Below are 72,089 nucleotides of genomic sequence, written 5' to 3'. Positions count from 1 at the left end.
TTATGCACTGATTAAACAGGAGCTAATGACTGCTTTTGGAGTAAATAACTTGCGCATATGGACAACCACAAAGAAGGATATACAAAGGAGGAGAAACTGTTGACGTCTACCTGGAAGATTTGCGTAGGCTAGTAGCTCTGATTAGCCAAACTGTACCACAACCCTTGTTGAAGTGTGCTTTTGTGGCCGGATTACCAATTGATGTAACTACCCAGATAAAGTCCCTTTCAGCAGTTGAAAACTTTCATTGTCACATTTGGCCACAAGAGCAAGAATGATTATGTCTAGCAATGGTGGAGCACAAGGAGTCTGTGCAATGAGGTATGTAAGCTCAAAACCTACTGGACAGATTTGTTCAATTTGTACTGGCAGAGGTCATGGAGCCCACCAGTACCCATCCAAGGTTTTAAAGGGTGCAAAAAGGATAATAAAGTGTTACAACTGTCAAGAGCTTGGCAATCACATAACTAGGAATTGTCCTAAGGCTAAGGGAAATGAGAATGGGGGAATACTGCACCGGATACTCTCCCCGCTACAAGTCACTGAACAAAGAGGTGCTACCATTTGTTGATATATATGTAAACAAAGTATTGGCAAGAGCTCTCGTAGATAGTGGTTGCAAACAGACTGTGGTTTTAGATGATTTTTGTGTTAAATTAGGTAAAAAGCCTAGCCATCCTGCTCGAATTGTCAGCATGTTAAACGGTAAAACTACTGAGTGTAAGGGTGAAACTGTTCTAGAGGTCAATGTCACAGGAAATGAAGAGCTTCCTCTGCAGTGCTTGATTGTGCCAGCACTAGTCAGTGGAGCACAAGATATATTGGGAATGGATGCTATTGCTAAACTCGATGGAGTTAATGTTGATGTTCACAATGGCGTTAAGTTTGGTGGTGAGGTGCCAGTGATAAGTGTTGGCACAAGACACCAGAGTAGTTTAGAGATTGATGATAAAGATTTCATAGCATGGTTTGATGGTAGTGCATGGTTTGTCAAATGAATATGGAAAGATGATGAACCGATTCTACAACATCATTGCTCTGAATACAAGTTAAATGATGACGACAGAAAAGAGTTTGACGAAGAAGTGCAACGCTGGATAGATGATGAATGGCTGGAGTTATATGATAGCACAGTTCATGGTCATGTAGAGGGGATAATTCCATTGATGGCTGCAAAACAACCAAACAAGCCCAATAAGACTTGCCCTGTTATGGATTACCGTGAACTATACGACTATATTCACAGTAATCCAGGTGTTGAGACTCCGATTTGCCAAAAAAACTGCGAAATTGGAGGTTAGGGGGAAGCAAAGCATGTCTGTCAAAATTGAAGAAGGCTTATCTAGAAATTCATATAGAGCCCAGTCTGAAAAGATTCCAGGCAGTGAAGTACAGAGATAAAACATATGTAAGGACACGCATGGGATTTGGTTTGAATGTTGCTCCCAAAATAATGTTCAAGATCATAGATGAAGTGCTCTCATTGGATGAACAGATTTGTAATGGAACTGATCACTATATTGATGACATTTGGGTAAACGAGGAGGTAGTTCAAGCTGATGTTGTTAGAACTCACTTACTAAGGTTTGGACTAGTGGCAAAAGACCCATTGACACTATCAGATACTCGTGTGTTGGGTCCTAGAGTAAACAATGCAGAAGATGATCAGTACAACTGAAAGCGAAATGGTGATTTGCCTGTAGTTTCAGAAAAGGTTACGAAAAGAGACCTTTTTTCCATCTGTGGCAAACTAGTTCAACATTACCCAGTTGCTGGATGGTTAAGAGTTTGCTGATTCTTTGACAGTTTTGTTAAGTAAAAAAATTGCATCGGTATGGCTATGAGGCTATATCAATTCCTATAATACATTGTTATAATATTTCGATGTAAAGAGATTGACCAATGACATAGACTGGTCTGAAACAGTTCCTAGTTCTGTGAAATCTTTGTTGGATGAAATATTTCAAAGAGTACAAGAGCAAGACCCAGTGAGAGGCAAGTGGGATGTCAAGAAGACCTCTCGGTGTACTGTGTGGTGTGACGCCAGTAACTTGGCTCTCGGAGAGTCTTTGGAAGCAGATAGTTACACTGTTGAGGATGCAGCATGGCTACGTAAAGAGGATGATGGTGCTCATATAAATGTTGCTGAGCTAGAAGCTGCACTGAAAGGAATTAACCTAGCGCTAAAGTGGAAAATGACAAATGTGCAAGTGATCACAGATTTAGCTACTGTTCATGGGTGAATAATTTCAGTGATAGAAGATACCAAAAGACCTAAGGTTACTGGACTCAGTGAGTTGATCATTTGACGTAGACTTGGAATTATTGGTCAGCTGATTGATGAATATGGGTTAACACTAATGATCAAACTTGTTCCATCAAGTGAGAACAAGTAGGATGTCTTAACCATAGTACCAAAGCAATGGGTACAAATTGTTGCAGACTCAAGGGTTGTACTTTCTAACACAGATGAGATAGAAGACGTAAAGAAAGTTCATCAAGACCACCACGTTCGTGTCAGCAAAACCCTGAACTTGGCACAGAAAAGGCTTGGAAGAACCATCAAGAAAGACATAGTTGAGCAAATAGTGAAAACTCGTCTTATTTGTAACAGTGTAGATCCTCATCCAATCAAATGGGATCATGGTCAGCTACACATAGCAAATGTAGCGCCTTGCATCAGATATCACTCATGTGAATGGTCGACCTTATCTGACTATTATTGATTGTGGGCCTAGCGGGTTTTCTCTTTGGTTCAAACTGGCTAATGAAACATCGGACGTAGTAATCAAGCAGTTGGACAATGTGTTTCGAGAATGTAGATCACCTAAGGAGTTTCCCAATGACAATAGTCCATGTTTCACAAGCGCTAAAATGAAAGAGTTTTTGTAGAAATGGAGCGTAGATCAGATCCTCAGCTGTGCCTATAAACCTACTGGAAATGGAATAATTGAAAAACATCACCGTACTATAAAGAGAGCAATCATGAGAACTGGTAAAGGACCTGAAGAAATGGCATATTGGTATAACAATTCACCAAACTCCAATGGTATAGCGCCTGTGGAAGAACTACACAGCTATCGCAGTGACTTAGCAGGGGCGATCAAATCGACAGAAATACCACAAAAGCCTAGCGACAATAAAAACTGCAGCCTTAACCTATACAAAGTTGGAGACACTGTTTATGTCAAGCAAGTTAATGCTAGGTGCTTTGATAAGTGGAAATGCTGAAAAGTGACAAAGATAAAATCTAGCACTTCGGTTGAAGTCGATGGCACAAATAGGCATGTGTCTGACCTTAGATTGGCTCATCAAGACGACATTGCAGATGGTACACATGTATCAACTAGGCCAACTAGAGACTCTAATCAGGTCGAAGTTGAGTTTTCAGACCTGCTTGATAACAATGCTCAGTTGAATCGAGAGCCTGTTGACTCTGATCTCCATCAAAATAGTGACTTTGAAAACAGACCTGTTCGAGATAGACGTGATCTTAAGTGGTTATCAAATTTTGTGCTGTAATAGTTGTACAAGTCAGTTAATCCTGAGAACTATTTGATTTTATGCTGTATGGTTTTACAACAGGTGATCTTAAGATCAAGAGGGGATGTAGAATGTATTGCTTATGTAAAATGTACAGCCTATCGCAATGCTTACATTATGTCATGCTTGATGCAATGACCTTGTGTTAGACTATGTATATGGACTATTCAGTTGCGTTTTGGATTTGAATAAACGTACTTGTGATATGTTGCTTACTGAGTGTTTGATAAGCATATCACAACAATGTTTAAAAATTTAGTACAAATTATCAGGAAACCAACACGCATTCCTGAGCACTATTGATTTGGCTTGAATTATCAGCGCCTCTTATTAATTTGACAGATGTTATTTCTCTTAAACTGAAAAACCACAAAACAACCACAGCAAATATAGTTTGATGAACATTTGCAACAGCCTGCATCATTATTTAACAAAGAAATGCTTATTCATCACCAAACCGATAACGAAAAGCTCAGGGCTTATATGATTAAAACCTGCAACAAACTATTTTAAATTAATTATATCGTGGCGACAACAGAAAGCGATTTGAAAGTACTATAGCCTATATGTTATTTATCTATTAGTATAAAAAATGTAGTGTATCAATTCTTAAACTAAATAGATATTTGGGTAACATGTAATGCTTACGCTGAATAATATTGAACGAACGTGCAGTGAACGTAACAAAACCACGCAGCGAACGTACCAAAACCACGCTGCAAAATATTAAACAGCCTTGACTTAGCGCGTCAGCCTTTTTTATGAATACAAGTTTACGATAGTTTTATATATATATATTCGAATCTGTCCAATACGCCCGAGGGCATTATATGAACATAAAATTTGAGATAAAATGATTGATAAGAACGCTAAAACCTAATTTGTTGCAACACTAAGATCGTATTAAAAACTGAGGGAGTCATCAACGCCCTGACCCACAACATTCGGTGCCATTCTATTATAAAAGGAGTGCTTATATTGGTCTATCCTAAAATGTGGGTGGACTACTCCATGACGGGTTTGGTGGGATGGGTTAAAAGAGATATAGTTATTGAGGTCTAGTTCATATAGACCAAACTCAATTCTTTTTAAAAATTTCAAATCCAAATCTTCTCTTCTATCTTTTAGTTCTTGGATGTTATTTACACGCATGCACTCTGTGACACTATCCATAGGCCCGAGTCTGAAAATCCATCGAACCCCCCGTCTTTGAATTGTTTCTAATTTGTCAGTTAAGCCTTTTGCGTGCGGTGACCATACCTGACAGGCATATTCGAGTAATGGTCGAACAATTGTGTTATAGGCGACAATTTTTGTTGATATGCTTGCATTAAAAAGGCAGCGTCGGATAAGTCCGAGTGCCTTATTACTTTTCTTAGTAATGTTTAAAATATGCTCGTGCCACTTGATGTCGCTTTGTATGAAAACCCCCAAATATTTCAGACCATTCGCCTGTGGTATAAAAATTCCGTTCATAAAAAGTTTAAAATCTGGTGTCGACCTGCCCACCTGCATGTGGATACACTTTTCTGGATTAAATGTCATGCCCCACTGTGTGGCCCAATGCTGTAATGCTGTAACGTTAGTCTGCAAAGCCAGCTGGCTGGTGTTTGTCAAATCCATGCACAGCAGAGTATCATCGGCATACAGTCGACAGTCAGCGTCTTTCACACAGAGTGGCAAGTCATCGATGTAAAGAATAAACAATAGGGGTCCCAGCACTGAGCCCTGAGGTACTCCTGATTTAATACTAAAATTATGTGATGTATAACCATTCACTTGAACTACAGAAGCTCTGTTTCTGAGCCACGCTTCTATCCATTTGAGGGTACCTGTATCAAATCTGTAAGCCTTCAATTTGTGTATTAAAAGTTGGTGGGGCACCTTGTCGAAGGCCTTTGCAAAATCAAACGAGACTATGTGATACTCTCGGCGTTCTGCCAGTGCTTTAGAAGCAAAATGTGTAACATCCAATAATTGGGTGGTAGTGCTAAAATGTTTGCGAAAGCCGTGCTGATTGTCACTTAAAAGGTTAAGACTACTTAAATGCTGCCACATAGAACTAGAGATAATGTGCTCAATTATCTTTGAGGTTATTGAGGTCAAACTTATTGGCCTGTAGTTTTGCGGTAGGTCCCGCCTACCACTCTTAAAAATTGGGACAATATCAGCCAGTTTCCAGTCGAGAGGCACATAGGATTGCTCTAAACTGGCCCTCAGCACCGAAACAAAAACGGGTAAAAATTTTGGAACGTTCTTACTGAACTCTTTAAGACAATAAGATGATATTTTGTCCGGTCCAGTTGCCTTTCTGACATCGAGATTTGTAACTAGATTTTTTACACCCGCAATATCTATGCAAATTTTACTCATCATTTTAGTTTTGGTGGTGAAATCACTTGGTCAGGCTATGCATTAGCGAGTCTTTAATATAACACTGTTTGTCAAACGCCGGTCTTTGCCTTCACTGAGAGTTCACTGCTCAAGGAAACTTGCGAAGTTCTTAATCGCCTGTGTTCCGTACTTGTTTGATCAACTGTAAACATTTACAGTAAGTTACCACTACTCTGTATGAATACCGGCTTATAAAAAGCTAGAAAATTGCTAGCTTTTCTTTTTCATTGGAACAGCTGAGAGAGCTGAGAAAAGCTTTCGGGACAGGTCTCGTCATTCGATTGATTTACACGACAGACAATAGTAGCTAATTTGATTATTTGTCTTAAAATTGATATTCGAAAAGTTTCTTTGAGCACGTTTGTTGGACTACGTGAGTTTGTCTTTACTTATATTCACAAGTATTCAGATCAGATTGTTCTCACTGAGAGCCTCTAAAGGCAAAAAGACGTGAATACTCAGTTTCAAGAACCTTTTTTTGTTTATTTTTTACTTTTATTTATTTCATTATTTTTATTTACTTTTATTTTCTTAATTATATATTTATTTATTGACATATATACATGTACAAATCTCTCCGGTTAAATCTCCCTCCTGTTGGTTTCAGCAGGTTGTACAGTCAGCAGCGTTGGGTTCAGCGCACTCTGTTGGGTTCAGCAGAGCATAAATGAGTTGGTTTCAGCTCCCTCCTGTTGGGTTCAGCAGGTTGTAGCGTCGGTTAAAGCGCAGAGAACTAGAGCTAGGGGTTGTCCCCACCCCACTCTTGCGAGTTTTCTTCACTGTGCCCTTACAACGTAGCTGCGAATGACGGAAATCCATCTGACATTCTTGATCCTCCAAGAAGTCTAACCCTAGCAGAATGTGATTGTCCACATCAGTTTGTAGTATCTGATGTGGACAATCACATTCTGCTAGGGTTAGACTTCTTGGAGGATCAAGAATGTCAGATGGATTTCCGTCATTCGCAGCTACGTTGTAAGGGCACAGTGAAGAAAACTCGCAAGAGTGGGGTGGGGACAACCCCTAGCTCTAGTTCTCTGCGCTTTAACCGACGCTACAACCTGCTGAACCCAACAGGAGGGAGCTGAAACCAACTCATTTATGCTCTGCTGAACCCAACAGAGTGCGCTGAACCCAACGCTGCTGACTGTACAACCTGCTGAAACCAACAGGAGGGAGCTGAACCCAACTCAATTCCGTTCTGCTGAAACCAACAGAGTGCGCTGAAACCAACGCTGCCAACTGTACAACCTGCCGAACCCAACAGGAGGGAGCTGAAACCAACTCACTTGTGCTCTGCTGAACCCAACAGAGTGCGCTGAACCCAACGCTGCTGACTGTACAACCTGCTGAAACCAACAGGAGGGAGCTGAACCCAACTCACTTCCGTTCTGCTGAAACCAACAGAGTGCGCTGAAACCAACGCTGTGACCTGCTGAAACCAACAGGAGAGAACACAACTCTTGTAAGGATAATTATTTAATTATCCTATTTATTTGTAGTCATTTTGTGTGAGCTTGCTGTTAGTGACGATTATAAACGATATTTCTCCAACAATAACGACTTTATTATAGTAATACTAATCATGCATCCAATTCAAGAGTCACACCCAAGCTGAACTGCCTAAAAATTAGTGGCAGTATTTATATTACATAAGCGATTGGCCTAGAGATTGACGGTTATCGTTCAAACCGACCAATCATATAGTCTCGCTGACTGCCGAGTTTCTAAGAATTTTTACATACAGAACAATAAAAAATTATTGCTAGACAATGAGCCATTATAGCATAACAATCTAAACACTAACAAAAAGCCCAGGAAATTCTACATATACTGGGTAGCGAACAGTAAGTGTAAAAAAACATTAAGACATATTTCGATAACGAAAAGGGCTAATTACAAAATCTTATCTCGAGAAAACGTAGAACAAAAACGGAAACAATATTGTTTAAGTAATCTTAAACCACTAACAATTAATTATAACAGAAACTTAGAATATTTTGACATGTAACCATGAACATAAAAAATGTCTTCCAATGAGTGAACGGTAAGAAATAAATTATAGAAGATTGTTCACTGCGTAAAAGCCTTAATAAATGGCGTCTGTTATCTTTTCTAGGTCAACCACTATCCCAGAAGTCTCTTCTCTATATACGGTATATATATTGGCTACGTCACCTTTTCCCTTTGATCAGTTCACCATGTTTTTCTGCGACGGGTGTCCGGAGCGCCTTGATGAGCCTGACGTCCATGGGACCGATAGCATCCAAATAAGACAACTCTTCGGAGTTATTCCCCCACGGTCTTTTTCATGGCCACCACTCCTTTCATAGAGTTTGTTCTTTAGAATATCTCGCTTTATTTTTACGTTTACAACACTTATATTCACAAGTATTCAGATCAGATTGTTCTCACTGAGAGCCTCTAAAGGCAAAAAGACGTGAATACTCAGTTTCAAGAACCTTTTTTTGTTTATTTTTTACTTTTATTTATTTCATTATTTTTATTTACTTTTATTTTCTTAATTATATATTTATTTATTAACATATATACATGTACAAATCTCTCCGGTTAAATCAAAGAAACTAAACATCTGCACACTCGACATCCCCTCGAATATCCTTAGTTGTTTTATTTTGCAAAACAGTATGTTGTTGTTATATAGGCAGGCCTGCCAACTCTCACGCATTGGGCGTGAGACTCACGCAATCACACCAAAGAAAAAATGAAAATGAGTGAAAACTGCGTGCGATTTTTGCTTCAATTTCCTCAATTTTATATATACTATCATTGATGCATCAATTGCCCTGAAAGTTCAAAACCAAATCTCAAGCTTTGCCCCACTCTTTGGTTGGCAGGCCTGTATATAGGTCTGCATACGGTCTTGTATTTGTGCACAGCTCACTTTACTCTTGCACTCACAGTTAATCACATGTGTTACTGCGTCCTTGACCAAAATGCGTAGTACACTAATACAGCCATATTTATATAATCAAACTTGGTAAGATCAGCCAACTTGTAATAGATCTTACACAACAGTGTTTGTAAGTGTTCTAAGTCGCTATACTAGCAAAAGGCAAGCGCAAAACTTCACTACACTATCAGTGGTTAACCCCGTTGGAACGAGTTAGTTATTGGCTACTGTGTCAATTTCTTTCTTAATTGTACTATCTGAGAACTGGTTAGCCTCCACGGAATCAGGTAGACTACAGAACGGCAGAGGGTATGGACGGGTGCAATAAGAAATGATACATATACATTATATAAATTCGATTGGTTCTACACGCCGTCCGTCTGTGTCTATCCTTGTACCATGCTGAGTGTGCGCGAGAACTATTTCACGGAGTAGCAGCAATTTCTCGCGTCGTGATGAATTTTGGCGACAGCCCCATGCTCCGCAAATCGTGACCGTTCAACTAAGACATTTATTGTTATTTGGGTATGGTAGACATAAAAATGTGACCATTCGCCATCACACATTTAATATGTCGATGTGACTTATGCAATGAGATTGAAAATACATGTACATTGATATAGGCCTTCAATCGATGATATTATAATTATAAAAACGAATGTTTTTAATAATAATACACTACTGTACATATGATCATGAGAGTTTATACTCCTTTATCAAAATACCGGTAATTACCAATATATGTACTGAAGTAAAATCAGGGCAACTTCAAACCAGTCCAAGCAAGAACTGATGCTTGGTTATGGTAGCCGAGGCGTCTCCGATAGTTAACCACATTTTGACACTACCATTGTAAGAGTTGTTAATACAAACTAGCTGTATCACAGCAGATAGAAGACTATATGGGTCGCGGTCACAGAAACCATGGTCGAGTCGCAAATCACGAAGTTGAGTTATCCAACTTTGAAGTTGCACCAACTGAATTTATAATATTGGTAACGATTTTTGTAACATGTGCATCTGGACCAATCAAAGAGTGATCTTTCTGAATCTGAAGTCAGTTTAGCCAATAGAAGTCTTATACCCTCGTAAAAAAAACTTAAAACCGTTGCTATGCTAAACAAGAAGTACTAAAAATGACATCCAATAAATACAATCGTTTCTTTTTTGCCGATTGTAAAGATAGCTCTGACATTTTGGCCACTTATGAGTACTTTGGTATTCCAACTGATGTCAAAAGCAGTGCAAGTAAAGGGAATTTCGATGATATTTTCCTAACGATTCTTACAAGATTATTACAATTTTTAATTATAAGAATAATTACTCAATTTTATAAGATCATTATTAGATTTAATTATAAGAATAGTTATTCGAATTTACAAGATCGAAGTATACAGTGACCGATGGTGTGCAATATGTTACTGTTGTCATTTTTCTAAAGATTTTGTTGATGATTTGGCTGCACCCGATATCGCGGTACTGCCAAGCCGTTTTTAATATCTGCAAAATTAAGTAATACATTTTGTTATAAATATACAGCTATTTCTATGACAACTAGCTAAAATCTGTTTGGACTTTTAAATTCAGCATAATTTTTTCGATATAATTACAGACATTTAGATAAATATCACAACTTCTTGATATTGGTTGCTATGACGTTTTGAAATGTTAACAAAATTGTGCATTGGTTTTAGTTTCTCAAACTTTAACGCCAGTTTTCTCAGAACTACTTTTTTGTACTAATGGTAAACGTGCATTCAGTTTATTGGCCATAAAATCTGCTGTAATTAAGCTAGAATCAAACTATTTTTTGCAAAATAACCGTGACAATTTTCTCCTCCTGCTAATGTAGATAACTCCAAATCTTACAATCCCGACTTTAAGATGATTTCTGTGATAATGACCCATATATATCAGTGGGAGCCGATAAATCAGACTCTATATTTCAGCCGATAGCAGACTGTCTATACACTAGCGTAACCCTTTGATCCGAGCTGTCTAAGTTGCAAAAGGAGATGTGTTTTACTTCAATAAATTTATTATAGTATCATAGTATGTTTTACCATACTAGCCAAAATCCGACTGCTTCTCGAAATGCAGAAACCACTGTTCATATAAGCGAGAAGAAGCAACCTCAACATATGATTGGTGATGACAATTTGTTGAAATCTGTAGGTCAAGATGGCAGTTACTCTTTAAAAGAAAAAAACACTATTTACAAGTAGCTACATAATAGAGTAATTTGGTTACATTATTGTAATGCGTTAATTACTGCGGGAAAAGAGTTGACAATATAACAAAGAGCCAATGAAAATCCTGCAATTTCACAAGATTTTTTGCCGGTACGCCAGGGTAGTGGGCACCTTATGATTCTTTTATCGGACACATTCTGGCCTGTATTTATTCCAGCAAGCACCTTAGTCTTCGTTAACCATTGAATGACATCATAATTTGAATTCTCTAGTTGGGTACTTGAGCCCAGATTGATTTGCTAGTTTAGTTTTAGCACGTGCTCCCATCCTCTCTTCGGCCCTTCTCAGGGCCCCCAGCATCTAATAAGGAATTGTCCCTTCGTTTTAATGGTGGAAATCTTTTTCATAGCTTTTTCGCAATTTCACTACAATACCGTAATCATACAAGTCTATCGTGCTCAATCAACAATTGTAATTCATCTACATATATGTGTATATGTAAACCTCAGTGTTTTTGTTTTTGGTTAAACTCTGGGTCCAGTTCTAGCAATAAAAAACTTGCATGGCAGTAGATTTGATCTGAGGGCCTGTACAGGCGACGAAGCTTACCATTACGCTACTCGAAATACGAAGGATTCTTTGGGCAAATAGTCATTACGTTGGTTAAGATAGTCACACTGAAGCGCTTGCTTGGGGTTAATAACCAGGACTGTTGACAGTTACGCGTAACGATTGTTAAGCTGACCCAAAAGGACGGTATCATTTCAATAAAGGGTTTAATAAAGATCTAGCTTTCTAGGTAAGTTACTGAAATTTATTAAGTAGTTATTCTATTACCCGTGCAATGCCAGGCATTTGGTAGAAACAATGCTAACTTTTGGCGTACGTATAATACACTCTTGGGACCAACTCATTGGTGCTCTGCTGAAACCGACGGCATGCACTGTATGAAACACTTCATAAAATACAACCTGCTGAAACCAAAAGGGAGAAGCTGAAAACAAATCACTTGTGCCTACTAAAACCAACAAAGTGCGCTGAACCTGACACTTCCTAAAATACAATCCACGGAAGTCAACAAGGGAGAACTCGACTCTTTGTAGAAACAATAACCCTCTAGTTGTCTAAAAGTTGTTAAGATCCTGTCTGAGCTTGATGCTAGTCTTTTAAATTTTATTTCTGTTATCCAATCTATATTTCTGTTTGTTTTTCATCTACATCATTTCAATGTTCAAAATCTTTAGATAGTCTATATTTTCTTGGTAGGTTGAGTCATTACATCTTTGCTGTTTCTTTGAAAGTTTTGTTAAAGGTTGACTTGCAACAAAATTCACAATACAGTTATTTGGTATCAAAAGATTCGCCATGTCTTACTCTGTAGTGTTGTAGGTGCCAAATATGTGGAAATGTGATTAAAAGCTCTTAAAAGCTCAAAAACGAAAAGCCGCCGTAGATTGGAATCTCTTGATTTCGATGACGTATCCGCGCTGTATGGTTATTGTCTTGTCACGTGATGTTCTCGCGTGAATTGAAAGGCCAATAAAAAGCTCAATATCGAACTTATCGTAGCAATAGTTTATGATAAACACTTCTGGTTTTACCTAAGACTCCGTATTAAATATAGATGCTCGCTACTTTACAGTTTCAGCTTGGCTATTCCGTTCGACTATTCATGTCTGAGTTGCGTTCATATAAAATATCAAATTCTGAAAAGTTGAGACCCTGGCGTTTCGAGCCTGACGCTCTATCTGAAGAATATCCTCAACAGAATCAAACCTCCCTGCAAGTAAGCACCGCCACTAGCCAGCTCTTATGTGCCAAGCTAGCGAGTAGTAATAGTTGTAGCTTGAGAGTGATAGAACGAATATTATTATATATGATTTTAATGATGATAATTATCGCTTCAATATTGCGAAAAAATAATTACAGATTTTTCTCCAATGACAACATTAACAATTTTAATATTTAATTCTAGTGCTGCACTGATATACTGTTGGATAACATCGACCTGATGTATTAGCTATGGTTGCATAGACATATCTGTTCATTTCTTTAGGAGCTAATACTACCGGCTACAGAGTGGTGTGCCTGCAAGCATTGTCAAGACATGCCATCTCTTCCTGAATGTTTGTGCTGCCATTATGCTGAGTTTGCACATTGTCTCCTTGACCGAGGGGAGCATGAATGCCTGTGTATGCATCCTGGTGTAAACGAATTTGTGGCGTCTGCACCCCTTGAGTTGAGGTGGAATAATTACCTGCGATGTCATAGTGAGTTGGATATTCATTTAATGCCAACAACACCAAGGCTATGCTAATGTGTCAAGCATTATCTAAAATTCTTGTGTTACACATTTAATGCATCAGTTGAACACACATATTCTGAACTCGTGGAACACAAGGAGAACTGGTATATTTGGCTTGTACACTTACTACAGTAGAGAGTGTATTAGTTTTATGATTTTATTATATAAAGATCGAGATTATTTTGATGATCAGCAATTATTGTTTTTCAATAATTGTTTTGGTAGATAATCTATTCCCATTTGGAGAGCCATCGCCAAATGCTCGGAAAAGGTTGTGTGCATACCGCAATCTTGTGTTTTGGTTTATGCCGCAAATCTTGTTTGCAAGTCTGCAAACTCTTCTTCATCATCCGTTGGTGGGAAAAGAGCCCGAATCTTAGACACCAAGCAGGCAGGTAGAGGCCGTCGCTCTCCGCGACAAATTTGCGGCATAAGCCAAAACACAAGCTTGCAGTATGCACACAACCTTTGTAACAACATCCGTTGTAATGGACCTCACTCTCAGACTGTGGGAAATTAGATCGGACTGGCATCGCTTGAAGCCTTCCAGCTCCATGGCGTTAGAGCTGGTGGTCTCCGTTGACTGCAAAATAAAGAAAGTTACGACCAACAATTACTTTCACATTATTTGAATGAACTATTTAGCTAGATGAGCAACTTCATGTTTATGTATTGATAACTACTAAAAAATTTGGGTTTTTTGTCAGGCTGTGAAGTAAAAACTGTCAAAGTTTTACCTTGACAAGATGGCTGCTGACTATTAAACCGCAGCTCTGATCCATCATAGTGTAGGTTCTGTATAGTGCGCAATGCCCCGGACTATCGCATCTACCGTCACCTGCCAAATCAAGCTCCCAATCGATTGCTGCCATCAATCCCTCGTTATGCAGGGTGTACTGCTCAGCAATACACTGTAAAATATTGTAAAACTTCATTATACAAGATTAATTTGTATCATTATCATTAGTCTAAGAATGTAGAATCCTCTTCCCCCTTTTTGTGCTATGTTATGATGAAGAATCAGAATATTGAATTATAATATATTTTGCTTGAAGGATGACATATTTTCATTTCAAGAAAAAAATTGTTTCTAAATGTCGTTATTCAATTAGTGTGCCAAGCTTTTACTCACATTTTCCAAGTTTATGAGTAAATATTAACACTCACACCATGTAAGTATTCTCTTTGTTGGTAGAGGCAAACGCTGTGGCTTGGTATTGCGATGTTCAGGAGCGACAGAAAACGGAGGTTCTGCGTAAGGCATCCGCCAGAAAAGAGTGATGCAGCTGCCAGCAGGGGGTTGATGACGTGAGCTCTGTTCACCCTGGCAGTTGTTTCCCAAGTGTACGATCGGTGACAGGAGGCACATGTAACCTTGAACTCTATCCATCCGCCTTCTCGCACCATCGTGAATGAGCAGGGGAGGGCGCAGGTGTGACAGTGAAATAGTCGCTGGAGTGCTGTCACACTTACTATTATTTTCTCCTCTTTGAAGGAGGATTCGGGTCTGAAATCACGACACAATAGTTTACTTGCAATAAGATTTGTACAACATCATTTCCTGTTATTATATCATATTTTCTCGATCAGAAAAAGAATAAATATATAGCCATGCAATCATGACACAGATTTTACAAAACCCTATCAGAATCCATGATATTGTAAACATAAAATGTGAGTAATAACTCTATGGATATTTTTTATATTTTGTCAAGTTTTGTTTAGTTCAGCTCTATCTTACACGTAATTGGAGAGCGTTTGACGCTGGCCAACATAGCGCTCAAACTCTTCCCAGTCTTCAGTGGTTGGCACAAATTCTTCATCTAATACTAATAATAATCAACTAATAATATTAATATGCTATTAACGATGATACCAGAAAATGACAATAACTATTTTATATAACATATCTATAAGTGAGTGGGGTTAAGAAATTTGGCGAAATTAATCGTGAAACAACATTATTTTATCAATTATATATTAATATATTACGTTTTACAGATAGATATGCAGTATGAATTAGTTTTGTTACTATAATAAGGATAATACACGTAATTAAAAAGATAAAATACTAATAATATAATATTACAATTAAATGACATTAATATTGTTATATTAAATATAGATTAATACAGTACTATTAGGAGAATACTAGAAAATAACCCGAGTTACAACTACTAATACAAGTAGTTCATAAAATAAATTACTCACGTGCTTTGGTGACATGTGGAGTATGCAAACAGGTTAGAAAACATGTCGTCTTTGAACTGGCGAAAACAAAGGTAAGAGTAAGCAGGCGAATAAATAAAGTTTGTCACATCCAGCTTCACCCAGTCGTTCCACGCCCGGTGGAGGTCTGGTCTTTTCTCAGCTCTTGGCCAAAAAAAGGTGCTTCTCAGCTTGGCAGCTGCACAAACACGATGTGGCGCGTTAGACATTATGACGAATTGAAATAAACAAGTTTAATATGAGAAAGCGTGTTTGCTATTTGCGATAGATCAAACTTGAACTGAAACTAACATTATCTGGTCATGTGACTTACAATTCCCGCTATATGGCGCGAAAAATTTCTACAGCATTTTTCAACCATCATAGCGGACCAAAAGGCTCATCATTTTTATCAGAGGATGATATGCAATCGTTCAAGCTAAGCTTAAAAAATTAAACATATTTTTATGCTATGTTTTGAGATATCAGTGCTCAAAGTTGCAGCATTACGATGCCGATAAAATAGACGCGTAAGAACAATAGACATGGTTTTTATCGCAAGCGTGAAGTATATTTGTGAAAATAGTTCGACGAATAAGGATGCATGAAAGTGTAAACATAAACTATCTCGCACACATTTTAGCCGTTTTAGCACACATACGTCACATTTTAGCCGTTTTGGAAAACGAATCCAAACTAGGGCGGTCTCGTGTGGCTGCGATTTTCTGTTCGTTTTTTAGCTTTTACGAGCTTTTAATCACATTCCCACATATTTGGCACCTACAACACAATAGAGTAAGACATGGCGAATCTTTTGATACCAAATAACTGTAATGTGAATTTTGTTGCAAGTCAACCTTTAAGTAAAAAATTACCCATTTGGATGTCAGATTGTGATTGCATTGGCATGGCTATGAGGCTATATCAATTCCTTTGTTACATTGTTCTAATATTTTGGTGTTGCATTGTGGGTGTAACACTTCGTTCTGGTTGCAGGATATGACAGAGGCCTTATTCAGTTGTTGAAGTATTTTTGACCGGTATAGCTGCTGCTAGTGTTGACTTCGTCGATTAGGCTGAATCAGACGAATAGACGGGACGCCTGCTGATGATATGATGGTGAGTGTGTATCAGCGTATCTTTAGATTGTCTATGTTGACCTTTGTGTCTCTATCTGCCTCTTCTGATTAACTCTATCATGATGTGGAAAGACTAGGTGTGTAAAGTTAATTACACATATGTTAGCTCTAACCAATTTCGACTATCAGTTATCATTATATAAGGCAGGCTTATTTTAGAATAGACTATCATCAGTTATATATCAATTGTTTTTGTCAGAATCTAGTAATTTATGGGACAGAAATAGTGATGACTCATTCACTATTGGCTGTAGTCAGCAGTGATTTTTGGCGTGGTGAGTCACTTGTCATTGATCATCATACCGCTTCTCCTGCAGTTAAAATAGTTGAGAGCTTTTTGGTACTTACTTTTTGTTTTCAGGTTTATTAGTCTTTGCGCAGTAGCCTATTATAGCCTTGTTATAATCTTTACCCATTCCAGTCGTCTTGTGCAAATAGTTTCTTGTCTTGGTAACTTTTGTTTTGTATTTTCCATAGTCTGATTATGTGATGCTGGAAGGAGTGATTGTAAATACAGAGATAGTCAGCTACTTCTAATACTAAAGAGTGGACAGGACATGGTTCTAGACAAGAACATGGAGCAGCATCACAGACATGGGTATGTTCAACAGATGTATTATTTACACCTGCTGACACCTGTCGTAGTTCCACATTAACAGTATTTGCATTAACAGTTCGGCTACCGGTATCTTCAGCTTGTTACATTCAGTAAATGGCCTTCTGTTGTACATAACTATCCATGCCTTCAGTCATTTTTGTTTCACACAGATTCGGCGAGTAAGTGACAGATACTGCTATATTTAAAATCTTTTCTATATTAAAAGCTGTGTCTGTCTGTTTGTCTGTCCATCATACTGTCTGTAGACACACTAGGAGCGTTAGGAAAGTGGATTACCCCACACGGGAATTAAACCCACATTGGTCACTTCCCAGCCAAGCGCACCACTTTTGCCAATGTTTAGTTTGTAGCAGATAAATGTATTTGGGCTCTTTAATGGAATGTTTATTGACTCATCCAAAATCTTTCCAGTAAAAGATTTAGTTTTTACAAGAGTTGGTTTGCTCCGTTTCGATATCGGACTATTAAATTATTTCAAACAATATTCCCATGAGCGAAGCGAGTGTTTGGGAGCTTTATGATAAATGCATATGCGCACACAACTTCCGAAATCTCACCAACAAATTTAACCATTTTTGTATGAAGTCGTTCAAGTATAATAACGATATAAAACACATATAAACCTATTGAAATATGTTACCACGTCTTTGAAAAGTGTAGACAATATCCTAAAACTTAACCATCTGATTGGATAATACATAACTAGACAGATTAATTTGGCCTAAAATCGCCCTTAAAACCTGACAAGCCTCTTTTAATCAAAATTAAGACCGGCCAACGAAACGCCGATAAAGCGGTGCAACAGAGAGTAGAACCATTAAGTCATGCGCATTTTACTAGAAAAACGTGCACATTTCACCAGTCTATGGCATTGTCCAACTGCCGAAGGTTTTTGTAATTAACATAGAAGTACTGAAAAGTAATCGTTTCTTTTTTGCCGATTTTAAAGATTTCTGACATTTTGGACCATAGACCTATTATCTATACTTAATAGGTCTATATACTTAATAGGTCTATGTTTTGGACACTTATAATGAGTACTTTGGTATTCCAACTGATGTCCAAAGCAGTGAAAGTAAAGGAAATGACGATGATATTTTTCTAACGGTTCTTATAAGATTATTACAATATTTGATTATACGAATAATTGTTCAATTTTATAAGATCAAAGTATATAGTGACCGATGGTGTGCCATATGTTACTGTTATTATTTTTCTAAAGATTTTGTTGATGATACTACGGCTCTCCCCAATATCGCGGTATTGCCAAGCCGTTTTTATTATCTGCAGAATTAAGTTATATAGGCCTACACATTCTTATAGATATACAACTATTTCTATGACAACTAGCTAAAATCTGTTTAGATTTTTAAATTCAGCATAATCTGTTGCATATAAATACAAAAATCTAGATAAATATCACAACTTTTTGATATTGGTTGCTATGACATTTTGAAATGTAAACAAAATTGTGCATTGGTTTTCGTTTCTCAAACTCGTAACACCAGTTTTCTCAGAACTATGTTTTCGCAGTACTGGTAAACATGCATTCAGTTTATTGACCATAAAGTCTGCTGTAATGAAGCAGGAATCAAATTTTTTTTGCACAATAACTGAGTATTGTCTCCTTCTAGTGTAGATAACTCTAAATCTCACACATTTGACTAAACCATGGTTTCTGTGATCATGACCCATTTCTTCACTTTGGTTACAGATCGCTATCAAAACCATTCTACATTCAACACAACCGACTTTCAAACTGTGTATATTACACATCAGCTTGCCATTTTACTTCTAATATTGCATCTCTCCTATTGCACGGGAGAGATATAAACATATATCCTTTTCCTTTCAGTATTGTTGTTTGTTGTACATAATAACACACAGTACATTACAGCTACCATGACAGCTACCATTGCAGCTCTTATTGCAGTTCTCCTATTGCACTGCAGTGCCATTTGACTGCTAATATTGCATTTCTCAACCAGCAGTACCCTTTCTTTTTCCATTATTATTTGGGTCGTGGGCTGTATGACAGAGGAATTTCTAGTTAGAACAGTCTGGTTTTATTTATCGAACTGAGTTAATTTTAAAATGGATGCAAAAGTGTAACTCATAAAACTTTTGTTTTGTATCATCTGTTTATAATTTATTACGAGTTGGAAGAGCTAAAACTCTCTCACCATTTACAAATCTAGAATCTCATCAAGTAGACATATTGTGTTGCAATCTAGCAATGCTGTTGTATTTCAGTCATCACAGCAGCACCTTCCTGAGGTCTCTGGATCAGCTAGACAGCCACCTGAACAAGCGGAGTCTACTCTAGAACGACTGCTGACTTCACCTAATGACACTTTATCACCTATACATTCTAGACACTCTGATGTCTCTCATAGTTCAACGTTGTACCACGTCAGAGTCTTACAGAAGAGTTGCTGGGTATGTTGTTCGACTTGTATACTTAGTACATGAGAGTCAATGTCTGATTACTGATTGAGGAAATACGTAGCCTGCCCACAGTCTAAGTATGAGTTGAGGCTAAATACCCTGACACTATTAACAACAAACTTACACAAAATTTTTGCATAGAATGTTTTAGAAATAAAATTGACAAAACTTGATCAGATCAAGCGAAAGCACAACAATGACATCTGTAGTTGCAAAGAGACCGACAGAATAGAAACCCGTAAAGCTGCAACTTAAACGCAATATAGACACGTAATACTGCAGCTTTTAATGAAATGGCAAATGAACTATAGCGACGATAACAACTAGTGACATAATTTCGGCATACATTTTTCTTCTGAGCGTTTTAATCGAAATCAAGTTTTATTAATTTTAATCTTGAAACGTTCTGGTAGTCAGATCACCTCAAACATGAAAAACAATCGCAAATGACAGAAAAATGTTGATACCTTCTGAGAATATTTTAATAAAATGTTGTGTAAGTTAATCTTTAAACAGCTTGTAACCTAAAAAATAGTTTACTGATGAGAATTGTCCTCAGACACCATATTGCAGTCTTTCTGAGTTTTCCAATATTATTACAGCTATAGTGGCAGCATTTTGTCACCATGTGTAGCCACCCTTTTAACATAAATAGTAACAGTTTCCTAACATTTTGTGCTTGTAAAATCGTTCAAGTTTGTTAGAGGTTACCACTGAATGCAATTAAGCGCATAGGTCAACATGATTTCCATGTGTTGATTTTTTCCTTGCTTTTTGCATGTAAAGAAAAACATCATGCTGTAGATGATTACCACTACCAATTAACGGTTATATGTATACGCAAGTCAAGTTGTTATTAATGTGAACTTTCTGTCTCCTTTTATAACAATAATATGTTTATGATGTGTTCAGTACTAACGTTTTGATTCATTAGATACCGTACAGGTTGAATTTATTCGCGGAGTTATATTTCGCGAAAATTGTCTTTTCATGCATATTCGCGGATGAATTTATTCGCGGCTGAAAACTGCCACTCTTTAGGAAAAGTTAACTCTATCACGTCTAGCAATAGAGTTAACCTTACGCATGCGCGGCTGCGCGCATTGCGCGTTTCGTTTTCTATTTAGCTTACAACTACGGGTGGATCGTACTAAGCTATAAATTCTTTGTTGCGTTGAGAGGTTTTCACGAATATTCACAGATTTGGAGGCCGTTGATGAACCAACAATTTGTGGTAAGTAATGAGTTTTTCACATTTACTAAATTAGTTGAATCTTACTTTGGTTCTTCGGTAAAACGCAATATTCATGTTTTCCATCCTTACCAATTCATTATTTGTTTTAGTGTGAGAGAGAGATTTTTCATCATACACGGAAGAACAATGATTGCAAGGGTGGGGTATGTCATTTTTAGAAGATCACGAATCATTCAGGGAAGTCTGGAAATTCAGATAGAAGTGACTGCAGCTACTTACGAGGAGAATATATCTGATTTAAAAAAAAGAGCAAAAACGCCTTTACGAGCACAAATCTTTGGCCAGCCGGCAGAACTTTGCAATAGTAAGCTACGAGGAGAGTTCTGATGATAACTTCCTTATCAGCCATGTAGTAGCAAGAGAATCGCCTTTAACATCTACCCAAGACAGTGACAGCGATGTAGAGCTGCTATTACCAAAATAACTAGTCAGAGAGCGCCATTACACGCTAGTATTCACTTATCAAAAGTATCAGTTTAATTTTATTGCTCTAGACAACCGCCATATAGACTAAACTTTATATTTACTTCATTCATCGTTTGTAAAATTTTATTTGTACACTCAAGTTTGTAATAAATTATAATATATCTATACATGAAATAAAATATATAATTTAATCATGTTTGCTGCAGCGATATCAAGGAGTTGTTGTCGATGAATGGGTCTAGGTTGACTGGTTGCTTCTCTGCCAATATTCCTGCCTTGATGAATATTACTACTTGTCTCTAGTTTTCGTAATCGGAGTAGGTTGTTTTATTCTCAATCTGCAGTAAACACAAAAAAGAAAAAAATCTTAACAAGTGTCAAGGAAGTACAAAAACAATAGCTGAAATATTTAATGAAAGCGATCAGTTTTTAAACAAAAAAATTAACTAATGCAGTTAATAATGGAAAAACGTATCTGCACTGCACATCAAATACATACCATAATGTCCAGATCAGAATCATGACCGTCCTCAACTTCGGTATTCGAGATTGATGGAGTTGATTTCAATGTAAAAAGACTAGGAGAGCTTTTTTTGCGATGATGAAGCCATGCCGAACTACTTGTAAAAACCTTGAATAGTTTTGTAAAGTTTGCTGCAATGGCAATAAAACTCGAACCCCGGCGAGGATTTTAAAGAAGTTTTGGAACTCGGCTACGTTTAGTATTTCTGCCTAGTGGCTATTTTCTCTATGACGCCATTCTGCCCATCTTGTGACAACCTTGAATAATTTTGTAAATAAATGTGATGCATTGGCAATGGTGTTAGCTCAAAGCCTAATGATTTTAAAAATGTTTTGGAACTCACTTACGTTTAGTAGTTATATTAAAAACTAGCCTAGCGATTAGTTTTCAATTTGATGCAGTAGTTATTCTCCCTTGTGATAAAAAATAGAACTAATTATTCACGGAATTTAATAATTCGCGGAGTCGACTGTTCGCGAAATCGCGAATTTTTATATCCATCGGATATTTTCATCCTGTACGGTATGTCAGTTTAGCAGTTTCTGTAGGCACCTTGCAGACCAAGTGAAACTTTACTCAATCTGACAACCTGAAACATGTGTCATTGTAGGCAGCAGCAGAACTGTGCGCAGAGACAAACCCATCACCATTCAGCCAGTGCTCGGGACCCTTTTCAACCAGCGCAGTTCTGGAGAAAACACCATGAGTCAGTCTTGTCTGCAGCTCTTCATCCTGGAAGTTACTCAAGTCTGATACCTCCTAACTATTTCCCTTTCCATCTTTCCTACTACAGCCTTCTTAAACGAATCGCTAGGAAGGATCCTTATTTGTGCCGTGGTTACTAAGGTTACACTGAAGGTAAGTCATTGTAGTATTTGTGTATATACACTACGAGTTATAGGACTGTATGAAATACCTGCATTAACAATCATGCTGAGTTTGAGGACATCTTTACTAGCTTTAGGACAATCTTCTCTTGACTAATCTCTACCATTAAATAAGTAACAAATACTCAGGCTAATTACGGCTTCAAAATTGTAAACTGATTAAAAAACAGAATTTGAGCAAATTGAATATTAATAGTTGGTGATGTATTGCTATCTTGTTCGGTAGAAGCAGAATCTTTAGTGAATTTTTGCTAATAACATTTTTACATGAAATCCATTAGTAGTTAGCGAGATCTATTTCTGTAACGAACACACAGCTGACTTGCTCTTTACCATTACAAGGTATTTTCAACCAGTATGACCTCCATAAATGCCTAGATGGGAAATATATATATATATATCATGATGCACCATATGTTTATATGTCCATTGTAGGACCACGCGGTGAAAGTATAGAGCAAAATCAATGGCTTAGTCCTCATTACACCGTTGTTGTGTTCTATCTTGTTGATGCATTGTATTTACTAATGAGCTTTCACAAATCCAAAGATACCTATCACTGTAGTTGATTGCTCCTCCCATTTTCGTACTTGTTTAAATGGAGTAATATGTACCTTCAGGAACCATTACCCAGGTTGAGAGAGTTTGTCAGGCCATGGCACTTATGCCGTATGGAACTACAAGGGGATGAGGAATACGTATGAACCTCATGATGGTCCAAGAAAGAGTAGAGAGAGATCATGTCATGGCCTTGATACAAGGAAGCAGAGGTACGAAAATCCTGACCATCCTTATAATCGATCTCTATGTGATACTGATCACTCTCACACCAGAGCAGAACCTACAAGGGGAGGGTCTGTCTAATCTAAAAACCCAAAGACAATGGGATTCATGGATGTGAGTTAAGGACGCACTATTCAAGTTTATTTTTTGATAGTTCGAACAAAATAAATAATTTTTGCATATCAATGTTTTCACCCGCACTATCTGGTTTACAGTTTTACAGTCAAGCAATTTTTCATAATGCATTTGTGTGTGCTAAGTTAGAATAGCAAAACTAGAGATATGGTTTTTTTTCTAATATCTTCATGGTGATATACAGATGAATATGAACAAAATTTATTCCTAAACAAGTGTAGACATGAACTGATAAAGGCAAAGCAAAACCAGTGCGCTTAGTGGTAAAATGTATTGTGTTGTAAACCAAAGCTGTTCATGGTACCATAGACGTAGTAGATCGATAGTACATATTACACATACAAACGACATAGTTAATTCCATATCGAGTTTTTGGCTATTGGATTTCACTCACCTAGTACTGACAGTACCTACTACTTATGATGTTACCCTTGCATTTGCCTTGTTCCCGCAACGATATTATGTGTGATATACCGTGAAGAAACTCTAAAGACTTCACAGCAGCAGCATAAATATGTGGAAAGCTTATCTGCAAATTCTTTGAATTGGAGCCAAAACCATGCAGATCTTTTAAGTTCTTGGCCTTAAACCTTTTCTTTGTCATTTTTATAATTTTATAACTTACAGAATCTCGAACAGGAGCTCAGTTTCAAGGCCATCCTTCACATCAAAACAGACAGTATTTGACAATCCAAACACTAATACCACAGCTAAAAGCGCTCCTCCTATTGGCTACTTTAATGTTGGACAGATGCATATTACTATTAACCATGCTGTAAGCAGTACAACCCTCTCTCTTTTGTTAATTATCTAACTAAACCATGTTACTCTATGTCAATTGCATATTTACTCGTGTATTTAACTCTATTCACTGGGCAATAATTTCATTTCAAACAGAAATTATTTTCAAATAATGTCGTCGAGAATCATAAAAGAAAAAGAGCAAAAAGGCCATCGGTTAGCTACTAAAATCATATAAATGGTTCGATATATAGCGATTAAATTACCTTTCTCTGCTAAGAGAACTGAAATTGTGTGGATGATTGTTAAAGCCTCAAACCTATTGTTAGATGTTGTATGTATTTAGTTCCGATGATTTGAAAACATTTAACGTTCGCATGATGAAATGAAGACACAAACCACCATCACCTTTTGTATCACCTTTTTCATTCATTTAGCCTCAGGCCTACCAGCCTGCTCAGCGAGGTTGGACTCACAATCATCTGATGGGCCTTCTACACCTTTTCCATGTTCAACACCAGCAGCCCTTCCACCGTGCTCCAACCCACCCTTCGTGGACGACTAATAACAGAAATAATGGCGCCTCACAGGAGACGATAGATAGTATGACATTTGGTTATCAATATAGTCGGAGGGTCGCTAGTGAAAGTGATCAGGGCAGCTCAAATGACAAAAACATTATCTGCATCAGTGAATACAAGACAGGTGAACATGTTCGGTAAGTTACAGACTTCTATCACAACAATAGCTTACAGATATGTGGTCACTATTTAACACCTTGAAGTCTGGTCTAATATATACAAACAGGAAACTAGATAATATTAACTAACCAAATAACTGTAATGTGAATTTTGTTGCAAGTCAACCTTTAAGAATCCTAGCAACAAGTAATGAAAATATTCTGTTGTGTTTGCAGATGACCCACAATTATATCAGTAGCAGTAGTTGATTTTATAGCAAATATTGAGCCATTGCACATAAAATTTTGCTAAAGCTTTAAAAGAACACCCATGTACAAAAGGGAATAATTCCTTAATAACCTTCACCTAATCATTGGTTATAATGTACATCGTGCTATCTTTAAGAATGGATGTTTGTCTACAAATGTATAGGTTATCCCACCTTTTTTGTAGATGACTGCCTTGTCTTCAAGTTTTCCATCGGGAGTGTGTCGATCGGTGGCTTAATTCAAACAATAAGTGTCCGATGTGTCGTGTTGATATTGAGGTCACTACAACAGATTAAGCTTGGGTATCGAGTTAATATTCCTGTCCCTTGTCATAACAGTTTTTAAATAACAAAGTTTGATATGTTTTATCTCAGTTACATACATATTGGTATAATATAATTTAAGTTAAATACATTTTAAAAATGACGAACTTTTATTATAGTTGTTTGTTCCACAGCCAGTAGTAGAAGCTCACTTAATTTTGACGTACAATGATAACTGGATTTCTACAAGTTTCAATTTTGTACCCTCATTTTCCGTTAAAATTAACACAGTTCGATAAATAAAGCCAGACTGTTCTAAGCATTGTTTAAAATAATTTAATAGCCGCAAATCACAACTGAGCCAGCACTTGTAAAAAATATATTCTTCACTGGAAACATTTTGAGTGAGTGAATAAACATTCTATGAAGGAGCCCAAATATATTTATCAGCTACAAATTAAATATTGGTTTGCTAAAATGATTTCCTAGAGGCTTTACTAACCCCTGTATACAGGCAGTCATTCGTTTTGCTGTTTGTAGCAGCATGTTTTAGTCTCATTTTTCATTTCAGAAACTTGTAGAGTTTGGTTATAGTTAGAGTTTGTAATAAGTATTATCACAGATACTGTGTTAGAAGTTGGCATCAAAATCATTTAACTTTATTTCATAATGTTTGCATACATAGTGCATATTTTAGGGTTTTATGTTGTGAAATATAGATAGGACTTGTCCAATCAAACAGAGGGTCAAATATAAAACAGCTGGAGTTCTTAGAAAGCTAACAAACAAATTCAGATCTGAGAACAATTAATTGATAATCATTGCAGTTTTTTAGAATATTTACAGTTATAAATTAATTTTCAAAAAACTATAGTTTGCGATTTTAAGATGGAAAAGTTCTACACCGGTATGATTAGCAGTCTTCCTTTGCATTGTTGTCACCCGCTTCCTTCACACAAATAAGTTATCCTTTGAATATGGCTGTAGTTTAGTTCCGAAAGCTAGTCAATCAGGCAGTGTATATCCCCTTCGTGCACTTGAAAACAAAATGTTTCATAGTGATTGAAACAGCCATTCACAAGGCAAACAAATTTTGTTGTCAGTTCTGTTGACTAAAAGAAACGTTTTAACAAACTTTGTTTAAAATGATATGTTAAAGGTTTGCACTTGTCTAAAATTCATACCATTAACATATTATAAATTATTGATCTGAAGCATCTCTATAAATTCTAGATTGGTTTGAATTAGATGCTAAAATATTATGCCAGAACAAGAAAAAATGCAAGAATAAAATGCTTGACAAACTTAATAAAAGGTCCTCAGCAAGTACTTTTTCAAGAAAGGAACCTGTTCATTTAGCCAGTACATGTTAAAAGTACTTGACAGGCTGGCAGTACATCTAGTAATTATGTACATGTGTAACTTTGTATTCACGTTAGTAATCATCAACAAAATGATCTTTTTTCTTAATTATTGTTATTCACAATCGTAGATAAGTATACATGCTGCAATCTTGTATAATACAACAGCCAGCAAAACCACTGAACAATAGCCCAGCCATGTTTAGTAAGTAACAATGTTTGCAGCTAGGACTGCTTCGGCATGGCCAATAGCCATGTCATGTAATAATAATAGTAATAATATTATATTATTACTCAATATTCTATTAATATTATGTTAATTAAACAGGTCTAAATTGTTACACAGATGCTCTATTTATTTTCTATTGATCATCATATGTGGTTGTGATGATAGTGTATGCGAGTTGTACCGACCTAAGATGCACCGTTACTAAAAAATTACCTTTGTACTGGAAATGAACTCACGTCATTCAAACCGCAAGTTTACTAACAAATACACATAACTACAAGGTTAAGCCATTCTCATCATTCCCATCGCTCTTACCGCATACTATACATATATCTTTTTTGCGATTGCACATGGTAAATGTGCACTTTTTATTAATAATCGATATAACCTTTGGCGTTTGTAATTATTTTGAAACATTTTAAAAGCTAAATTTTTTACAATTTTCTATTTTTAATTAGTATTTTCAAACATTCCATTTCAAATCTACCGTTACACTCATATTTCTGATTTTGGTAAATCTGTAAAAGCTAAATACGTATAATGTAAACCGTTGTACGATTTGGAGTAGGAATTTTCTCTACATTATTTCGTCAAACAAGGTGTCAGACAAAGAAAGTCCAATATTTTGTTTTTAGGTTTGTACCAGTACCGAGAGGTATCAGTATTGTCCATCCAAACTTTGAATACAATGAGTTTCTGCTGTGACAGTAACCTTGGTTACACACACACTTCCATGTACTCATTGTTTATATTTTCTCTCAACCTATTTGAACTGCACAAAAACACTTTTTCATGATATGAAGTTTAAAAATTAGAATGTAAATATTGTATATGTTTAATACAAATAAGTTTTTGGTGCAAAGACTTTTTTATCACACAAGTTATGCCGGGCATTCATCTAATCTACCTATAGATTTGAAACTGTGGTCAGCTGATCATGCCTGTTTTATCGAATTGGCATTTATGTTACAGTATGTACAGATTCTTACCAATTACGTGGAGCAGTGATAAGTTCTAGAAGTTTTAGTAGCGTGTTAAATGTGAGGGCAGTCGGGTGTTGGACCAAATTTTTATTCCTTGTTTTGTGCCACGAGATATTCCACAGATGTGTTGAACCCATCATTTTGGATTGAAACGTCATCAATGTACATAAGCTCAATGCAATTTGCTACAGTAAAAAGTCTTACACCTGAAACCACTCTTTCCTCCAGTCACTAAAACACTCTTTGTAATATATGCAGTACCTATATAAAAAGACATACTTTTTTTCTTTTCAAACTTGTAGTAAATTGGTCATTGATCTTCAACTCCGCTACTGTTTCTTTCGATGGCCTCTCATTATACTTTGTCCATTTTTGCTTGAATTGCATAATAACTGACAGTGAAATATAATGACGTTTTTACTGAGATTGAGAATAAAATTTTACGAAACAGAGAAAAAGACTCAAAACCATTATGAAATCTTTAAAAACTTCAGATATCTTAAACTTCACACATTTAAACCAAAAACAGAGTATAATAAACAGTCTGTGTACATCTCCACTATCTTCTCCGTCATGCGCCATCAACACGGCGGTTGCTTCTCCCATGCTTTCCGGTATAAATAACTTCCCACTATATCCTGGATCATTTTTTTGACCTTTTTGAGGGTCACACATTCCAGAAGAGCTGCATTCCATTTCATAGGTAGAGACAGCAGATATCTACTAGATGCATTCTTATGATAGGCAGAAAGACAAAACATATCTGTGTACTATCTTCTTAGGGTTAAGGAGACAGCACATATCCACATGATGCCTTCTAATGGTAAGTAAAGAGACAGCACATATCTACGCGCTCCCGTTTTGTGGTGGGTAAAGAGACAGCTCATAGTTACATGCTGTCCATATGCCCGCTTTACTGTTTTGTACTGCAAAAAAATGCAATGAGCTTCTGCGCATTGAAAAAGTTCCAGTCAGAAATGATGTCATCAATGCCCTGTGAAACACTTTGTTGTGAGATACAAAGAAGACAAATTGTCACTCAACACCTAACTACTCTTGCATCTACCACATTACTAAAACATCTGGAACCTATCAGTGATCTATGAGTTTGAAAAGAATACTGTATGTACATACTGCAACACGAATGCTGATTGGTTTAAAAAGCCATGCTAGTTGATCCCATTGCCAACCCCATAAGTAGATGAATGTGAGACAATCCAAAAACGGCGACACACGCGTTCAAGTTGTAGATTTAGTATTGAGAAAAATGCAAGATGTCTTCAAATGCGTAACCCAAAGTGCGACGTCAAGTTTTGTTAGAATATTCATACTGTTTACCCAAGTGAAACAACAGTGTACCATCAGGTCTGAACAGGCCATTCTTAGTAGCATACTCATAAAACCTTTAGCTGTTTTTGCAGTTGCCTTACTTACCGTTGTTGTCATTTTCTAGCATTGCATATGTTATAATACTTATAACAAACATTGATTCTATACAATTTTCCCAAAGCAGAAAAAGAGACAGGTAAATAGAAACCTGCAACTATTCAATTCCCTTTGAACCTTAAAGTTCAGTGCTTTTAGTACTAACTGAGAAACCAACCGCCATAATAAAAGTTCACTATATTTAAAATGTATTTGAGCTAAATAATATGATGCTAATATGTATGAAACTGAGATAAGACATATCAAGCTTTTGTTATCTAAAAACCTTCATGAACAGTGCCCAGGGTACTAACCAGAGACCCTTGCTTCCTCTGTTGTAGTCGTCTCAGTATCAACACAGCACATCATGCAGAATCGACCAGTGTACTAAGTAGAAATTCCAGCTGCCTCTAGTATAGTTGCCTCAATGTTAACTCAACACATTAGAACTGAAAAGTGTGTTAAGTAGAAATCCCAGTTCTCTGTGATATAATCGCCTCAGTATCAACGCGGCACATCAGTAATGACAAGTGCATTAAGTAGAAACCCCGGCTCACTCTGGTGTAGTCGCCTCAATACCAAGACGACACATCTGACACAGAATTAAGCCACCAATTGACACACTCCCGATGGAAAATGTGAAGACAAGGTAGTCGTCTACAAAAAAGTGAGGATAAACAATATACTTGTAGACAAAAATCCATTCTTAAAGATAACGTGATGTACATTATAGTCAAGGATTAGTTAAAGATTATCAAGGAATTATATTCCTTTGTACATGTGTGTTCTTTAACGACCTGTGACAAATCAGCAATTCATGACAGTCCAATGGGACAAGAAGACATGAGCTAGCTGAAGAACCTTATGCAACAAGCAGTGCAATATTACCAGGTCATGGGTTTTGTTCAATGCCTTAGCAAAGCTCTAAATACAAAATGGTTCAGTATTTGCTATTTGCTAACTGGTACAACTATAACTTAACAATTAAAATTCGACCATTTGCCAATCTGCAAACTTGATACAACCCAATAACATATGATAAAAACTGATATAATTGTAGGTCACATGCTAACATGCCCAATCCTTTAATTACTCGTTGATAGAAAATTTAAAGCTATATTAGCTGATGTCTGTTATGAAAATCAGAGTTTGTTTATATGAATTTAGTACAATCTCTTTTTAATACTGCATTAGAAATATGAACAATCTTAGTCATCAGAACATACACACATATGGACTGTGAGTAGGAGTTAGCATGTGTATTCAGCTGTGTCAAACCAAGGAAAGATAAATCTTATGAAGATTTTGACTGAACTCAGAATCTGAAAACATTATTACTCCATAGGTTTTCAGCAAATCTTGTATCAGACATCGTTAACCTCTTGACCTATGCTCTACTTAGCTGACTTATGAAGAAGTTTATCTAGTCTGCAAACACTATTTAGATGCCACCAGAAGAACTAGATGGAGACTCATAAAAGGGTTAGAATCTTTGAAAATGGGGGAATGCAGCACAGAGACAAGCTCTGAGCAAGTCAACCAGACACTCATACGAATGATGACATCCGATGTCAACACTGCAATCATCTGTGCAAATCTATGATAGAGCTATGGAGTCATCTAACACTACACTGATATGCAAGCAGACACCCTATACTAATTTGAGGGATTTCAGAGAGGTAGATGACAAGTGAACATGTGACCTATGACAGTCTAACCCACAGTTCATACTACGGTTATTAGTCAGCAAATGGTACAGAACTCTTACACCTATAAATTAACAACTAAAAGTCAACCATTAACCAAACTTCAAACTTGAGTACCAAAATTAAGATTAATGTAAGCAGAAACAGATTTAATCTCAAGGATATGTCATCAGCTAAACCTGCGGGGCAAACAACAGTATTTAATTTCAAGCAATTTTTTAATGTTAATTAAAGTTTCAACTGAGACATTATTACATTAATTTGCCTTGTTTGAAGTTGACATGAAAATTTGTTCAAAATAGCCAAATATTTGTCAGAAAAAAACAACTCTGAAATCTCTGAATAAGTATTGCTAAGTAGTTTGAGCTAATTAGCCCGCATGCATCTGTTTGTTCATACAGGTAACATTGCATCACTAGTGCAAAAATCTGCCAATTTTAGGATTAAGTTACCCGGTAACTGTTTATTTTTGTATCAAAATTGTTAAAATATAATTAAAGTAATGAATCAAATATTTTAAATCATAAATGCTCAAAAAATATTATATCGGCTCAATTTTACAAACACTTGTATTAAGTATTGTGTAGGCAGCGATAAAATTGTGTAGTTGGCAGCTTTTGAAAAGGATAATTGCATCGAATGCAGACCAATCAGTAAATTGCACTTAGTAAAGTTTCAAATTGTCATGTGACATTTCTTTTGAAGCAAGAATGCTTTGATTAGTATAAATGAATGCTATAAAATGTAAAGTAGCTGTTTGGGTAAACAAAGACAAACGTAGAAATGAAAAACAACTGCCTATGTCAGTTGCAAGGTTTTAAAATGATGTAATTTAAATCAATCATAATGGTAATTAAGTTTAGCAGACAAGTTTTAGCACTTTAAAGCCTTGGCCTAAAATTAACCAAGAAGTTGTTTTCACATCTTGTGTTATGCTCGAGAAAACTCTCTGGCATAGATTTGTTTTGCTCTTACCCTTTTCTGGTTTCTGAAAAATTACAAAATTTTAATCCTTTCTGCTTGATGTTTTATTAGTGTGTAATTCCAAAGTTTTAAATTGAGTGTATTACTAATTTGTGAGATACCACTAAAATACTGAAGGCATTTTATACAGGTGTAGAAATTAAAAATGCCTGCTGGCAGGAGATTAGTTTCTAATAAAACACTGGTCATCCAGGCAATGTAACGTGTTACATTGCCTGGATGGTGGTGTTTATTCTTCCACACACATAACATACATAGTTTACTACTTTTTGACACCAACATACTACATCTACCATTTTTTGGAATGTGCTGAAGACATAATTTCTTTGATGATTGTTAAAAATATCGATGAAAAATTATACAGACATACCTGAACACACCAAAGTATATAAACATGAACATCCAATCTTTGCATAAAAATACTTTAAAGTTTAACCACACTACTTAATGTTATTAATATAAAGCAGTGTTAAACTACTCCTCACTGTTATGGTAAGTGTGACCCTTTGTGCTTTTTAACATTTATGTGATATACAGGTATGTTTCTGAGTGTTCATATCTTCATTTTGTGTTTCCTCGACTTCATAAAACTTTCACTCTTTCAAATCTATAATTACAAGAAGTTAAGTTTCTGCATGGTAGGCTGGTATATTTACTGGTATGAAGTACAAAAATAAATTGAAAAATGTTTCACAAGGTTTTATGGCATGTTTTCATGTAAATAAATTACGGTATCAAGTATTTTTTCATGTCGTTTGTTCGAACAATTAATTTTTTTTATAACTGGCATGGTGAATGCAAAACCATGTAACAGTTGGCATGTTAAGATCTTACCATGCTAATCATATTAATATGTAAGCTAATGATAAAACACACATCAAAGCACGGCAACAATAGGTACTGAACCACCACAAAAGATGACCACAAGTGTGCTAAGGAGCCAGGTAAAGAGAGGCGAATTAAAATAAGGAATAGAAATCTGAAACTGTGCAATGAAAGAAAAGACGGTGTGAAGCAGGAGATGAAATAGTTAATTGATGGAAAGCAGAATAGGAGACATCAACAATGAGTACTTGTGGAAGCTTTTAATGGAAAGAAAGAAAACAAAAGAAGTTATGTTGTTAAGCTAAACCAGAACACTAAATGAAAAGTACTAGCAAACTTTATAAGTACAGTGGAGAGATGAAGAACCAATATCTAGAGAGCGCCAATAGTGATAAAAAGGTTAGAGCTCTCCTGGACTAATAGAAACTGCCATTTTTCAGGGTCATTTCCAAGTTGAACAAGAACCCTCTGTGCGTATGGTATTTTGGCTGATTGCTAACAAGCCCTTATATAATTCACTTTACTTTTATTCAAATTTTGTCTGTATATAACAACCTTTTTAAAATTATATTGGATAATTTTTGAAACTGAATAATAAGTCGGTGGAAAACACAACTACCATGGAAAAACCAACCGAGGCAAATCATCTGAAAAGAGTTATATATTATAGCGCAGCATATTGTTTACAGTATAATAAAATAGAGAAGAAACAACATAACTTCTTAATACCGAACAAGTTTTACATGTAAAATAATATCTGAAAAAAGTTAGCTCATGATTATTTTATTCAGGTTTTGAATAAATCAGAAATTCAAACTTCATTTATTTGCCTTGTCATCATCTTTTACTGCTGGTTTGAATACAGACTACATTTAAAGACCAGATGACCAGATAGCGCGGCTGCTCTATAGAATTATATTGAGTGCTTTCAAAATCTGTGGGTTTCCTGAAATAGAAAAAAGTATTCTAGTGGCATGGTGAGAGTTTAGAGAAGTAAAACTGATACTTGGTAAAAGAGAGGAACGGCATGAACAGTTATGAGATTTTCAAACTGATGCTGTATGGTTGGCTCCTTGAATGAAACCTTTCCTTGATTATAGGTTTGTAAAAATATGAAGCAATTGCTCACCATAAGTTGCAGTAACTATGATGAAAATGTAGGAAAAGGCATTTTTTCACGACAATTCCATATCATTTCATTATTGAAACAATAATATCAAAAGTTGTCCGCTAACAATTATATGACAATCCTTAATAAATAATCAAACATGACAGCGAATTTTACATTTTCATTTGTGACATCTTTCATAATTGCATAAATCACTGGTAAATGTGTTTGTTTAAAATTATTTAAGTAAAAGCCAAATGACAGCAGTCTTGCAAATCATCAATCATGTTTAAATAACAATAGAAATAATTTTTTAATGAAGATTTTGGATTATACTGGAAAGTAAATTACTTTGACCAAAAAACTAAGTACGATTTAATAAACTACGTTACTTCAGTGCATATTCCTTACTGGTTATAATAAAAGAACCTTCTAGTTGTTCAAGGTACTTGTGCTACACAGAGCTCAAGCTTGATCCTAAAGCTTGTATATCAAACTTATCCTTCAGACACAAGTTACAACGATTATTCGCAGTAAAAGTGTCTTACTGAATGTTTTTTTAGTTTTCATGCTACATTTATCATGATTTGATATTCACTGATGGACTTCTTAATGTTTGTTCATTTTGAAACCTTTATCAAGAATCTTGTTGCCATCTTTTTTGTTATGGCCCACAGTGTTACCTTCTGTGTCAAACTAATTTAGAGTTTATAGAGGTGCTTCAAGTCAATAAGTGATAATATTTTGGTGGACTGAAATTTAGACAAGTGCAAACCTTTAACATATCATTTTAAACGAAGTTTGTCAAAACGTCTCCTTTAGTCAACAAAACTGACAACAAACTTTCTGTGCATCTGTGAACGACTGTTTCGATAATTTTTGAAATTTTGCTTCTAAGTGTGTGAGGGTGGATATACCACGCCCTGAATGACTAGGTTCAAAAACTAAACTACAACTGTGCTCAGAGGCTAACTAGTGTGTGTAATGGAAGCGGGTGACAATGATGTGACGAAAGCTTCTAATCATACCAGTGTGGGACCTTTTCTGCTTAAAATCGCAAGTTATAGGTTTTTTGAAAACAACTTTATAATTATAAATATTCTGAAACTCTATATGAAACTCTGAAATGCCATGTTTATCAAATAATTCTTCTTATATCTGACGGTTCTAGAATCTCTCATTATGGTATATTTAATGTTTGTTTGATTATACAAGTACTATCTATATTTTACAACACAAAGTCCTAAATAGTATGCTATGTATGTAAACAGCATAAATTAAAGTTACAAGATATTGGTGCAATGCTGTTTTTTCTAACACTGCAACTGCGATAAAACTTATTACACACAATCAAACTCCACAATTTTCAAAATTGAAAATGATACGAGAAAATGGAAACCGGTAGAAATGCATTTAACATTGCATTTTAACGCAAAGTGAGCATCTAGTACTAGTTGAAAAAAACCCACCACAGAAAATGTCACTATATTTCTAATACACTTTAATAAAATAATATTATATTAATATATATAAAAACTGAGATAAGACATCAAGTTTTTGTTATTTAAAAACCATCATGAACGGTACTTGGGGTATTAACCAGAGACCCTTGCTTCCTCTTTTGTAGTCGTCTCAGTATCAACACGGCACATCAGATTTGACCAGTGCACTATGTAGAAATTCCAGCTGCCTCTGATATAGTTGCCTAAATGTTAACTCAACGCATCAGAACAGACAAGTGTATTAAGTAGACATTCCAGCTGCCTCTAGTATAGTCGCCTCAATATCAACGCGACACATCGGACACCGCTTGTTAGAATTAAGCCACCGATCGACGCAGTCACGATGGAAAAGGTGAAGACAAGGTAGTCGTCTACAAAAAAAGTAGAATAATCAATATATTTGTGCGAATGTAAAAATATAGAAATATGCATTCTTAAAGGTTTACTTGCAAAAAAACTCCAAAAACCAAAACAAAATCATTAACCAAAACATTAGATTACATCATTGAAATAAAGATATCCCAATCTACGGCGTTTTCATGATGGCTGTGATTAACTATTCGCTTTTGAGCTTTTAAAAGCTTTTAATAACATTTTCACATATTTTGCACCTACAACACAGCAGAGTAAGACATGGTGAACCTTTTAATACCAAATAACTGTAATGTGAATTTTGTTGCAAAGAAACCTTTAACTATAACACGATGTACATTATAATCAAAGATTAATTAAAGATTATCAAAGATTTATGTTTTCTTGTACGCGAGTGTTTTTAATGAGCGGTCGCAAATCAGAAACTTATGGCTGTCTAATAAGACTCGATCATAAATAAGCTTTTTAAAGAGATTTAAATTGTTAGTGAGCAAGTTCATAAATTTGGTAAAAATGATTAACAAAAAAGCCTACTTGTAATCCTGCACAATATGTTTCAATTATTTGGTAAGTTGGCATGTGAATAGGAATATATATCAATTACAAATGCAGAGATAACTGAAGGACCTTATGCAACTGGCAGTGCAATATTACCATGCCATGTTGTACATTTAGTTCAAGGCCTTAGCAAAAACTTGTATATAATGACTCGATATCGATAACTAAACATAAATACTAGACACAAATAAGTACTCGATACTAAGCATGGAAAATAAAAATAACTGCAAGTCAGCTGGAAAATTTTAAAAATAAGAAATTTGAACTACAATGTATATACGGTACAATGATGTATATGATGATGTAATTTGAATCATATATAATGGTGATTAAATTTAACAAGCTAGTTTTAACACTTTGAAGCCGTGGGATAAAATCAGCAAAAGAGTTGTTTTCCCTATTTATCTAATGCTCGAGAAAACTTATGCACTTCTGGTTTACGTATATTTAGAAAATTTTAACCCTTTGTGTTTGATCTTTAATTAGTACAGTTCCAAAGTTTTAAATTGAGTGAATTACTAAATTGTGAGCTAGCACTGGAATACTGAAGGCATTTCACACAGATGTAAAAATTAAAATTGTCTGCAGGCAGGAGATTAGTTTCTAATAACTTACTGGTTACACAGCCAATAGAATTTGTTAATATGATCTAATTTCTTGTTTTTATATATTAGACCAGACTTCAAGGTGTTAAATAGTGACAACATATCTGTAAGTTACTGTTGTGATAGAAGTCCGTAACTTACCGAACATGTTCACCTGTCTTGTATTCACTGATGCAAATGGTGCACTTTTCGTTTGAGCTGCCCTGATCACTGTCACTAGCAACCCTCTGACTGTATTGATAAGCAACTGTCATACGATCTATCGTCTCCTGTGAGGCGCCTGTATTTCTGTTATTAGCCGTCAAAGGAGGGTGGGTTGGAGTACGGTGGAAGGGCTGAGGGTGTTGGACATGGAAAGAGTGTAGGAGGCTCATCAGATGATTGTGAGTCCGACCTCGCTGAGCAGGCTGGTAGGCTTGAGGCTAAGTGGATAAGAAAGGTGATATAAAAGGTGATGATGGTTTGTGTCTTCATTTTTTCACGTGGACGTTAAATGTTTTCAAATCATTTGAACAAATTACATACAACATCTAACTATAGGTTTGATGCTTTAAGTTAAGGCTTTAATAGTCATCCACACAATTTCAGTTCTTTTAGCACAGAAAAGTTTAATCTCTATATATCGAACCATTTATATAACTTTAGTGGCTAATTGTTGCCCTTTTTCCTTTTTTTCTTTTATGATTCTCGATGGCATTATTTGAAAATAATTACTGTTTTAAATGAAATTATTGTTTAGTGAATAAAGTTAAACACACGAGTAAATATACAACTAACATAGAGTAACATGGTTTAGTTAGTTAATTAACAAAAGACAGAGGTTTGTACTGCTTACAGCATGGTTGATAATAATATGCATCTGTCCAACATTGAAGTAGCCAATAGGATGAGTGCTTTCAGCTGGGGTATTAGTGTTTGGATTCTCAAATACTGTCTGTCTTGATGTGAAGGATGGCCTTGAAACTGAGCTCCTGCTCGAGACACTGTTAATCATAAAACTGTAAAAATGAAAGGGCAAAGTGGAAAAGTTGTGTACCAAATATGGTCAAATTATTGAAAATGCTACATACCAGGGCCCTGAACGATCAACATGGTTTTGGCTGCGGTTTAAAGACTCTGCAGGTAAGCTTTCCACATTTCTATGCTGCCGTTGCGATTCCTGTAGAGTCTCTTCTCTGTATATCACACATAAAATTGTTGCAGGGATAAGGCAAAACCCGCTGGTAACATCATAAATAGTGTGTGTTGTCAGTACTAGGTAAGCATGCCTTAATAAAGAAAAAGAAAAAAAGGTCGATATGGAAACAGCCAGCCATTACATAACCATATCTCTAGTTTTACTATTCTAACTTAGTACACACAGATGCATTATAAAAACTGCTTGGCTGTCAAAATCCAAACTATATAATCTGGGTGAAAAGATAGATCTGCAAAAACAAATTATTTTATTCAAGCTATTAAAAAACAAACTCGAATAGTGAGTCTTCAACTCACATCTATGAATTACATGTATATTGTTCATGAGTTTTTCAGATTAGACAGACTCTCACCTTGTAAGTTCTGTTCTGGTATGAGATTGCTCAGTTTCACGTACAGACCGGTTATAATGATCGTCAGGATTTTCTTTCCTCTGCCTCCTTGTATCAAGGCTATGCCATGTTCTCTCTCTACTGTTTCTTGGACCGTCATCAGATTCATATGTATCTTCGTGCTGCACAAGATGCCATGGTCTGATGTGCTCTCTCAGCCTTGGTAATGGTTCCTGAAAGTACATATCACTCCATTTAAACAAGTACAAAACTGTGAGGAGCAATCAACTACAGTGATAGGTATTCTTGCAGTTGTGAAAGCTCATTAGTAAATACAACCCATCAACAAGAAGGAACACAGACAACAGTGTAACATATAGAAGTAGGCCTACATACACTAGGTGCGGCAGCATGAGAAGATGAGTGGGGAGCAGTCATACGGTGACTCTGGTCATTTAAGATGTGAGTTTCAGTAGACGTCCTGGCACCCTGTTGCTGCTACAATTAGACCCAATTTCTATGTCACCTAAACTGGTTAGAAGCAAAGATGAAAATGATGAAAAGCTGACATTCCAATGACATACCAGTGTTGAAGAATGAGAGCCAGGAAATAGCTCCACAAGCGGTCTTCGTGGACTAGGACCGCGTCTATGATTCTGTTCTTCACTTTCATAATGTGGTCCTGCAATAGAGATAAAAACATTTGGTGCATCAAGATGTACATTCATCTCAGCATTGAGGCATTCATGTTAGCTGTGTTGGATAAAAGTACCTTCTAATACTAAAGAGTCAGCAAGTTTGCTTTTTTTTGGCACTTCTCACTTTTATAAGCCTTAATTAGCACAAATCTTTGCTGTCTATTTAATGATAGAGGTTAGTCAAGAGAAGACAGGTCTTAAAGCTAGTTAAATGTCCTCAAACTCAACAACATGATTGTTAACGCGGGTATTTCATACAGTCATATAACTCGTAGTGTATAAACACAAATACTACACTAACTTACCTTCAGTGTAACCATAGTAACCATGGGGCACACAATGATCATTGCTAGCGACTGGTCTAAAAAGGCTGTTGTAGGGATAATGGAAAGGAGAATAATTAGGAAGCATTAGACTTGTGTGATTTCTATGATGAGGAGCCGCGTACAAGACTGGGTCATGATTGGCATTGGCGAACCGCTCTGGTTGAAAATGGCTCTGACTGCTGGCTAAATAGTGGTGGATTGGTCTTGGGGCACGATTATGTTGTTGCCTACAATGACACATGTTTCAGCTTGTCAGATTGAGCAAACTCTCACTTGGTCTGCAAGGTGCCTACAGAAACTTCTACACTGACATCTCTAATGAGTCAAAGTGTTAGAACAGAACACACTTTATACATGTTGATGTTGAAAACATTGGCAGAAAGAATACATTCATCACAAGTGAACTTAGTATACTCAATGGTCAATAGTGGCTGAAACATATTCTTATTTGTCAATTTGTTTTGTTAAAGTAACAGTTTGTTTACCTCACACACAAGTTTTAGTAAATTTATCATCAATTAATGATATCTTTCTCTTATTTACAATTGTTGTTGATGTTTTAAGTGATTTGATAGGCAGGATGTGTCAAGATTAAAATTGACAAAAACTAGTTGAGCTAAATCGCACAGAAGAAAACCATGTGTCAAAATGACATCATTAGTGGCCATTGTTAGTATTGATCATATTGGCTATTGTGTTTGTTGCAGAATTAAACGTCTTTGTTCTATTTTGCAACTACCCTAGGACACTTATGGATTCGCGTCATCTAACTTTCGCATTTTCGCGAAATCATCCTCTCGCGAAAATTTCATGAGCGAAACTAAACTATCATAGCGAACGAGCAAAAACGCCAAATTAAATAGCTTTGTTCGTTGAAATCCACAATAAAATCGTCATTTTAGAAATGCAGGTAATTTCCGTGTGTGGTTGGGCTCACTGGGAAATTTCTGGTAAACTCATTATAGCTAATACCGATTGAGCAGCATGGCAAAGCAAATTAAGATAACAAGTTTCTTTTTGAAAAGCCAAAACAAATGAAAAAGATGATGATATCTGTTTAGTCACCGAATTTGTAACTGATGAGGATGAAAGTCTGGTAGGTGAAATCATAAAATTGAATAATAATTATTGCAGTGATGAATTTTGTTACCAGCCAAAAACAATAACAACCCTCACCAGGTCTAACCATGTAATACAGTTCTGGTTGTGAAATTGGTTGTTATCTATTTTCTTTTTCTTGGGACTTGAGTGTGAAAGACATGTGAAAGTCACGGCGGGAGGGACCTAGACGTCATTGATAGTCCAATAAACAAATTGCAGCAATCGATCAAATTGAATTATCGATCTCACCCACACATTTCTACCTGCGGTTTACAAATACAAACTATAGTCCCAAATTGAAAATCCAGCCAACTGGACATGAGGAATCTAATGTTTGTTCCGCTGCATTTAATTTCACATCACTATATTTTCGCACTCATCAGAGCCGCGAAATTATGTTGCAGCAAAGTTTTTTTCTGTGTGTTTCTCACGAAACTAAATACCAGCGAAATAAAGGTGTCCTAGTGTATATTCATAACGAATTGAGTCAAGAAACATACCCAGCAACACGACTGTAAGGCTCTGACATGTCGTACCCCGATGAACTATGAGAGACACCAGAATGGCTGTCATGTACGGGTGATAAAGAGTTATTATGTGAAGTCAGCAGTTGTTCTAGAGTAGACTCCGCTTGTTCAGGTCGCTGTCTAGCTGATGCAGAGACCTCAGGCAGGTGCTCTTGTGATGACTGAAAGATGACGGCATTTGCTAGATTGCAGCACAATATGTCTACTTGATGAGATTCTAGATTTATTAAGGTTGAGAGAGTCTTAGCTCTTCCAACTCGTAATAAAATATAAACAGATGATACAAAACAAAAGTTTCATGGACAAAGTGAAACTGGTGAAAAAGAAACTAGACATGAAACTATTTACACAAGACGACTGGAATGCATAAAGAATATAAAAAGATTATAATACTAGGCAAAGACTAATAAACCTGAAAAGAAAAATTAAGTCCTAAAAAGTTCTCACATCTCCTTACAGCAGGATAATGATTAAGGCGTAAATGGTTTACAGCACTTTTCATGATTAATAACAAGTGACTCACCATGCCAACAAATATTGCTAACTACAACCAACCACGAATGACTCTTCATTATTCCTGTCTCATAAATGACTAGATTCTGTACTACACTTGATAAAATCCTAAGAGATATTATAACTGACGATGGACTATTCTAAAATTAGCCTGCCTTATATAATACATATTGTGTAGGAATATAATACTTGAAATTTTTGATGGTCGAAATGGGTTACAGTTAACATATAAGTGTAATTAACTTTATACTCCTAGTTTCTCCACAGTATGACATAATCAGAAACGCCAGATAAAAATGCAAAGGTCAACATATACAACCTAAAGATACGCTGACACACACTCACCATCGTATCATCAACAGGTGTTGCCATCTATTCGTCTGATGCAGTCAAATCAGCAAGCTCAGCAGCAACAGCAGGTATTCCAGTCAACTCTATTTCGACAACTGAAGAAGACCTCCGCCTCTTTCCACTCTCAGTGTGAAGTGTTACACCAACAACGCAGCGGAAACAATTTAGAACAATGCATTGGATTTAATGAAAGATCATAACTATATCAATACACAATTTGACATCCACAGGGTAATTTTGTACTTAACAGATTTGTAAAATCAGAGAGTAAACATATAACGACTTAATCTACACAGAAAAAATAGATTATTCAAGCATTTAAAACATTAAAACCATGGTGATAGATAAATAGACAAACAAATAAAAATAAATTGAAGACAATAAATAAAAGTACGTGAACTGTATTAAAACTAGTTTAGTTTTCAAAAAACAATAAAGATTTAGTAAAGGTCCGCTAGTGGGAAGGATTTTTTCTTCTTGTTGGATGAGTTACTGACATAAACTGATTGAAGACCGACTGCAGTCACATTGCAGTCAGAATTAAAAGCTGAGTACATATTCAGACTCATACACTCAAGTCATGGACAATCTATGTATAATTACCAGATAACCACCAATGTCTAGCTAACAGACAAAGACAATCAACAATAGCTACCAATAGAGAATAGGAGAGAAAATGACTTGCAAACAATAGAAGGATAAACTTTAGCTATGCTTTAATCCAAATGAATCCAGAGAAGTTGTTACACTTATGGAGCCTTTAAATGAGATAAAATTAGGTTGAGAACAAAGAGTACACATGACTCGTTAAAATCTTTTGGTGTCTACACTTTTCTCCTAGTTCCAGCCAAAATGCTTTAGATATTTCATATTTTGTCTACAGAACTGTCAGTCTGGAAATGTGTGATTCTTGAAATCTATCCCAAACTCTCATCTGGTGTCTCTGCATACTACCTGACTGAGCAAACACAACCCAAAGAGCAAGCAATGCATTAATAACATGCTTTTATGAAAAACTATCATTTTTTTTGTAAAAATGCTTCGAGTGATAATAAAATAATAATGTTCATACCATGACTGTAACCTGAGAGGGTGATAAGTGGGTAGTATACTGTTTTATGATCAGTGGGTCAGTGGTTTGAATCACACAATAACCATTGGTGGTGTTAGGAAGTGCATCCAGCCCCATTTGTTTCTGCGCCTCAACCAAATCAGGTCAGGTGAAATTACCTGCTACAGGTAATATGTAGTCTTACTCCTACACTATTTCTAATGTACATAAACAACTTCCTTACAATATCGTTGTCTTGCATCTTGTATGCATACACTGATTTCAAGATACACTGTTTTCACCCGAAGAATCAACGGCATCACCTTGCTAAAACGAAAGGTTGATTCTGATAACAATAATATTGTTTAGTGGTGTACCATCAATCATATGAAGATCAATATGCAAAAGTTACACTTTGTTGATCTCTCATTTCAATGTGAATACTGTATTCTTCAATTTCTATGTGGGAGACAACATTCAGTCATCAAGGAGATCAAATAAATGACTCGGCTTTGTCATAAGTGATGATGTTACACGGTCCAAACAAATATATCATTGTTGCCGATAGCTTTCATCAAATACATTTCTTTTGAGGCAATGTGGATATTTCATCAGCAGAAAGACAGCACTGCTGTTTTACTTTAAAGCTGTACATTGTCATATTATTGTTGGTGGAGATAAATACATTTTTTTTCTTACCATATCGATAGCGGAAAAGGGTATTCCTCTTACAGAAACCTAGACTTAGACTTATATAGGCCTACTAGTATTTGGAATTTAGTACTAGCCAATCTAGTACTAGCCATTTTTGGAATGTAGTGAAGACATAATTTTGTTGATGATTATTAAAAATATCAATGAAAAATTATACAGACATACATGAGCACACCAAAGTATATTAACATGAAAATCCACTCTTTGCATAAAATTACTTTAAAGTTTAACCTCACTACTTCATGTTATTAATATATAGCAGTGTAAAACTACTCATTACTGTTATGGTAAGTGTGACACTTTGTGCTTTTTAACATTTATGTGATATACACGCATGTTTCTGAGTGTTCATATCTTCTTTTTGTGTCTCCTCGACTTCATAAAACTTTCACTCTATTAAAACTATGATTACACTGCTGCTTTACTTTGAAGTTGTGAATTGTCACATTATTGACACCAACCTACTATAAAACTACTCCTTGCTGTTATGTGTATTTTTGTTGCCCTCTTCTGCTTTTTAACATTTACATCACATATAAAAAACATAATATACATGTACGTTTCTGAGTGTTGATATCTTGTTTTTGTGTTGCCTCGACATCATAAAATTCTCACTCAATAAATCTATGATTACAAGCAAATTCTCTGCTTTATCGGCCGGCATATTTACAGCTATTTAGCACAAAAACAAATTGAAAAAAATGTAACAAGGTTTCATGACATGTTTTCATGTAAATAAAGTATGAATTGAAATATTTTTTTATGTAGTTTGTTCAAACAATCAAAGTAAAAAGTTAGAACTGTCCTGAACTAATAGAAGCTGTCATCTTTCATGGTCATTTCCAAGTTGAACAAGAATCCTCTGTGTGTATTGTATTTTTGCTGATTGCTAACAAGCCCTTATAAATTTCACTTTACTTTTATTCAAATTTTGTCTGTATATAACAACCTTTTTAAAAATTATATTGGACAACTTTTGAAACCGAATAAAAAGTCGGTGCTACCATGAAAAAACCAGCCGAAGCAAATCATCTAAAGAGTATTATATATTATAGAGCAGCATATTGTTTACAATATATTAAAATTAAAATAAAATAACATAACTTCTTAACACTGAACAAATTCTACATTTAGAATAATATCTGAGGAAAATTAGCTCATTATTATTTTTTTCGGGTTTTGTATAAATCAGAAATTAAAACTTCATTTATCTGCCTTGTCATCATCTTTGACTGCTAGTTTGAATACGGACTACATTTAAAGACCAGATGACCAGATAGCACGGCTGCTCTATAGAATTGGATTGAGTGCTTTCAAAATCTGTGGGTTTCCTGAAATAGAATAAAGTATTCTATTGGCATGGTGAGAGTTTAGAGAAGTAAAGCTGATACTTGGTAAAAGAGAGGAATGGCATGAACAGTTATGAGATTTTCAAATTGATGCTGTGTGGTTGGCACCTTGAATGAAACCTCTCCTTGATTAATGGTTTGTACAAATATGAAGCAATTGCTCATCATAAGTTGCAGTAATTATGATAAAAATGTAGGAAAAGGCATTTTTTCATGACAATTTCATTTCATTTCATTAATGAAACAATAATATCAAAGTTGTCCGCTAACAATTATAAGATAATCCTTAATAAATAGTCAAACATGACAGCGAATTTTACATTTTCATTTGTGACATCTTTCATAATTGCATAATTCACTGGTTAGGATTAAGTTACCCGGTAACTGTTTATTTTTGTATCAAAATTGTTAAAATATAATTAAAGTAATGAATGAAATATTTTAAATCATAAATGCCCAAAAGATATGATACCAGCTCAATTTTACAAACACTTGTATTAAGTATTGTGTAGGCAGCGGTAAAATTGTGTAGTTGGCAGCTTTTGAAAAAGATAATTGCATCGAATGCAGACCAATCAGTAAAAGGCACTTAGTAAAGTTTCAAAAAGCCATGTGACATTTCTTTTGAAGCAAGAAAGCTTTGATTAGTATAAATGAATGCTATAAAATGTAAAGTAGCTTTTTGGGTAAACAAAGGTAAAAGTAGAAATGAAAAACAACTGCCTATGTCAGTTGCAAGGTTTTAAAATGATGTAATTTAAATCAATCATAATGGTAATTAAGTTTAGCAGACAAGTTTTAGCACTTTAAAGCCTTGGCCTAAAATTAACCAAGAAGTTGTTTTCACATCTTGTGTTATGCTCGAGAAAACTCTCTGGCGTAGTTTTGTTTTGCTTTTACCCTTTTCTGGTTTCTGAAAAATTACGAAATTTTAATCCTTTGTGCTTGATGTTTTATTAGTGTGTAATTCCAAAGTTTTAAATTGAGTGTATTACTAATTTGTGAGATACCACTGAAATACTGAAGGCATTTTATACAAGTGTAGAAATTAAAAATGCCTGCTGGCAGCAGATTAGTTTCTAATAAAACACTGGTCATTCAGGCAATGTAACGTGTTACATTGCCTGGATGGTGGTGTTTATTCTTCCACACACATAACATACATAGTTTACTACTTTTTGACACCAACATACTACATCTACCATTTTTGGAATGTAGTGAAGACATATTTTTTTATGATTGTTAAAAATATCGATGAAAAATTATACAGACATACATGAGCACACCAAAGTATACTAACATGAAAATCCACTCTTTGAATAAAAATACTTTCAAGGTTCACCACACCACTTCATGTTATTAATATATAGCAGTGTTAAACTATTCATTACTGTTATGGTGAGTGTTGCCCTTTGTGTTTTTTTAACATTTATGTGATATACAGGTATGTTTCTGAGTGTTCATATTTTCATTTTGTGTTTCCTCGACTTCATAAAACTTTCACTCTATTAAATCTATAATTACAAGAGGTTAAGTTTCTGCATGGTAGGCTGGTATATTTACTGGTATGAAGCACAAAAATAAATTGAAAAATGTTTCACAAGGTTTTATGGCATGTTTGCATGTAAATAAAGTACGGTATCAAGTACTTTTTCATGTCGTTTGTTCGAACAATTAATTTTTTTTATAACTGGCATGGTGAATGCAAAACCATGTAAAAGTTGGCATGTTAAGATATTACCATGCTAATCATAATAATATCTAAGCTGATGATAAAACACACATCAAAGCACGGCAACAACAGGTACTGAAGCACCACAAAAGATGACCACAAGTGTGCTAAAGAGCCAGGTAAAGAGAGGCGAATTAAAATAAGGAATGTAAATCTGAAACATTGAAATGAAAGGGCAGACGGTGTGAAGCAGGAGCAGAAATAGTTAAATGATGGAAAGCAGAATAGGAGACATCAACAATGAGTACTTGTGGAACCTTCTCATGAAAAGGAACAAAAGAAAACAAGTTATGTTGTTAAGCTAAACCAGAACACTAAAGGAAAAGTACTAGCAAACTTTATAAGTACAGTGGAAAGATGAAGAACCGATATCTAGAGAGCGCCAATAGTGATAAAAAAGTTAGAGCTCTCCTGGACTAATAGAAACTGTCGTTTTTCATGGTCATTTCTAAGTTGAACAAGAATCCTCTGTGTGTATGGTATTTTGGCTGATTGCTAACAAGTCCTTATATATTTCACTTTACTTTTATTCAAATTTTGTCTGTATATAACAACCTTTTTAAAATTATATTGGATAATTTTTGAAACTGAATAATAAGTCAGTGCTACCATGAAAAACCAGCCGAAGCAAATCATCTAAAGAGTATTAAATATTATAGAGCAGCATATCGTTTACAATATATTAAAATTAAAATAAAATAACATAACTTCTTAACACTGAACAAATTCTGCATGTAGAATAATATCTGAGGAAAATTAGCTCATTATTATTTTATTCAGGTTTTGTATAAATCAGAAATTAAAACTTCATTTATCTGCCTTGTCATCATCTTTCACTGCTGGTTCGAATACGGACTACATTTAAAGACCAAATGACCAGATAGCACGGCTGCTTTATAGAATTGGGTTGAGTGCTTCTAAAATCTGTGTGTTTCCTGAAATAGAATAAAGTATTTTAGTGGCATGGTGAGAGTTTTAGAGAAGTAAAACTGATACTTGGTGAAAGAGCGTAATGACATGAACAGTTGTGAGATTTTCAAACTGATGCTGTATGGTTGGCTCCTTGAATGAAACCTCCTGAATAATGGTTTGTACAAATATGAAGCAACTGCTCAACACAAGTTGCAGTAATTATGATGAAAATGTAGGAAAAGGCATTTTTTATGACAATTTAATATCATTTCATTATTGAAAGAATAATATCAAAAGTTGTCCGCTAACAATAATAAGATCGTCCTTTATAATAAGTCAAGTAAAACAGCAAATTGTATTTTTTCATGTGTGACATCTTTCATAATTCACTGGTAAATGTTTTTTATTAAATTTATTTAAGTAAAAGCCAAATGACAGCAAACTTGCAAATCATCAATAATGTTTAAATAAAAATAGTAATAATTTTTAAAAGAAGTTTTTGGAATATACCGGAAAGTAAATTACTTTGACCAGAAAAATCAGTTCGATGTAATAAACTAAGCTACTTCAGTGCATATTCCTTACTAGTTATAATAAAAGAACCTTCTAGTTGTTCAAGGTACTTGTGCTACACAGAGCTCAAGCTTGATCTCTAAAGCTTGTATATCAAGCTTATACTTCAGACACAAGTTACAACGAATTTTGGCAGTAAAAGTGTCTTACTGAATGTTTTTTTAGTTGTCATGCTACACTTATGATTTGATATTCACTGATGACTTCTTAATGTTTCTTCATTCTGAAACCTTTATCAATAATCTCGTTGCTATCTTTTTTGTTTTGGCCCACGGTGTTACCTTCTGTGTCAAACAAAGTTAGAGTTTATAGAGGTGCTTCAAGTCAATAAGTGATAATATGTTGGTGAGATGAATTTTAGACAAGTACAAACGTTTAACATATCATTTTAAACAAAGTTTGTCAAAATGTCTCTTTTAGTCAACAAAACTGACAACAAACTTTCTGTGCCTCTGTGAACAGCTGTTTCAATAATTGTTCAATTTTTGCCTCTAAGCAAGTGAGGGTGGATATACCACGCCCTGAATGACTAGGTTCAAGAACTAAACTACAACGGTGCTCAGAGGGTAACTATAATGTGTGTAATGATAGCAGGTGACAACGATGCGAGAAAAGCTTCTAATCATACCGGTGTGGGACTTTTTCAGCTTAAAATCACAAGCTGTAGATTTTTTAAAAAACAACTTGATAATTGATAAACAACTGTCATTTTGTGTGTATATAACAACCTTTTTAAAATAAAATTGGATAATTTTCTAAACTGAATAAAAATTTGGTGTAAAACACAACTACCATGGAAAAACCAGCCGAGGCAAATCATCTAAAAAGAGTTATATATTATAGAGTAGCACATTGTTTACAATATATTTACAAAACAAAGAAAAAATAACATAACTTTTTAACACTGAACAAGTTATAAATGTAGAATAATATCTGAGGAAAGTTAGCTCAGGATTATTTTGATCAAGCAGGTTTTGTATAAATCAGAAATTAAAACTTCATTTCTCTGCCTTGTCATCATCTTTTACTGCTGGTTCGAATAAGGACTACATTTAAAGACCAGATAGCAAGGCTGCTCTATAGAATTGGATTGAGTGCTTTCAAAATCTGTGGGTTTCCTGAAATGGAATAAAGTATTCTAGTGGCATGGTGAGAGTTTTAGAGAAGTAAAACTGGTACTTGGTGAAAGAGGGGAATGACATGGACAGTTATGAAATTTTCAAACTGATGCTGTATGGTTGGCTCCTTGAATGAAACCTTTTCCTGAATAATGGTTTGTACAAATATGAAGCAACTGCTCATCATAAGTTGCAGTAATTATTATGAAAATGTAGGAAAGGGCATCTTTTCATGACAATTTCATATCATTTCATTATTGAAAGAATAATATCAAAAGCTGTCCGCTAACAATGATAAAATAATCCTTAATAAATAGTCAAACAAGACAGCGACTTTTACATTTTCATTTTTGACATCTTTCATAATTGCATAATACACTGGTAAATGTTTTTGATTAAATTTATTTAAGTAAAACCCAAAAGACAGCAGTCTTGCATATCATCAATAATTTTTTAACAAAATAATAATAGTTTTTTAATGATTTAATTTAATCTTTAACATGATTTAATGAATTTTAGGATTATACCGGAAAGTAATTTACTTTGGCCAGAAAACTCAGTTCGATGTAATTAATTACGTTACTTCAGTGCATATTCCTTACTGGTTATAATAAAAGATCCTTCTAGTTTTTCAAAGTACTTGTGCTACACAGATCTCAAGCTTGATCTCTAAAGCTTGTATATCAAGCTTATCCTTCAGACACAAGTTACAACGATTATTGGCAGTAGAAGTGTCTTACTGATTGGTTTTTTTAGTTGTCATGCTACATTTATCATGATTTGATATTCACTGATGACTTCCTAATGTTTCTTCATACTGAAACCTTTATCAAAAATCTTGTTGCCATCTTTTTTGTTATGGCCAACGGTGTTACCTTCTGTGTCAAACCAATCTAGAGTTTATAGAGGTGCTTCAAATCAATAAGGGATAATATGTTGGTGGGATGAACTTTAGACAAGTAAAACCTTTAACATATGATTTTAAACAAAGTTTGTCAAAACGTCTCCTTTAGTCAACAAAACTGACAACAAACATTCTGTGCCTCTGTGAACGGCTGTTTCAATAATTGTTGAAGTTTTGCCTCTAAGTGTCTGAGGGTGGATATACCATGCCCTGAATGACTAGGTTCAAGAACTAAACTGCAACTGTGTTCAAAGGATAACTAATGTGCGTAATGGAAGTGGGTGACAACGATGCGAGGAAAGCTTCTAATCATACTAGTGTGGGACCTTTTCTGCTTAAAATCGTAAGTTATAGGATTTTTGAAAACAACTTTATAATTGTAAACATTCTGAAACTCTGCCATGTTTATCAAATAATTCTTCTCATATCTGACGGTTCTAGAATCTCTCATTATGGTATATTTAATGTTTGTTTGATTATACAAGTACTATCTATATTTTACAACACAAAGTCCTAAAAAGTATGCTATGTATGTAAACAGCATAAAGTAAAGTTACAAGATATTGCTGCAATGCTGTTTTTTCTCACACTGCAACTGTGATAAAACTTATTACACACAATCAAACTCTACAATTTTAAAAATCAAAAATGATACGAGAGAATGGAAACCTGTAGAGATGCATTTATCATTGCACCTTAATGCAAAGTGAGCATCTAGTACTAGTGAAAAACAATCAACCACAGCAAAAGTCACTATATTTCAAATAAAATTTAATAAAATAATGTTATATCAATATATATAAAAGCCGAGATAAGACATATCAAGTTGTTGTTATTTAAAAACCGTCATGAACAGTGCCCTGGGTATTAACCAGATACCCTTGCTTCCTCTTTTGTAGACGCCTCAGTATGAACACGGCACATGGGAATTGACAAGTGTACTAAGTAGAAATTCCAGCTGCCTATTGTATAGTTGCCTCAATGTTAACTCAACACGTCAGAACTGACAAGTGTACTAAGTAGGAATCCCAGTTCCCTCTGGTATATTCCCCTCAATATCAACGCGACACATTGGACACCGCTTGCTAGAATTAAGCCACCGATCGACACAGTCACGATGGAAAAGGTGAAGACAAGGTAGTCGTCTACAAAAAAAGTAGAATAATCAATATATTTGTGCGAATGTACAAAAATAGAAATATGCATTCTTAAAGGTTTACTTGCAAAAAAATTCCAATAACCAAAACAAAATCAAAAACCAAAACGTTAGAGTACGTCAATGAAATAACGATATTCCAATCTACGGCATTTTCATGATGGCTGTGATTAACTGTTCGTTCTTGAGCTTCTAAAAGCTTTTAATAACATTTCCACATATTTCGCACCTGCAACACTGCAGACTAAGACATGGTGAATCTTTTGATACCAAATAACTGTAATGTAAAATTTGTTGCAAGTAAACCTTTAACTATAACACGATGTACATTATAATCAATGATTAATTAAAGATTATCAAGATTTATGTTTTCTTGTATGCGGGTGTTTGTAATGAGCGGTTGCAAATCAGAAACTTATGGCTGGCTAATAAGACTCGATCATAAATAAGCCTTTTGAGGAATTTTGTCAGGGAGCAAGTTGATAAAATGGGTGAAAACAATTAACAAAAAAGCCTTTTTGAAATCCTGCACAATATGTTTCAATAATTTGGTAAGTTGGCATGTGAATAAGAATATATATCAATTACAAATGCAGAGATAACTGAAGGACCTTATGCAACTGCAGTGCAATATTACCATGCCATGTTCTACATTTAGTTCAAGGCCTTAGCAAAAACTTATATATAATGACTCAATATTGAAACTAAACATAAATACTAGACACAAATAAGTGCTCGATACTAAGCATGGAAAATAAAAATAACTGCAAGTCAGCTGAAAAATTTTAAGAATAAGAAATTGGAACTACAGTCTATATACGGTACAACGATATACTTAATATATAACTTGAATCATATATAATGGTGATTAAATTTAACAAGCAAGTTTTAACACTTTGAAGCTGCGGGATAAAATGAGCAATGGAGTTGTTTTCCATTTTTATCTTATGCTCAAGAAAATTTATGCACTTCTGGTTTACGTATATTTAGAAAATTTTAACCCTTTGTGTTTGATCTTTAATTAGTATAGTTGCAAAGTTTTAAATTGAGTGAAATACTCAATTGTGAGCTAGCACTGGAATACTTAAGGCATATCACACAGGCGTAAAAATTAAAATTGTCTGCTGGCAGGAGATTAGTTTCTAATAACTTACTGGTTACACAGCCAATAGAATTTGTTAATATGATCTAGTTTCCTGTTTGTATATATTAAACCAGACTTCAAGGTGTTAAATAGTGACCACAAATATGTAAGCTACTGTTGTGATAGAAGTCTGCAACTTACCGAACATGTTCACCTGTCTTGTATTCACTGATGCAAATAGTGCACTTTTCGTTTGAACTGCCCTGATCACTGTCACTAGCAATCCTCTGACTATATTGATAAGCAAATGTCATATGATCTATCGTCTCCTGTGAGGCACCTATATTTCTGTTAATAGTCGTCGAGGGAGGCTGGGTTGGAGCACGGTGGACGGGCTGCTGGTGTTGAACATGGAAAGAGTGTAAAAGGCTCATCAGATTATTATGAGTCCGACCTCGCTGAGCAGGCTGGTAGGCTTGAGGCTAAATTGATGAAAACGGTGAAATAAAAGGTGATGATGGTTTGTGTTTTCATTTTTCAGGCAAAAATTAAATGTATTCATATCATTTGAACAAGTTACATACAACATCTAACAATAAGTTTGATGCTTTATGTTAAGGCTTTAATAGTCATCCACGCAATTTCAGTTTTCTTAGCACAGAAAGGTAGTTTAATCTCTATATATCGAACCATTTATATAATTTTAGTATTCAACTAATGCCCTTTTTTCTTTTTTTCTCTTACGACTCTCGATGGCATTATTTGAAAATAACTTCTGTTTGAAATGAAATTATTGCCCAGTGAATAGAATTAAATACACGAGTAAATGTACAATTGACATCGAGTAATATGGTCTAGTTAGGTAATTAACAAAAGAGAGAGGGTTGTACTGCTTACAGCATGGTTGATAGTAATATGCATCTGTCCAACATTGAAGTAGCCAATAGGAGGAGTGCTTTCAGCTGTGGTATTAGTATTTGGATTGTCAAATACTGTCTGTCTTGATGTGAAGGATGGCCTTGAAACTGAGCTCCTGCTCGAGACACTGTTAATCATAAAACTGTAACAATGAAAGGGCAAAGTCGAAAAGTTCTTTACCAAATATGGTTGGATGATAGAAAATGCTACATACCAAGGCCCTGAACGATCAACATGGTTTTGGCTGCGGTTCAATGGCTCTGCAGGTAAGCTTTCCACAATTCTATGCTGTCATTGCGAGGCCTGTAGAGTCTCTTCTCTGTATATCACACATAAAATTGTTGCAGGGATAAGGCAAAACCCCCTGGTAACATCATAAATAGTATGTGTTGTCAGTACTACGTAAGCATGCCTTAATAAAGAAAAAGGGAAAAAAGGTTGATTTGGAAACAGCCAGCCTTTACATAACCATATCTCTAGTTTTGCTATTCTAACTTAGCACACACAAATGCATTACGAAGAATTGCTTAACTGTAAAAATCCAAACTATACAATCTGGGTGAAAAGATTAATCAGCACAAACAAATTATTATATTCAAGCTATTAAAAAACAAACCTGAAAAGTGAGTCTTCAACTCACATCTATGAATTATAATGTTCATGTGTTTATCAGAGTAACCAGAACCTCACCTTGTAGGTTCTGTTCCGGTATAAGATTGCTCAGTTTCACATACAGACCGGTTATAATGATCGTCAGGATTTGCATGCCTCTGCCTCCTTGTATCAAAGCTATGCCATGATCTCTCTCTACTGTTTCTTTGACCGTCATCAGATTCATATGTATCTTCATGCTGCACAAGATGCCATGGTCTGATGTGCTCTCTCAGCCTGGGTAATGGTTCCTGAAAATATATATCACTCCATTTAAACAAGTACAAAACTGTGAGGAGCAATCAACTACAGCGCTAGGTATTCTTGCAGGATGAAAGCTCATTAGTAAATACAGCGCATCAACAAACAGGAACACAGACAACAGTGTAACATATAGAAGTAGGCCTACATACTCTAAGTGGTGCAGCATGAGAAGAGGAGTGGGGAGCAGTCATACGATGACTAGTAGTATGTAATATGGCTATTCTGGCCCAGAATTTTCGCCCTGGCATTTTTTGTCTAAAGATGACTAAAAATCCTAGAATTTTACAAAGTTTTCAAAATCATTGCTGATTTTGAAAAAATGGATACTAGAAATTTGTACGGAGAGAAGGTACGGCTGCCAAAGAGCACGCGACTGCAGGACCTAAGTGCTGGTCACGTTTGCCATTTGTACCTCCTTTATTATAAGTATGTAATATAACCATGAAAACTCAAAATCAGATACACAAACTCATGCTGATTTTAAAAAATGGAGAAATAAAATGGAGAGAGTTAGAAACAGGCACGGCTGTCACCTAGGTGACACGCGACTGCAGGACCTTTTGGTGCTGGTCACGCTTGCTTTTTGCGCCTATTTATTATACAAAATTCTTTAAACCTCTGATTGTCTATTTATTATACGCTTTTCTTTAACCCTACATCAATTCATTTGATGTAGGCTTAGTTTAGTTTTTATATGCATTGATTGTCTGCACATTGGACATATGATTGAGTTTTTAGCCCATTCCTCTATGCATTCTTTATGAAATATATGCTTGCAAAGTGTAGCCACTGCTTCTGAAATATCAGCTAAGCATATAGAGCATGGATCTTTTGCTTCTGCAGAGGTAAGTACTATAGGTTCTATTGCACGCTCATCTAACCAGAAACTCTCATATACAATATAGTTGTTTAATCTCTGTGATCTTCCTCTTTCTCGTTCTTCTTGAAACAGTGCTTGCGATATAGCACTTCCTAGAGTTTCATTGCTTATATTTTGATAGTCTAGTATGTTTAGTCTCTGTGCTTGCTGTTCACAGTACACTCGCAAGCTTGGATGAGATAATATCACAGCTCTTAGTGCATTTTTTCGATAATACTGCCAATAATCACGCCATGCTCTTATGTAAATATTTCTTATATTATCAATGCTCATTTGTTGGTAGTCTTGTAAATTAAATTCTTGCATATCACTCTCAAACTGTGCTCGCAATCTTCTTGCTTTTCTAGCTTTTTTCTTAGCTTTTTTTGTAGCATTTCTTAGCTCTTTTTTATCCATTTGCTGATAGCCTTCTATTCCAAACTTTCTCGCTTGACCTTCACAATGAGCTCGCTGTATTGCTTTTCCTAGCTCATTGTTGCTCATACCCTGATAGCCTTCTATAGCCAATTCTCTTGCTTTCTGCTCTATTTGTTGTTGTCTATTTCTCCTTTCCATTTATTAACCCTTAATCCTTCAAAATCCGTCGACATAAAATAAAATCCATCGACATAAAGTAAAATCCGTCGACATAAAATAAAATCCGTCGACATAAAATAAAATCCGTCGACATAAAATAAATGGACAAGCTAAAGAAACTATATTATTCGCCGTCTGGCTATCAGCGTGGTAAGACAGCTGCTAGGAAGCTGCATGAAAAAATCCCCGAGTTGAAACGAAGTCAGATTCAAAACTGGCTTGACCGTCAACCCATCTACCAGATTTACAAGGCAAAGCCAAAGCATATAAAATTTCCCCACTACAGCCAAGACAAACCAAACCATACTCACCAAATTGATCTGCTGAGCCTTCCCACTGACAAGGGGTACAAGTACGCGCTGACAGTGGTGGACATCGCTTCTAGGTACAAAGAGGCGGAGCCACTCAAAAAGAAAACAGCGGCTGATACGGTTGAGGCTATTAAATGTATATATAATAGGTCACCACTGGAATATCCAAAAGGAATAATGTCTGACAAGGGGCGTGAGTTTATGGGAACTTTCACAGAGCTGATGAACGAGAAAGGCATAAAAATATTTAGAAGCCTTAATAAGAAAAAGGTAGCGTTTGTAGAGCGTTTTAATAGAACGTTGTCAGAAAGATTGTTCGCTCACCAGTACGCTGAGGAAATTAAAACTGACAAGACCAACCGAGAGTGGGTAAAGAGGTTGCCGGGTGTAGTGGCTGCGATAAATGATGAAGAAACTAGTATGATAAATATGAAACCGATGGATGCTATAAAACTTGACAGTGTAACACAACCCGAGTATGACGAGGTCACTGAAGACTTGCCGATAGACTCATTGGTGCGGTATTTGTACAAACCCGGAGAAGAGCACAATGACACGCGGTACAGAGCCACTGATGCCATTTGGTCAGTAGATGTATACACCATAGATGAGATTCGTTCAGCTGAGAATCAACCATCCGTGTACACGCTCCAAGGCATTGATGACCGAACGTTTACTGCAGAGCAGCTGCAAGTTGTACCACCCGATACGGAGGGATTAGATATACAATAAATGACGGAAAAAATATATCCCAAACTGCCGACAGCGCCTCCGGATGGAGGTTTTGAGCGGTACAACAGAGTGCGCGACATTCGCAATGAGCTGCAGGTTCTGAGAGACAATCGGAATGGTTATTACAAGAAATACAGCAAGGCGGTAAGTGGTCTACAGAATGCTCAAATAACTCTATCGTCACTGGCCGCCGTGGAATCGACAGCTGGTATCGCTACATCCCTTACTATAGTAGGGCTGCCCATTGGTGTGGTACTAACGGGTCTAGGTGTTGCGTCAGGTCTGATGGCTGCGGTACTGACACCCATAGCGAAGCACTGCGCCAAGAAAAAGGTCAAGCATGCCAAGAAGCACGCCATTCTGTGCACTGGCATATCTGTGCTAAACAAAAAGATCTCACGCGTGCTGGATGATAACTTTATTAATGACGCGGAGTTTGAGGACATTGTGAATGAATACAATGCCGTACGTCGCGAGCTCGAGTCTTTTGACGTTGACAAAATAAGAGCGGAGGCTAAAGAAGAGCTAACTCAGCAGCTGCTTCAGCGTATGCCTGGCACAAAAGAAGCTGCACAGTAAACCTCGCAAAATTTTATACTCTCGAGTATAAAATTTTTATTTAAATACGTTTGCGGGCAGTCCGGCGTCCTGTAGTTTCTTCAGAACAAAGCTAGCCGTTGCAATTTCTGCGGACAACATGCCAAGACTCTTGACCTTCATTTCGACGGGTCTGTCCTTGAAACCCAGTTCCTTAACCGCTTTTCTAGTGACTACTAACCCTGTAGCTAACAAAGCGCCTTGGTACAGCGCGTTACCAATATCCTTGAGAGTGTTGTTCATCTGCGCCATTTATTATACTAGAATATTCTCGCTTTTACAGCGGGCGTTGGTGTAGGCTTTGGTGTGGGAGTTGGTGTAGGCTTTGGTGTGGGAGTTGGTGTAGACGTTAGTGCTAGTGGCTTTGTGTACCATTGCCAACCTATCAACAGTAGAGCTATACCGAGACCGACGGTTATCCACGCGTGTTCAGTTTCTTTGGGATGTTCAGTTTCTTCGGGATGTTCAGTTTGCTGGGTTATCGCGGAGAGCTCATCGTTAATGTCACTCAGAGGTTCTAGAGGAGTCTGCATCGGCGTCATCCTCTTGGGGTTCTTCTTGACCGTTGTCATTTATTTCTAGAGAATTTCCTACCCACTTGTAGTCGATGTGGTTGGCAGTAGTGAGCAGTACTGAGAACGGGGCCAAATACATTCCGTAGTCGTAGTAGAATGGCGGGAAATATTCTTTGAGGAATGCCTCGACAAAGACGTCTTTGTTTAGTTCAGCTTCCAGTTCCACCTCATCTACAGACACGACTCTAGACACAGATTTTGTCCAGAGTTTGGCGAACACCTTGGATACGTTACCGGCAACGTTGTCAATGATGCTCTGCTCGTGTTTGAGATATAACTTTTTAACTTCATTCTCTGACATTTTGGCAAGGTCTTCTTCCGTCTTGACGCGTGCCTTTACCAGCCTTTTTCGATAGTTGGCATCATGTACTGATGTCTCTTCAGCCTGCTCCGGTAGTGAAATTGTTGGTTCCATTTTATTATACAACCGTTTCCATGTCAGGTAGCACTTGATGATTACAAAGCTTCCCAGAGAAAAGAAGAGTGAACCCGTCGCGTAGAATATTTGTTCAATCATTTGCTAAGGATCAAATACTGTGCAACGTCAGTGTTGATAAACAGCATAAAAGTATTTACTAGTCCAGCCTTTATTTCAGCGTGGCGCTTTGACGGGATAAAGTCATTCTCGCTGGTAAGAGTCTCAAAAGACTTTTTACAAGTGTTTTTGGTTACCAAGACCCAATCAATATTTTCTCTAAAATCTTTGGGAGCCGAAAGGTAGCGCTGCGTTATGAACCAAGTGGTTAGGTTGGAATGGCGCCCGCTAAAAGCGCTCTTGCTGAGTGATGTGCGGTGTTTTTCAAGGTCCTTTTCCGCGCTGCAGTCGTCAATGATGATGAGCGACTTTTTACCCGACAGTTGGCCGCCTTTGGAGTGTCGCTTGATCAGGCTTTCTAGGTTGTCAACCAAGTTACCGTTGCACAAAACTGTGCACCTATTCAGCCAAGGACGATTGTAAGTCTTGTTGTCATGGAATGTGGGACAGATGATAAAAATGTGATCAAAAGCATGAAAGTAATACCTTTCAATTACATTTAGCGCGTGATAAGTCTTACCCGAGTTTGTTCGTCTGCAAATGATTGCGTTGTGTGGATGCTTTGGAAGTAAATTGTCCATTTATTATACAAAATTATTTAAACCTCTGATTGTCTATTTATTGTTCGATATTACTCAGTTGGTTATTTACAAAAGATACGCGTTTGTCAGTCACTAGAAATACAAACGCTTTGCCATCGTCTTGCGTTACATCTTTTGATAGCTTAAGCTTGACATAGTCTTTGATCTGTCGACCCGTCCCACTCGATCTTTCATCATTCAAAGTCCTCATATCTATAATTAAACAAAACTTGTCCGTGTAAAATTTTTCTTGGTTGATGAACGCTTCTCCATAACCAAAGTATTTGACCGCGTTCTCATACGAGTAGGGAGCTAAGTAATTTGATGTAAATTGCTGGTTTGTTGCGCCGTCTATATCTAGTCCGACATCTTTTAGCATCGGATTCCAAAATGTAGTGTCAACAGAGTTATCCTTCTTGAAAAACACCAAGATCGCTCGAAGACTTTCATAGCTCGCGTTTATGTTTATTTCAAACTCGGACTCTTCTTTTTGTATATCCTTGATCGTGTGAGATTTGTAATCGTTGATAATGTGACTATGATTAGAATATTTTTGTTTAATACCTTCAGCCAAACTGGGTTCTAAAATGTAGTCATATTCTAAGCAGAGGTTGGTCAGCGTATACTTACCCGTGGCGAATTTGATATGAAACTCTACATTGTTTTGGATCGCCTGCGGAGTAAAGGCGGCGTAAGTCAAAAATGATCCTAGGTGAAAAGAATATCTCTCACCGTGAATCTTTGCGAGAATGTCTTCAGCCGCGCCGTTTATTGAATGTCGTTTCTTTTTAGTCGCTGTAGACTGAATACCTCTATGCGTAAGATTGTAAGTATACTTTTGCTTCGAATGCCAAAACTCTCTATATATCGCTAGATGAGCGTAATTGGATATGTCGGATATAGTTTGACCATTTATGGTCATCTTAAACTTTTCTACGATCGCCGATGTAAGGTGATCGGGAATGTCCGCTTCAGTTCCATCGCTGGCTAGTTTGAAATTGTAGGTTAGATTAAGCGATTTGGGGTAAAGAACTGCATTGGGCGTTAGCTGGGGCATTTTAATTACTAGCTCATCGCTAGGACTCGCTGTAGATGGATTGTGCACGACTCGCGCGCGCATCTTGTGCTCTTTTAGACCCTGCCTGTCTCTCGCGGACAGGTTATGGTTTAATTCTCCTGTATACATTTATTATAATAAATAAATATGGAATTGGAAGGTAAAGACTTTAACCCCGATGTCGATGAAATCCCGGGAGAACCGGCATTTGTCAGCGCCGCATCATCATTTACCGAGCCGCGCATTCATGAACAAAATGATGCGATATCCAAGGCGAATAATTGGCTCGCTCAAGCTGACTTGCCCAGCATTGATGAAATAATTTTAAAAAAGGGGAAAGGTAGGGTTGTAGATAAACGATTGTTTTCGGCTATTGTTGAAGTCGTAAAACCCCGAGATGTTGATGGAATAAATGCGGCTATAAAGATTTATGACGAATACTCGCGGCGCGGAGGTACTTATGATGAATTTGTTAGTAAAAGGTTTCTTACGCGAGAAGAAATTGATAGCTATCTCACCTCTTCTATAGATAGTGTACCTAATCCTCCTGTTAACACGCCTGGTGTAGACACGCACACGCAAAATACAATCGGTGTAAAACTATCCAAGCTGGATATATACTCTGGTATAGATCATTCCAAGTTTGTTCTGATGGATGACGGTGGCCTCGCGGTAAAAACGAGCAAAGGCTCGCAAATGTTGACTTATGTGCGTAACCCTGAGCTTTTTGTCAAGAATCCAAAGATCCCAACCGTGGAATATCAAGGACTTTTTGGCTTGAACAAAGATGAATACACGAAAAGAGTAGAAAAAGCCAATGCTAGAACCATCGCTCTGGTGGATGAAGAAGTGGATGCGGATCAAGGCAATTTGACTGACTTCAAGTCATGGCTATCTAAACAGGGAGACACGGTGAAAGACCGAGCAAAAAATTTCATAGATCGGCTCAAAAGTAACAGAAAAACATCAGAGTTTAATTATCGCGAAGAATTTGATATGAGTGATATGAGTGATATAGGGGGAAGGTTACCGGAACGAGAGTTAGTAGCTATTGATCAGAGATTTCAAACTATAGAAGGACAAATATCAGTGGCTGTGTCAAAAGCTGCGAACCTGACAGAGCAGATACAACAACTCGATGCTAAAGAGGACAAATCTCCTAATGAACTCGCAAAGTTGCAACAACTAAAAGAAGAGTTGGATGCGCAAAACGGTTTAATCAGTGATCTAAAAGGAGACCTTTCGGATAATACAGCAAAGATGCGAAAGCAGCGCAACCTAATTTTAGGTATTGGTGGTGGGTTAGCCGCTGGAGGAATTTTAACGGCCATATTCGAAGCGGTAGCGAATGCGTTGGGATCTGATGCGGTAAAAGATCTTATTCCTAAATCTACCGATCCGAAGGATATTATCGAAAGCGGCATTGGCAAAATTATCAAGAAAAATCTGGAAGACTTGGCCGCGTACTTTCATGACAGATATCTAAACACTTCCGGCGCAGTACAAGCATTTTGGCACATGATGGAAAATGCTGTAGATTATCTCGAAAGCAACTTGTGGATAATCATCGCCGCGGCATTAACTTTGTTAGCGTATGAAATAAATAAGCACAGATAAATCTTTATGACGCCATAAAAGATTGTTACAAAAATTTTTGAGGTTTGCGAAGATTACAAAGGTTGCTTAGATTGCGAAGATTGCAAAGATTTTTACCTTATTGTAATAACGCAAAACCTCCTACACTCGCAGCCGTGGCAGCGCCTACAAAAACTCGCTCATATTTTTCTTGTTCAGAGCTAGGGGTGTAATCTAAAGAAGGCGCTTTTATATCAGGGTGAGGTAGTGTAGGCTTTTTACCGTAGAGCTTTTCATAAGTATCAAAGGCCGAATTTACCGAGTATATTTCATCGGTAGCCTCCTGCTTTCGAGCATTTTGCTCGTTTAGCCAATCTTGGTTTTTGGCTCTTTTAATGTTGTAATCCGCTTGTTCAGCGTTTAGCTTTTCTAACGCCGCATTATGTCTCTTGGCTTCTTCCTGAGCTCCATTTTTATCAATCTTTGAAAAAAGATAATTTCCACCGGCGAACGCTAAAGAGTTTACGACGGCTCCCACTACCATAATCGCGATACTAGCCATTTATTATATCTCATAAAATACTATAAGCTCTTTTATATTAGGACTGGATATGAGACAGGTCACAATTCCCTCTACCCGAAGATTGATCGCGTGAAGTTTATTAGTTAACAACCCGGAATACGTTCCTACATCCTCGGACTCGTCATTAAAAAATTGTATATCCAATTCCACTCCGGGTGTGTACGGCCGGTAGAGAATAATATCCTTAATAGTTCCACCTCGAGGAATAACTGACATAAACAAGGATTTACCATCATGAAGCCTCGCCCGATCTAGCTTGACTCGATGCACATTTACAGATTTTGATTTACTGCCATACATTTATTCTACGATAACTCGAGCTCCGCAATAAATTTTCCGGGATAAGCGTTACCTTGTTCATCCGAGATTGACACGTTTAAGCTGTTGAGCTCGCCAATGAGCATGGATTTGTAATTATTAGTAGGATGGTGTTGTATTATTTCTCCCACATCAGTTCTGCCTATGGGAATAATTGAAAGGAGATTTGATCGTTTACCGTTCCATAAATTTTTAGACGTGTCTATTCCATCGATGTATAAATACAGACACAATGGGGTCAGATATAAATATTCATTCTCTATCAGTTTGGCTAGTCCACCCGTAATCGTCGCGTCAGTACTAACCTTTAAAGTGTTTTGATGAACTTTAAATGAGCCTGGTAATTTGGAAAGGAGCTGCTCATACGTGTAATACCCCGGCTGAATAGTAGTCGTTCTACCGTTGTACGTGTAACTGGTCACCTCGGTCAAATTGTAAAAAGATAAATATAACGTAATTGTCTTAAGGCTAATACCAGTTGCCTTCATGGATCGATCGAGCTCAATGCGACCGGTTTTGTTTATTGTCAAAGAGGTCATTTATTAATAAATGACTGGACAACTATCTAGCGGTTATCCCATAGATTTTTACAACTTAACTGTCGTCGTAGCGATAGACGAACATAACAAAATATCGTATAGCTTTGTCAAAAAGTTTGTCGATATCTCACCAGCACCGGTAGTGGTTAAAAGCTTTGACGATGTCAATCGATGGTATGATGACCCCATGTTATATTATTTTCAGCAATATAAGTTTGCCTTATACTGCGCGACTGCTTTGTGCGGTGTGAGTAAAGATCAGCTGACACGAGGTCTACCTCTTACAAAAGCTATTTTAAACTTTCACGTTATGTACCAAACTAAAAAGATGTTGGCGCAAATGGAGATTAGAAATCCCGGAGATCGAGATTTTGATCTGTACAACAATCCTTACAACAAAACCGAGTACTGCAAATTGCTCAATGAGTTTAGAGTAACCGCTAAAGATATTCCTGAGATTGATCAACCAGCCGGAGGTCTCGGATTTATCATACAAGACGGTGGTAGTAAAGTAGGTTCTCTACAAAAACAGATGGCTGATCTAGGCAGGCATCACAAACCGTATCCAAAATATCCATCAAGCAGTAAAGATAAGACGGATATGGATGTGCATCGGAGTGGTGCCAATGGTTGGGGTACTTATTACCAGTTTCCGGAGTGGAATTCGAGTGTGGGTACTAAAATGGTTTCGGTAACTCAAGACCCATTTGACTATAAAAGGATAGTGCCCGATCATAGTAAGTCATTCACATCCCCCGGAATAGTTAGACTTAACGATAGTATTAGAGCTTACGTCTACTGTTTACTGGGAGCTCAGGTGCAAGCTAGACAAGCGGGTTCCTCCCTCGAGTCTCAACAAGAATTTTTAGTTCTGGTCAATGACTTGATCATGAAAAAGCAATCTCTCCAAGATTCTATATCAAACTTTGAGGACGCCCTCACTAAAACTCGCGGGCAAACAAATTATGTTATAGCCAAAGGTCTGTACATGATACCGTCAGACTTGAACTTGAACGCTTTAGGACAAAGCGTAAAAGGATTTAACGATAAAATTAAAATAGCCCAAGCGTTTGATAGCGTAGGAATAAAACCTCCACCACCGAAACCAAAACCCACACCGCTAAAGCCTTCACCAAAACCCGCGCAACAGCCAAAACCTGCGCAACCTGCACCAAAACCCGCGCAACAGTCAAAACCTGCGCAACCTGCACCAAAACCCGCGCAACAGCCAAAACCTGCGCAACCTGTGCCACTACAACAGCCACCGAAACCTGCACCACTAAAGCAGCCTCCAGCACCGACACTAAAATCAACTCCTTCTGTAAAGCCATCTATATTTCCTACAGAATTATTTTCACCAAAACCTGCCCCTTCTGTAAAGCCATCAACAGAATTGTCACCGCCCGAGGGCAATGTTCACGAAGGAAATAAATTGGTAATTGGCGGCACTATAGTCATCGCGGGTATAGCTTATTCCATGATGTAATTTTATACAGTCGTATAAAATTATGACAATGCGGCTTGTAGAGCCGCCTTTTTCATCGTTTTGTACCCGGGTATATCTTTTGCCTTGGCCAGCTTTTTGAGTTCGGGTAAGTTAACGCACAGTTCTGGTGGCATTCTATTCTCATACCTAGGTATGGGTCTACCTCGAACTGTATATCTTTCCGTTGACTCTTTATATTCGTCATACACAGGGGGTCAGACGAGATCAAACAACTCCATCGCATTGATCCATCTTTGACTCAAACTTTCTTTTGGTTTCCTATTCAAGAAGTGCGGCATTGTTAATGTCATTTATTCTGTAATGTCCGTGTGCCAAGCTATTTATTGAATCTAGGTAATAGCGTTTGTCGTCAAAGGCCGACAGAGTCTTTTTGCTGAATGTCCAATTTTTTATCTCGTGTAGTTTGGACTGGAGTGTCGTCATGGTGGCATTCGGAGCCGGATCTCCACTATCCAGGCATTGTTTGTAGGTATCAATCTTTAGGTTTTTGGTTATACACTTTTTCATTCCTTTGCATTTTGTCAGCCCCCAACCCTCACCCTCTACGCAGTATGACTTGGCTCGCAAAGCCACAAACTCCACTATCGGTTTGCCACCACCTTCATCCTTGGGCAGACCTATCACTTTCTTGTTTTTCTCGCTGTAGCACGGATGATCATTAGGGTAGTTGCTCGTATCATACTTTTCAAGCGGCATTTCCCTATAAAAATCTTCCGCCTCAATTAATAACACTAAGCTGTCCGTGTCAGTATACATCATTCTAGCATCGGGGTATCGCCATCGTATGTCATCGTAAAAGAATTTGTACATGAGCAGTTTGGACAGATCTAAAATGGCCTGACTGACGTAAATAGGTTTGTTTAGGGCCACTGTAGATTTGCTCATGAGAATGGCCGCCAAGTTGTCATTAAACTCTTTCTTACACTCGAATCGCGGCTTATTTACGAGCTTTTGTTTGCGATTCATTTTAGTAGTCAACTCTACATCTATCCGTTTGCGAACATTCTCCATCGATTTCCCGAATACCGCATTGTTCATGAGCTATAAAAAATCTTTCTCAAAATCAGTCTTAGCTTGCTTTCGAAGATCGGTGTTTAGTCGAATGTACGGCTCCATCCATGCACTTTCTTTAAACTTGAGAACTCGGTGTACTTTAGTCAGACGCAGACCCTTTTTCAAATAATACTTTAAGATACTGTGATGTACGACGTACTTGCATTTATCTCGAAGGTTTGGCACCAGCTTAGGAACTTTTGCATAGCACGGCTCTCCAAGCTTGCCAAGCTCCCCCACATCGCGCATATACTCTGACCACTGATCAGGTTTCATTGATTCGGGTGCCAGCGGATAATCATTGTGTTCGTCGTGGAGCTTGTTTGGGTATTCTAGATCTACCTCCGCCATGTAGCCCTCATCATCATTAATGTCTGGCAGCCCTTTCGATTTCACCCATTCGAAACCACCAGTCGGTAGCTTTTGCGACATGGCCCACCCGTACAGGTTATTCTCATCCAAGTACATCAGGTAGGTAGCTGGTTTCTTTTTATCATACCCTTCCACATAAGGATTGTTGGCCTTGGCGTATCGCAAGCCTCCGCATGTAGACACACCACCTCTTATACCACTCTCTACAAAATTGTACATGTCTACATCACTGATGAGCTCCAGTTCTTGTTTTGTTATTTTAAGCAATGCATCCCATGACAATGAGGGTGCTGAGATGTAGTGACACGGATCGAGACCATATACATCCATGGCTGTCGATCTATGGCTCTCAAAAACATCAGTCAAAAGCAAGACATCCGTCTTAAGATAGAGATCGTGATAATCACCCAAAGTCTCACACCCCAGCTCCTTCCACACTTTTTGAGCATGCCGATAGTCCTCATCACTTATACCGGCATAATTGTCAAGCGATGAACTAAAGTGTATAATCTTTGGAAGTTGCTTTTCTTTAAACCGCTCGTGAGAATCCATGTACTCGTACGGATACACGCCCTTTCTCGCCAACAAGCCGTAGTGTTCTGGATACTCTCGTTTCAGGTGCGGTAGATCATCTAGACCTTCCACCAATGTAGCCAATGAGCTATTGAGGTGCTGGAGGCTGTCCATAAACTTAAAGCGATCTATTCTCATTGACATGTACTTTTCATCCGTGTTCGCTATAACATCGATGCCCTTGTACCCCTCGTAAGCCTTGACAATTAAATGAGAGTCATACCCCTTGAGGTTGTGAAATATCACGTTAATCTTTTTTGTCTGTCTGTGCTTGAGATTGCAGCTATTATGCGCGGGGCCTCTGTATGACCCAGAGACATGATCATGATCTCTAACTAGCCAATCTTCTTCCGTAGCCTCGCGCCCACACATGTAGCACTCTGTCGCAGTTTTAAATTCTCGCTCTTGCTCCGGAGTGATTATTATTTTCGCGATTGGAATGCTATCTATCAACTCTTCTATTCCATCCAGCTCTGCAAAGAATCTCTCCATGCAATCCTCACCCCTGTAAGTCTCAAACCTCAATGACTTTCCTAAGCTGTTCACCAGGTTTACGCCGTAGCCACACGCTGTATGAACTTTGGTATTTTTGTCTATAATAGACTCAAAGTCCGCGTAGACGGTGTAAGGCGCCTTTTCCATATTTTTAATGTTCTTAAACTTCATGACCGAGCCAGGTTCAGGCATCTTGATGACGCAAGTACCATCGTGAGTGGCTAGGCACCCTTTGATGTGGTCCTTAAATGTTCTCTCGCACATTGAGTGGTGGAGACATCGTAGGCAGGTATAGTTTCTATGACCTCCTCTGTGATCAGTTTGCTTCCTCATTAACGCTGACATACTCTTGATCCACATGTAGTGATTTTTATAAAGAATTAAATTCACCTCTGGGAGACCTTTTGCACTATCTGTATACAACCTGTCATCCGTGTGAAGAATCTCCATTCCACCATCTTTCCACTCAAACACATTAATCACAAGTTTGTTCTTGTTAGCAAACTTTTGAATCTGGTCTATGGTGACCGGGTACTTTAACATTTTGGTATTCAAGCTGTTTTGATATGGCGTGTAATTTGATAACCTGTCTACGTGATCCAATGATGGGTATAGGCATGAGAGTATCGCCCACAAGAAGCACTTGTTGTCATCCAAAGCCTCTGGATCTATTTCTTTTATTTTTTTAACCAATTCTGACTTTTTTGTTTTGGTAGTAAAAGCAATGTCCAGAGATTTTGCAATCCGTTTTATATATACCATCGTTTTGGCACCTCCATTGTTGACGTTTATGACGGCATTTTTGTTCGCTAAAGCTTTAGGGGTTAGTTTGTACGTTCCACCTCTTAGAGGTTTCCACCGATAAATTTCCAAATAAAATCTAGATACTCGCTCCAAAATCCACCCCGAACCGTTGTTCGTAAATTCATCAATTTTTCTGATTATATTCGCTAGCTGTCTGTTTAATTCTTCATCCAGATTGGTTGATGCTAGGATTGGCACGGCGCCTTCTCTAGGGGTACCCCAGAATCGTGTGATTATAGTACCACGCTCCAGATGGGAGAATGCAACTTCAGCACTTACGCGAAGTTTTTTAGTTCGGTTAAACGCATCATTAATCCTACCTATAATGACGGGTTTGGCGTGATTCCATACAAAGTCTATGTTGGCTGATTGATAACTGGATACATCTATAGTAGATTTGTTGGTGACCTCATCTACAAAAGTGGTTCTTATCTCCACCCGTGGCGCTCTGTCAACACCTCTCAATGCGCCCACCAAGTCCGCTTTTTTCACACGCGGCCCAACTGTTATATTTCTGGCTCGAGCTAAAGATTTTAGATCTTTCATACTCAAGTCATCCACTGTAAGACGTTTCTTGCCATTGACAATATCCTTTAACTCGGCTTTTCTCAGCTTCGCTGTATTCCCAAACCCCATACGCTTCGCCTCCTCCCTCATCTGACTGGAGGTAGAGTCTCCGTACAGGTTTCTCACATTGCGGAGGGCATCATCCGGGTGTGGCTTTTTGTAAGTACCGACTACCACTATTGGTATACCCTTACTAGTTTTACCAATCACTTTGGATCGATCGCCAGCACGATACGCGAGCTCCGCTTTACTCATTTTGCTGTATCCCTTTACACCGCTTCGCTTGGCATCCTGTCGAAGCCAGCTCGTATTCCCCTCTCCGTAGAGGTTTCTAATATCCATTTATTATTACAAAGCTTTAAGCTTTGTTCAGTCAAATCGATTGATGTAGGGTTAAAGAAAAGCGTATAATAAATAGACAATCAGAGGTTTAAAGAATTTTGTATAATAAATAGGCGCAAAAAGCAAGCGTGACCAGCACCGAAAGGTCCTGCAGTCGCGTGTCACCTAGGTGACAGCCGTGCCTGTTTCTAACTCTCTCCATTTTATTTCTCCATTTTTTAAAATCAGCATGAGTTTGTGTATCTGATTTTGAGTTTTCATGGTTATATTACATACTTATAATAAAGGAGGTACAAATGGCAAGCGTGACCAGCACTTAGGTCCTGCAGTCACGTGCTCTTTGGCAGCCGTACCTTCTCTCCGTACAAATTTCTAATATCCATTTTTTCAAAATCAGCAATGATTTTGAAAACTTGGTAAAATTCTAGGATTTTTAGTCATCTTTAGACAAAAAATGCCAGGGCGAAAATTCTGGGCCAGAATAGCCATATTACATACTACTATGACTCTTGTCATTTAAGGTGCGAGTTTCAGTAGACCTCCTGGCACCCTGTTGCTGCTACAATTAGATCCATTTTCTATGTCACCTAAACTGGTTGGAAGCAAAGACGAAAATGATGAAAAGCAGACATTCCAATGACATACCAGTGTTGAAGAATGAGAGCCAGGAAATAGCTCCACAAGCCGTCTTTGTGGACTAGGGCTGCGTCTATGATTCTGTTCTCTACTTTCATAATGTGGTCCTGCAATAGAGATATAAACATTTGGTGCGTCAAGGTGTACATCCATCTCAGCATTGAAGCATTCATGTTAGCTATGTTGGTCAAAAGCACCTTCTAAAGCTAAAGCGTAAGCCAGTTGTATGTTTGTTATTGAAATAGGGTTTGCTAATTACCAAAGGATTTCATGTAAAAAGCTCTTATAAACATTTAATAAGAAAGCTATAAGAAAAATTACCTAATAACTATTAAATTTGCTCTCTAAGTTTTCTAATTTTTGGCGCTTCACACTTTTATAAGCCTTAATTAGCACAAATCTTTGCTGTATATTTAATGGTAGAGGCTAGTAAAGAGAAGACAAGTCTTAAAGCTAGTTAAATGTCCCCAAACTCAACAGCATGATAGTTAATGTGGGTATTTCATACAGTCATATAACTCGTAATGTATATACACAAATACTACACTAACTTACCTTCAGTGTAACCATAGTAACCTTGGTGCACACAATGATCATTCCTAGCGACTGGTCTAACAAGACTGTAGTAGGGATAATGGAAAGGAGAATAATTAGGAAGCAATAGACTTGTGTGATTTCCAAGATGAGGAGCTGCATGCGTACAAGACTGGGTCATGATTGGGACTGGAGAACCGCCCCGGTTGAAAATGGCTCTGACTGCTGGCTAAATAGTGGTGGATTGGTTTCGGGGCACGATTCTGTTGTTGCCTACAATGACACATGTTTCAGCTTGTCAGGCTGGGCAAACCTTCACATGGTCTGCAAGGTGCCTACAGAAACTTATAGACTGACATCTCTAATGAATCAAAGTGTTAGAACAGAACACACTTTATACATAATAATATTGAAAACGGTGGCAGAAAGATTACATTCATGACAAGTTGACTTAGTAGACTCAATGGTCAATAGTTGCTGAAACATGTTCTTACTCATCAATTATTCTGTTAAAGTAACAGTGTGTTTACCTCACACAAAGGTTTTAGTAAATTCTATCATCAATTAATGATGTCTTTCTCTCATTTGTGATCGTTGTTAATGTTCTAAGTCATTTGAGTGGCAGGATGTGTCAAGATTAGAATTGACAAAAACTAGTTGGGCTAATCACACAAAAGAAAACTATGTGCCACAATGACATCATCAGTTGCCATTGTTACTATTGATCATATCGGCTACTGTGTTTGTTGCAAATTTAAACGTCTCTGCTCTATTTTGCAACTACCCAAGGGCACTTAAGGATTCGCATCATCTAACTTTCGCATTTTCGCGGAGTCATCATCTCGCAAAAATTTCATGAGCGAAACTAAACTATCACAACGAGCGAGCGAAAGCGCGAAATTAAATAGCTTTGTTCATTGATATCCACAATAGTATCGTCATATTATAAATGCAGGTAATATTTGTGTGTTGTTGGACTTACTGGAAAGTTTCTGGTAAACTCGTTATAACTAATACCGAATGAGCAGCATGGCAAAGCAAATTATGAAAACAAGTTTTTTTTGGAAAAGGCAAGACAAATGAAGAAGATAATGATATCGGCTTACTCACCGAATTTGTAACTGATGAGGATGAAAGTCTGGTAGGTGAAATCATAAAATTGAATAATAATTTTTGCAGTGATGAATTTTGTTACCAACCAAAAACAATAACAACCCTCACCAGGTCTAACTATGTTATACAGTTCTGGTTGTGAAGTTGGTTGTTATCTACTTTCTTTCTCTTGGGACTTGAGTGTGAAAGAAATGAGAAAGTCATGGCGGGAGGGACCTAGACGTCATTGATAGTCCATAAAACAAATGGCAGCAATCGATCAAATTTAATTTTCGATCTCACCCACACATTTCTACCTGCGGTTTACAAATACAAACTAGACTCAAATTAAAGATATTTTATTACTAATGAATTGGACCTGATTAATCTAATGTTTCTTCC

General features: G+C 36.8%; 1 protein-coding gene across 1 annotated transcript; it reads right to left on the bottom strand.

Moving 5' to 3' along the window:
- Positions 1-36,088: 36,088 nt before the first annotated feature.
- LOC137407105 (E3 ubiquitin-protein ligase arkadia-A-like) lies at positions 36,089-42,448 on the bottom strand. The gene is made up of 10 exons (XM_068093707.1): positions 42,422-42,448; positions 41,537-41,724; positions 39,915-40,162; positions 39,496-39,593; positions 39,308-39,409; positions 38,933-39,144; positions 38,453-38,557; positions 38,218-38,365; positions 37,524-37,804; positions 36,089-36,218 (listed from the first exon to the last, which is right to left on the bottom strand). The coding sequence occupies exons 1-10, from the start codon at positions 42,446-42,448 to the stop codon at positions 36,089-36,091; spliced, it is 1,539 nt and encodes a 512-aa protein (XP_067949808.1).
- Positions 42,449-72,089: the final 29,641 nt, after the last annotated feature.

Source organism: Watersipora subatra, chromosome 10 (assembly GCF_963576615.1).
Source record: "Watersipora subatra chromosome 10, tzWatSuba1.1, whole genome shotgun sequence".
Classification (NCBI taxonomy): Eukaryota; Metazoa; Bryozoa; class Gymnolaemata; order Cheilostomatida; family Watersiporidae; genus Watersipora; species Watersipora subatra.
Note: the sequence above shows the minus strand (reverse complement) of the source record. Positions and strands in the feature narration are given on the sequence as shown.

Bases quoted from the DNA above. Each gene is read 5' to 3' on its own strand.
- LOC137407105 (XM_068093707.1), bottom strand. From the start codon at position 42,448: ATGGCAACACCTGTTGATGATACGATG. The intron at 37,805-38,217 runs GTAAGCAGTACA...TTATCCACTTAG, and splicing joins ATATTATTATCAACCATGCT to CCTCAAGCCTACCAGCCTGC. The intron at 36,219-37,523 runs GTAAGTTACGGA...CTTTTTTTGTAG, and splicing joins AAGACAGGTGAACATGTTCG to ACGACTACCTTGTCTTCACC.